Source organism: Schistocerca serialis, chromosome 3 (genome assembly GCF_023864345.2).
Source record: "Schistocerca serialis cubense isolate TAMUIC-IGC-003099 chromosome 3, iqSchSeri2.2, whole genome shotgun sequence".
Taxonomy (NCBI): Eukaryota; Metazoa; Arthropoda; class Insecta; order Orthoptera; family Acrididae; genus Schistocerca; species Schistocerca serialis.
The window spans coordinates 726,859,671-726,931,759 of NC_064640.1; the positions used below are offsets into that span (position 1 = coordinate 726,859,671).

General features: G+C 41.2%; 2 non-coding genes across 2 annotated transcripts; one reads left to right on the forward strand and one right to left on the reverse strand.

Moving 5' to 3' along the window:
• Positions 1 to 30,367: 30,367 nt before the first annotated feature.
• On the reverse strand, positions 30,368 to 30,442 carry Trnat-ugu (transfer RNA threonine (anticodon UGU)). The gene has a single exon. It is a non-coding gene; the product is annotated as a tRNA-Thr (tRNA).
• A 283-nt stretch (positions 30,443 to 30,725) lies between these two features.
• Trnat-ugu (transfer RNA threonine (anticodon UGU)) lies at positions 30,726 to 30,800 on the forward strand. The gene has a single exon. It is a non-coding gene; the product is annotated as a tRNA-Thr (tRNA).
• Positions 30,801 to 72,089: the final 41,289 nt, after the last annotated feature.

Consider the following 72,089-nt stretch of genomic DNA (forward strand, 5'->3'; position numbering starts at 1 on the left):
TAGAACGTATTAAAGGGCTAACTTTCTCCATCTATCCCGAAAAGGTTTTCTTTTTTCAGTCAAAATGACCCCTTTCCTCACTGTTTATGAGAGATTTGTCTGTCGAGTTGTAGGCCCATCTGTTAATTTTAAGTGACTTTAACAAATGTGCACTTAGCCTACTCCTGTAGAATTCTGCAGAGGGGGATGCCGAGGGGCGGATCGTTAACAACTGTCACATGTAGCATGCTTTCACAACATGGGATACTGCAGAAATTTTTGGAGTTTAAATCCAAGATAGTGCCACAAAACATGTGATTAGCAACTTAACGCCACCACTTCCCCTCTTCTTACTGGCCAAACACAGAGACAAAACTTTTTATTCGCCAGGATTCAAACCAGCTCTCGGTGAATCCAGCACTGCCACACAAGCAAGTGTTAACAGAACCAGCCAAGGGAGCAGTTACCATTACATATTAAAACTATGTCACGAAATGCAACTCTAACTTGAATCTAGAGTAGTTTAGGAAGCGTAGGGGGGAAGTTCTGTGCCTTGATTTGTATGATTATACATGCTTGAATGTCTCACATGGCTATTCTGTTACCCTCTTAACCTGATCTGAGTCAGAATTCTTGTGTGGCAAAATATTTGCATCGGTAGGATACCTTTGGATACATTTTAGGAAGTATGCTTTGGATGTTGATAAGGCATTTTATATCATACCTTTTCCACAAGGAGCTTTAGGCAGCAAGGACCGCAACAGAACGTCTGACTATGAAGAGTAAAAATAGCTTCCTCTATCTACTCCAATTTATCGTCTACAGAAAAGCATTTCTCTCCAGAGTTTTATTAATTGTATTTTTTTCTGATTCATTACGTGTAATAACTATTACTCTGTCTAATCCGTATTAATTTAAGTTATTCATGCTTGAGATACATTACTAATAAATGTTTGTGTCAATGTTAAATTTGTCTGCCTTTGTCTAAACTTGTGAAGTATAATGGTCAGTTACTGCTCTTCATCTTCCTAATTCGTTTCACACAACTCTGTCATCTACTGTAACATAAAGATAAGTTAAGACTCATTTTCGCAATAAGAAATGCAATGAGAGAGCAATCTTTGGGTTGCTTAGAACAACAACTTAGAATCCTTAATGCAATTGAATACAATTCCTTCATTACAAACAAATTTTTAAATAGTAAAATTATTACTGATGGTATTAGGAGCGTTATTTTATACTTAAACGTTTTTTACTCTTCCAGGTTCAGGAAGTTCCTGTCGAACACATCATCATTTTCCCTGGTTCTTGTGAAATATTGGAGAAGACACTGCCGGGAGAGTGTTGTTGCAGGAGACAATTTTGTGCTACTAGGAATTCTAAATGAGATTATCACTAGTGCGAGTTAGTCAATGCTTGCTTTGTAGCATCCCAGAGCAAAATTCTGGGTTCGCCTCTGAACTTGGCTCAAATATGAGTGGTTTAGTGTCGAGTTAAAGGAAGAAATCCCAAAAGGAACAGTGAAAGAGAAGCTCTATATATTCACAGAGCACAAAATATTCATGGTTTTTGTATTTACTTAATTTCTGTGTTTTGTGGAAATATTGGAGAAGATACCGTCGGGCGAGTGTTGTTCCAGAAGACGATTTTGTGCTACTAGGAATTCTAAATGAGATTAGCACTGGTGCAAGTTAGTCAGTGCTTGCTTTGTAGCATCCCAGAGCGAAATTCTGGGTTCGCCTCTAAACTTGGCTCAAGTATGAGCGGTTTAGTGTCGAGTTAGAGGAAGAAATCCAAAAGGAACAGTGAAAAAGAAGCTCTATACATTCACAGAGCACAAAATATTCATGGTTTTTGTAATGACTAAATTTCTGTGTTTTGTGGTGTCTGATGATAACATACAACTGCAGAAAGTCAACAGTCCTGACCGTTCAGTGAGTTTTGTTGAAAATCTATCACTTTAATAATGCAAACTAATCATGCAGTAGATATAAGGGAATATGAATTTACATGAGCAAAGTTACAATATTAAGGTTTGGTAATACTTTGTTAGTGGGGTTAGAAAGTATTATGTTTCCACTGTAAGGATAATACGACAGATCACAACAATGAAGATATGTCATAATGAAGTACTATAGTGGTATTCTTCTGTTGTATGAATGTAAGTTTTTCCTAAATAAAGAGTATTCCATGAGTTATCAACCAAACTCGTTATTCCCTGTTGTTCTATTTAAACGTCACAAACACATCATATATGTTCCTAAATCTTTACTATCAACTGCTATCAACTGAGAAATCTCTGCCAGTTGAACATAAAATAATAAAACTAAATTGTGATTTAGAGTTTCAGAAAGGTATCATAAACATATTCTGCCTTAAATCCAATAAATAACATTTTTTAGAAAGATTTTATGATCCAGTTATACTGTGAAGAAATTCAGCTTAGATGAATAAAGTTCTCTGAACTTTAACTCTCTCAACATTGGACATGAGTACCATCACATTAGAAAAGATAAATCTACTTTACGCAATTATTAGTGAGGTAGAGATACAAATTATATGGTGATTATACCCAAATGGCCTGTGAATGTATGTTTAATAAACATATAGCTCCTTTTAGTTGACACAACAGATATTGCTCTGGTGCCTACACTCCGAGGGATAACTATGAGCTAGATGTCAAAGCACAATAAAACACGTCAGCGATGAAAATATCGGTTTCATATCGTTTCTGTAGAAAGGAGACAATGCATGTGGAAATAGTTCTGCTCATTCTTACTTTCTGCTCATGTCTTATACAAATGACAAAAAAATTCTCCTCTTCACAAGTTATCTACCACAGGAATCAACACACTTCTTTCTGTATGAGAAGGAGTTTACAATCATGATTTTATGTATTATTAGACAGAAATGTAAGACCAGATATGCATTCTACCAAGTGCCTTACCCCGTTTCAAAAGGACTAGATTTGCAATAGAGACAGTGAACATATGAAACAATGTGTGATGCTCTGGTAGTCTGTCAGTAAGAGCAGCTAGAACTGTGTTTGTGGAAGCACCAGTTATCAGTAATAACATCTTAGCTGTCAGTCATTACTTACTACATTCATCATACATTTTCAGAAAAAACATAGTGTATTTAATTGATTTACATCCTAATTAAAATGAACAACATTTGCACAACAAGATATTTTAAACGAAACTGGATTTATCTTGAACTGTTACTAATATCAGAGGTGAGGTTTTGCAGGAAGGAGGAAGTTTCTAGTAGTAATGTCTCCACTGAGCTCAATGAAACAATGGGAACGTTCTAGTTGGCAGTATAAAATAGTACTAATGAAGCCATTACGGAAGTGCAACTTAAAACCTGCATCAAACACTACAACTACCAGTACTTTAGACATCCAAGCTATCAGAAGTTCAGAAGAATGTAAACACCGCCAGGAACACTTATTTTTTATCATAGTAATAAACAAACAGAGCAGAGATGCAAAACTGAAATACAGTATCTGAAGTATGCAATACTAAGCACTAAGTACAATGAATTACAATTGTGTAAGATGTTGTTGGAGTGGACACTGATATGAAATGATTGTGGCACTCAGCGGCACACCCAGAATAAAATTTAGTTAGGATGGAAGACTATACCACAGCTACTCTTTCCATAGTATGGTATAACGAAAGTTGTCTACTAACACACAGAGCATGAATTGTGAAATGAGGGCATTTTTATAAAAATCGGCAACTCAGAGCTGTAATAGAACAAGTATACTTGGGAAGGGAATAACTACACCATTCAATATAGCTGTACACGAGATTAAGTTGAATAAATCAGCAACCATTATTACACAAAGAATGAAGAATTGCTGAATTCCTTACACGAATATTAGATAACTGTTATATTTCATTATTAAGTTGATTTACAAACACCCAATTGAAGCAGCACTATATACAAGACAGTAACTAGTAGGCATTGATCCTAAATTGAAATAATGTTTGCAACAAAAGTGTCAAATTTAATTTGTGCCAAGTATTTGTATTGTCCACTCACTGGACTCTAAATCAAACAACATTAGAAAATAGTTGAACACATTCCATTCCAAGCAGAACTGACATTGCAATTACGTGAAAAATTCGTATAAAAATCACATTCAGGCTCCAAGAGCACTTGCCACAACTTACGAACGTGTTGTACAGTGAACACAATGCAATTATTAAACAAATAATGCACTACAAAAGGTGTAATCTGTGTGCTCCATTCACTAAATAGTTTTATACCAGCATGTCTAGTTGTAAAATAACTATGTCCCCTTAAAAACCCACTAACATCCCAGAAAACAGGTGTCAAGACAATACAACCTTGATAAGAGAGAAGATTGCTACATGAGCAGCACACCTACATTAAACCTGCAGCTGAAAGATATTGGGCATAATATAGGTATGTCAATAATTACAAACATGACAAGAATAATTACGAGATCCCAATAATATTTAAATGAAGGTAGTGAGAAATTTATAGCTGTTCACCTCGCAATTTTATGCGGACCCAGTATGGTAGTCACAATTGTCAAATATTGAAACACACAATGAGGTGCAAAATATCTTAAAGTCAGTTGAATTATGATACAGTTGAAAGACTTGAATACAGATGGTTTAGTGACTCTTACTAAACACGTTTTGATAATATTGTATTTGAAACAGCTTGTGAACTATGAATAAAAATACTTTCACAGAAGTAGCCCCAACATCACTCCAAACAAACTGTCATCACAACCTAGAAAATACTTTGTAACCGAAAATTACATACACTAAGAAAGGTTGTATACTGCTAAAAGTGGAGGGATGTTGTCTCAGAAGTAAATATTTAATGATAATCATCAACTGTAGCAGTAATCAGACGGGGAAGTTGTGATTCATAACACACAATCACAAAATGACGATAGACAAAATGTGTCAATCCACAATTAAATATTCAATAAATGGCTTCAGAAAGAAGGAACAAAATATTTTTACTGAGTATAAGTTGTATAATTCACTCAACATCATAATAACATTGAAGCACATGAGCTCCTGGCATCACAAAGGCAGGTGATCTGGAAAGTCGAATGTGATACCATCACATGAAATCACTTTCACACAACAGTCACAAGTAATTACAATAATTTAGCTATATTGAGAGAAATAATGATTTAAACATTTACATTGTTTGTAGTATTATATCACAAAAGATTGATACAGTAATTGGGGTAGCATCTACTGATTAACAAATACATGAAAGGTTAGTAACTTAGTGCATATGAATAAATGATTCAGTTCTGTCACACATAGCAGATTGAGCAGTACAAAACCAATGAAAATTTCTCTGTAGCATTTGAACATTTCACGAAAAGGATGCTACTGCATACAAAGAGTCTCTTCAAATATCGAATATTACAATAGGAGGAGCAGTCTCACCAAGGAAACTGCACGTTCACAGTGACCACAACTACAACGAGACTGCTAGCTCCTAGAACAAGTGTGAATTAGAAACCAGCATGCGTCCCAATCGCCAAAGCACTGATGTCCCAGTTTCCTGGAAATGTGTGATCAAAGCTACCCCAGTGATCACAGAGAGAGAATGCCACAAATATCATTATCTTCTGTATCAATGCTGGTTACAGAATCATCTTCACAAAGTATTTGCAAATGCTACTATACAAGATAAAGAAAGAATGAGAACGAAATTTGAAATTCTTCACATAAGGGGCACCTGTCGTTACACTACCCATTCGAAATAAAGCCGATTTTTAAAATGTTTTCCAGAAAACCAGCAGAAGTCATTGCAATTCCAGTAGAACATACCTTACATTTAATATTTGTGACAATGGGTAAACCTAATACAAAAAGAATGATTGAATAATGTTATACAATGATAGTAAAATAATATTCACAGTCTGATATTATTAAATTAAATCAAATAATTAGCTAGTTAATGAGCATTGAAGTTGGAGAAACACAGATTCAAGTAAAAAAACGAAAATTTGATACACTACAATGACATTCTTTGATAACAAACTAAATACTTGAAACGACAATGCAAAACTTGGACCCTATCAGACTAATGTTTTGTAGTGAAAAATGAAATTTAAATATAATATAGAACTAATACTTACACTGGTTACTAGGTAGTGCCATATCATAAAATCTTCATGTATGATCAGTCATTACAATATGCAAGTGAGGACAATTCCCTGGTAATGTCATTCCATTGAATATTCTGACTGTAGGCTCTAAACAATTAATCTACCAATTGGATGAAGAAATAAATATGGGAAAGAGAAATCTGACAACATTAATCCAACTAAGTGTATTAATGACCACATTAATAGGGAATTTCATATTTAAATTTAATGAACCTTTGCTCAGAGCACTGTCATGCGATTCAGCCTTCCTCCATACCTGAAAGACTGTAAATCATGGCTATGTTAATCACTTCATCATCTCACGCTTCACTGCCAAAACCTTTTGGTCAAAAGGCTAATTTTATGAACAGAAAACACTTAAGATAACATACTTCCAGATAACATAGTATACAACACAAGGAAATGGAATAAATGAATAACTAAACAACATAGGACTTTCTAAACTGTTTTCGACAGGTGCACTGTCTCACGTACTATAGTTCTCACACAAGATAAATGGGTTCTGTAATAAATAATATTAACATGAAGGGTTCCTGGAAATATAGAACAATAATGACAGAAGTGAGTCCACATCAGTGGTAAGTACAGAAGGTTAAACAAATGAGTCATCATATGCAGATACACTGTTAATGAATGACAGTTTTAATACATTGCAATATTCTTCATCAAAAACAAAATATCCACTTACACATACTGTGACACAAGTACATTTCATGGTCCACATTTAAATCTACTCTAAAATGGTAAATAAAAAAACAATGAAAACACAAAGTTATCCACAGTTTTTGCTACCACAAACAACACATCATCCATTACAATACTGCAATTCGCAAAACATTCTGCAATCACTCATCGCAAATGTTTCACACTATGGTTCACCTGTTGTACATTCAAAAGCCATCATTTTGGTCAATTACCAAAAACTTTCTACCGGAATGAAGTATAACTATAAATCTGCACCTGTATTCCAGGAATTTTCATAATCCTTTGTCTGAAATAATATAGACACAAAACTGGTGGTGGTGAGTTTCATATACTGCTTCCTAAATGCGCCATAAAAACATCATAATATGGCCTCAGTCTGAGAATAAAATATCATTAGTACCCTTGATTTATTAGTGTGCAAAAACTCTAAATTTCGTAATCGTGAAACTGAGAGTGTTCTCACCATTTTGGGGCTGACAGTTTCTTCCTCATATTCTCCATCAGCTACAGTGATTTCTGCATTGGCAAATAAAGTATAAATTCTCACCCACCAGCACAGTTGTCTTGCTTAATGTACTGATAGTATTCAATTCTAACTCACATTAGTTCCTGGAACAACTATAAGTTCTGTACAGCCCTTTCCGATTACAGCCTAGCTATATACACAAGTCCCAATAAGAAAGATTATCTCACAAAATATCTGCCAGAAGAAATGCCAACAAACTCAGTCCACTTATCAGCAAATCACTAAAATATTAGCAAGGCTACAAAAATCACAATATCATCTTCATATGGAGGCAATCTTTAAAGCACAAAAAATTCACTAGGAAAACCACCTTGTCAATACAAATTCAGTACCACCAGAGTCTGCAGCGAGTCACTCATGAAACATAAACGTTCTCCAACTGGAAAAGGAAAACCACATTTCATGATTCCATCAGCCATTGTTCCCCTGACATTACTTTGTAAAACGCTCAAAATGAAATTTTATATCGAATTATCGTTACAAATCTTACAACTGCACACCACGTTTACCATAGAATCAAACCTTCAAACATTCTGAATCTTCAGATGGGCACGCATTCATATATGACTATCCTTCTACACCATCCTCAAATGAAGCACACTGATCTTAAAAGTTATCCATTCATATAGGCATAGGGCAGAACAAGAGTAAGGAAACAACACAGAAGATAAATGATGAAATATGCACTGTTTCTGCCATAGCACCTTGTGCTTGCCGAGTACATGACATATGCAGAAAATGTGATGTCCTGAGAGTATAAAGTAGCATTCTCACAGTACAGCAAGTGCTCAAAAATAGTTTTCATCATTGAATAATCCTGAATTAGTAGTGGAGCAATCAACAACATTCTGGACCTCACATACTCTGGTCACAAAGACTAATAAACAGGTGATAAATTCAGAACACAGGGTCCAAAAACAGAACAAGAATCTGTGAAGAATTCCTAACACACCCAACAATCTAATCCACTTTACTCACTGCACATACAAATCATGCTTAACGTAACGTACATAAAGCCAAGCTATATACAATGTGGTATAGGAACCTTCTTCTGTACTCCTCAATATCATCACAGAATAAGCCTCACTACACAGAAAATAGCTTGTCATACGGTTATTTATCGTATTTCAAAAACATTTAGTGAAATCACTCACCTGATTCATCATTAACATTAGCCTCATGACATAAGATATATTAGCAATCTAAGGCACATACGGAATCACATATGTATCGAACTTTCCATATATAACCACTTTATGAATGGGTAACTAAGTTCTTATACTATATGACAAATATATAGAGTAGAACAATGCTATCATGTTCAGTGTAAACTACCGTGTCAAATTCCGAAACCAACAGAAATACACAGAAATATCGGAGAAGCAAAAGCATAACAAGTGGGAAAGCCTAACCAAGACCTGAAAACCACTGAGCGCCATCACTTCACTTGTGCCATCCACAAAGAAAACAATTGGCGTTAGAAACATTATAAGTAACACATTATCTAATAAAATTTTGTCAGAAGAGAAAATATACAATAAGATATTGTGATGTAACAAAATAAAAGTGATGTTGTTATTCAATGGCAAATTTGGAATTTGAGATTTCGCTTACGGTTTTATCAATCACTATTGGCATAAGAATCATGGACTGACCATTGTCACAAAATATTACAATATGAAATGAGAATAGTTTTTACTTGCAGTTTCGCGTGGCTGGAAGCAGTCACAGCTAGCGTGCTATTGATTAAGCAAAAGCATTATCCTCTTACTAATTATTTCATGATCGTAGGTATGATCATAACCCGTTGTGAAGTTATTGTTATGACAAAACAATTTCCTAAGATACCAAAAAGTTCTTAAGGGCGCAAAGAAGAACTATAACATCACACAAAAGAGAAATTCAATATTAGAGCTGATGCAAGAAGACGATAAAACAGTTTTCTTTTTATCAATGTAACACGCACATTGGACTGCTGATCTTGGTGTCTGTAATCTTAGCAAAATGCATAATTAAAATGAAAATAATACTGAGGAGATGAAAGGAATGAGCACTGCTAAATGATTCAGTATTCCCAGAACAAATATTTATTTAAGTAAAACATATATCGTACCTTAAGCTTAGTACTACAATGACAGTAGACTTTTATGTCCGTTTCATGTCCATTGAGCGCTGTTTTATGTAGCTGTTGTCCTCTTGAGTCGCTCGTGCGTCGTCACGATAAGTTATAACAGTTTTTCTTTCTACACTTCACTCAAACTTAGACATAACACGTTTTTATACATTTAGTAAAAATTAGATCAGACTGCCACAAATCTGAGTTCGTCTTACTTAAGAAAAACAGTACAAGTGTTTATTGCTCAAGGCCTCATTTGTTCTCCAGCGAACAAAATAGTGAAGGTTCACATATCCATCCGTATTCTTCTGTTTATGGCTGGTTCAAATGGCTCTGAGCACTATGGGACTCAACTGCTGAGGTCATTAGTCCCTAGAACTTAGAACTAGTTAAACCTAACTAACCTAAGGATATCACAAACATCCATGCCCGAGGCAGGATTCGAACCTGCGACCGTAGCGGTCTTGCGGTTCCAGATTGCAGCGCCTTTAACCGCACGGCCACTTCGGCCAGCTCTTCTGTTTATATTGCCGCCCAAAGACGACGAATTACATTATTTAGGAAATTCCACCGTCGCTATGCGACGCCTTATTATACATTAATCATTCTTTATAAACAAGTATTTGCCTTCTGGCTGAAAGTATTAACTATTTGCTGTTTTAATGAAGTCAAAAATTGCGAATATCACATTGCCTCCCATGAGGAGAGAGGGAATGCCGAAGGATTACCTCGATCCTCATGTCCTCATGACATATTCGTGATTTTTGGTGTGACATTTACATAATGTTACTGGCGTACTAAGTAAATAAATTGAAATTACATTTATAAAAAATATATCAGATATTTATCATTTTTCAAAATAAAGTTTTTCACTCTTTGTTCATCAGTCACTTCAATCCATAATACCAAGATTAACATTTATGTGCATATTTAAGTTTGGTCCATATTTGCTTATAACAATAAGTGAACGTTCATTTCACACTTCAGGGGATAGAATTCAGAAATCACGTTCTCTTGAGCTTAACAACTAATACATGAGTACAGTGAGTGCTTATTTTCACTAAACTAGAGTGGACAATGTTCGAGCTTCTGTTGACTCATTGTGATTCAATTACAGTTTAATAACGTAGCACTACACTTCGTGATGCTTTCACTTTCTCTGTTAGCTGTCTATGGCGTTCATCATGCGGTATATCTGTCCTTTCCACTGTGGTGCCAAGAATTCAAGTGGCTTCCCGGGTTTTTTATTTACAATATGAAACAGAAGAAGTGGAAAATTATTAGTATAACTTACAACCTATTGGATACATTTGTTAAGGATCGGAACTGGTCCGGAGTTCAGGGTCTTCCTATAGTGCACATTCATTTTCTTTGTCCATCAAGAGACAGGATTATAATTCATTTTAGCAGTGTTCAGGAGTGCCGGTACTAATGGCTTTAAGGTCTGAGTAATCTAACAATCTACTTCTCACTCATCTTAACTTCAACTCAAGAAAATTGCTTAATGTACGTAGGAAAATGTAGTCACACATGTGTGCAAATGTCTTTCCTCCATTATGTACGATTGAAGTCATGGCGGTTAGCAGTTTAAAGTTTGGATTGTTTCGTCACCCACGCGTCAGCTACTCACAGCGGCTACACAGTGTTGCGTGAGCTACAATACTCAGTATCCGTTCGCACTCAGGTTGTAACAGAACTGCCGGTTGTCGATCGCTCTCTTTTTTTTGTGAACTTCGTATCACGCGAGTGCATCGATACACACACCACGCGCGCGTTTTCCATCGGAGAGCCGGACACTGAAGCTGCCTCCATACTTCCCTGTCAACTGCCTCCCATGAGGCTCACAGGTAAGTGACGACGAATATTTTAGCTGTCGCTGCACTTATAACAACACGGAACTTTGCGTTGCACCTGTTGTCGTAGCCCTGACTTCTTTTTACAGTTGCAGTACAACAATACCACTAATACACACTGAACAGTTATTTCTATTACGCACGTCACACTTTAGTGTGCATCTTCACACAGCATTCGCGCTTAGTTCCTTCGTCGATAGCGTTCATTTACAAAACAATCAATTTTGCAGGTTTCCTCCATTGGTACAGAAAGACTTATATTCTACTATTTACAAAAGATCACTTACGAGCTAATATTTACAATTAATGGTCACTCCTTTCGTTAAGTCCAGTGAACAACTACCTTATGAATGGACCTATTGTATCTCCAGGTTTACTTGTGAACCTAAAAATATTCTTTCAAACTTTCTTTTAAGGGCTCATCTCCCCATTATGAAAACTACAGATTTCGCAACACTCGTTGCATTTATTCTTTAGTACACCCAAGATCATTTTCTACTGCCACGTAGCATATCTAATACTTAACGAATACGCATTTAACGCTGACCCTTTTCTTTTGTGCTTTCCTTTGTGCTTGGCAAAATTTTTTATATTTGAGGGAAGACTGGATAACAACAGGTCTACCTCTTCGCTTCATGTACTCACCAATCGTTCTCTGTAAAAAAAATAAAAAATATGGTAACGTGTGTCTACTATTTTTCGCATGAATGGAATTACCCACATTTCACTGGGTTTACGCAACCTGTCCATAACAAACATTAGGAAAGCTAGCGAAGTTCATCGCGCTACGTTTCTCATTTCTCATAAGCACTGCTTTGCCTCGAAGTACATGTGCCTTTTACAAGTCGACCCTTGGTCTACGTTAATGAACCAGGATCAAAAGGAACGGGCACAAGGAAAATGGAATCAAATCTGCATGTAAATAAAATTATCATAATAAACATAGGCACAAATATAAATTTCAACCTCTTTCATTACAGCATGCTTTGCTACTTCTACGTCTTACTCTGGTTATAGTCAGTATTAAGTTTAAATATCACTGCATTGCTTGTTCTTTAGATTAGCCTTCAATTAGGGTATTGAATGGTCGCTAGATTACACTACAAAACTTCTGAAGGTCTTTACTTGGACTTATTTATGATAAAGGGGGCTTGATGCGTGGTTTTTTAGTACCTTGATCCTACTGAAATCAATTCGTCAGCTAACATTCCTCATATACTCTTTATATTGGGCTCAGATCACAAGGAAACAGTTTACTTTTATGGCAATTAATGATCTCATGGAGTACTTACGCTACATTATTGATGCTTCATGGTTTGCTGGCCGCGGTGGTCTAGCGGTTCTAGGCGCTCAGTCCGGAACCGCGCAACTGCTACGGTCGCAGGTTCGAATCCTGCCTCGGGCATGGATATGTGTGATGTCCTTAGGTTAGTTAGGTTTAAGTAGTTCTAAGTTTTAGGGGGCTGATGACCTCAGATGTTAAGTCACATAGTGCTCAGAGCCATTTGAACCATTTGAACCATGCTTCATGGTTTGCCTCTATTTGTACTGTATTTCACCTAACTTAGTTTACCACAGCTTATTGTCTCCTTGCGTGAACACATGTGGGTTATCACTTGTTTTCTCATTTAACAGTACGCTTTAACTGAACTTTAAGGTAAGATATTTCCTCCACACCTGTTCACTGTCTGGACGTTTTGAACATGTATTTTTTTTTAATCAGGTAATTTGGGCTTTTACAACAGAATTTCAGGTACTTACATTACCAAAAATAAATCTATAAATCTTCTTGTACCTTGAGAGAAGTGCTTATTTACGCACCCTCCTCCATTTCTCACCTCTACATATTTATATAGCTCCGGACAATCACCTCGCAAGCACTTTTTTTATACTAACTTAAAGTTAAATTGAAATTCTTTCTGCAACCTTAATTTCCTGCTTCAGCTTGTTGAAGAAATATCATTTCATGTCCATCACTATCAACAATTTTTCCATACTTAACATTTAATACTTAAAGTTTACGTGTAGTAGCCATTACCATGTAGTCAGTGCGCTGTTCAACACAATACTTATCATTAACAGTTCACACAAGGAAATTTCCAGTACGCAAGAATTCATTTCCACGACAGTACTTAACCACTACCATTATAAAATTTCTTTAAGTCTTGGTGGTGAAATAAGCCTTTTACTCTCCCCGTAGCCGGGTCAGTTAATAAATAACTCCCTATGTGCGGTTTCCTTAAAATAAGGTAAGGACCTTGATACATATGTTCCCACTTGCGATTTTTCTTACATATTAAGGAATGCTTGAAATGAGTCTTAAGTAATACTTTTTCACCTACATGGTAATTTACAACTTTGTTTACTTTTTTATCATAGCCTTTCTTTAATTGAGCATTGGTGGTAATGGAACTTAAGGCTTCTCGAATTTTGACGTCTAGATCTACCTCAGGGCTAGGTATCTTCTGTTCCTTCCTTCCAGATATCAACTCGTGTGGAGTAAAACCTCTGGAACTGTGTGGCAAATTATTGACTATCTCCTCAAATGGTGTCACAATCAACCCAACGAGTCTGCTTGTCTGGAATGTACGTCCGAACAAATCTGTTAAACTCCTTGAAGATCCGCTCAGTCAGATTCGACTGTGGCCTAAAACGTGATATTAAGATCTGCTTGACATTGTGATGGGCCAAAAATTCACGCCATTTGCGGCAAGCAAAGTTGGATGCATTATCTGAAAGTATAGATTCGGGGACTCCCAATCTGGGGAAACAGTCATTTTCAAGACAGCGCATAATAGGCGGAGCACAAGATGTCTTCATAACATACATTCGAACGTATTTTGTGAAGTTGTCGAGAACAGCAACGAGGTATTTGACACCTTCTCTACCCATCGGTAGAGGGCCAGCTAGTTCAATGTTAACGAGCTGATTAGGTCTTTCTGCGATGATCGGATTCAATGGAATTAAAGTAGGAATATTAAGAGCTTTCGCCTTTTGGCAGATGACACTGAATTTTAGCAACTTGTGTATCCGTCGATGTAGGTTGGGCACATAACAGTAAGTAGCAATCTTCTTTTACACTTCTCTGGACCATAGTGGCCCCAAGAAATGTGGGTATACCACAAAAGATGTTCGACAAAACTGCTAGGTATACAAACAAGCCAGTTGTCTGATGACTCAGAGGTACGATGAAATAATATCTGATTATGAATCTTGAAGAATTCAGACAACTTATGGTTTGGATTTTCTTGAAGAAGTCTGATTACTTTTCCCCACTTAGGATCTGTGCTCTGTAGTGTCTGGATTTGCTTGCGCTGTTCCAAGAAATATTTCCTATGAATGGGATCCTGCATAAGAAGAACTTCGTAATTCGACATCTGTTCTACCAACTCACTTGTATCAGGCAGACCTTCGGGTGAACGAGAAAGTGCGTCTGCAATAACGTTATCCTTGCCCTTTATATACACAATATCAAAGTCGTATTTTTGCAAAAATAAACACCACCTGGTTAGACGCGGATGTTGTAATTTACAGGTCAGAAGATACGAAAGTGCTTGATGGTCCGTAAATACTTTTATCTTTCTGCCAAAAATGTAATAATTAAACCTCTTGAAGGCCCAAATAACTACAAGTGCCTCCAGCTCAGTAACTGAATAGGACTTTTCACATTCTGTTAAGACCCTACTCGCAAAACTAATCACTCTGATTTGCTCTGTTTCGTCTACTAATTCAATCTGAAACAAATAACATCCAATTTCAACAAACGGAGCGTCTGAGGTGATACAAAATTCTTTGCCCATTTGTGGATGACAGAGAATGTTACTGTTCAAAAGACCTTCTTTAATTGCCGGAAAAGCTTTGTGACACTCTGGTGTCCAATTCCAATGCGTACTTTTCTTCAGAAGATTGTGCAAAGCGGAGGTGTTCATTACTTGACCAGACAGAAATCGTCGAAAGAAAGACGAAAGACCGAGAAATCCTCTTAGTTGCCTCTTAGTTACCGGTGTAGGGAAATTCTTAATCGCAGACAACTTTTCTGGGACGGGTTTAATCCCTTCAGGTGTAATCACATGACCTAAAAACTTTACCTCACCTTTTCCAAATTTTGACTTTTTCAGATTTGCTGTAACACCATGTTCTTAAAATCTCTGAAACGCCTTTCGTAGAATAGCTTAATGATCTTTCCAGTTCTTAGTGGCTATCAACACGTCATCTACATAAACAGTTACCTCATCTAAAAGTTCAGGTCCTAACACACAGAAATAAATATTCCCGAGCTTACATTTAAACCAAAAGGCATGACCTTAAACTGATATAAAAGCAGTATATTTCCTGGATTCCTTGGCCTGTTTCACCTGCCAATAGCTACTTCTTAAATCAAGTGTACTCAAATATCTAATGCCATGAAATTTTTGCAAGTGTTCCTCAAGTGCTTCAGGTCGAGTCCTTATCGGTACAATTATTTTGTTTATTGATCTGGCGTCCAGTACTAGCCTGACACTACCGTCCTGTTTAAGCACGAACAACAAGGGACTTGAGTACGGCGAATTCGATAACTCGATAACATCCAAACACAGCGTTTTCCTAATCTCATGCTTTACAGCTTCTCGTCGGGCGTAGGGTACTAAATAGCTCGTTTTGCAGAACGTTGAGTGGGGAAGCACTTCCATTTTATACTTGAACCCTTTTATTACTCCTGGTTTCTTTGAAAAGATTTTCTTGTAACTTACTAGTAAATGGAAAGTGTTAACTATTTGCTGTATTAATGAAGTCAAAAATAGCGAATATCACAATATGTGTGCTTGCCTCGTTTTGTACATTAAAACTACTAATTACAGACAGAAAATAAAACACTGAATGCTCCACACTGTGAACTACAGTTTCAAAGTTCTAGTGTTGCAAAACACTCATCAACTGAAGCCTACTCTTGCCTCAGTGCGAAAATCATGAACATTACATGAAATTTCCCTGCAGTCTGTTTCTACCTTATTCAAGTGGAAGGACAGAACCAGAATTCATAGAGGATGTCTGGAAAACCATTCACTCTTAACTAAAAAACTCTCATGTGTGTTGGAACTCCAATACTGACTAGATTTTATTTGACAATCATTGGCTTTGCCAACTCACCGAAAGTTATCACTTTTCAGCTTGCCTAATCAAAAACTCATGCTTGGCTTCATTACAGATTAATCTTGTCGCCATAATGAGAGAGGGGAGAGGGTAGGGGTGTCCACAACCACACATTATCCTAGCTCAGTCTGGCAATGCCATCTCATAAAAAAACGGAAATCTTTATAGGTCTGGTAAACAACATTATTGAAGTTGATCAGCCACAATAAACAATAAGAATTCATGAACATTACAGCTAATGTTCCTGTAATTTGTTTCTACATAATTCAAGTCGAAAGTAACAACTAGTAATTGATATAACATATCTGGAAATCCACACACTCGCAACTCACCAACTCTCTTGCGCACTAGAACTCCACTGCACACTGTACCTTCACAACATATAATTTTTCTTTTTTATTTCTTTTTAAAATCTTATGGGACTTAACTGCTAAGGTCATCGGTCTCTAAGCTTACACACTACTTAACCTAAATTATCCTAAGGACAAACACACACACCCATGCCCGAGGGATTACTCGAACCTCCGCCGGGCAACATACAATTTTATTCATAGCTCTACAGTCACCTGGCAACAGAAGCAAACATGCATCAGACTTCGGTACAGATATGGCCCCTCTGGACACCAGATACCTGATATATATATATATATATATATATATATATATATATATATATATATATATATATATATATATCAGATATAGATTGAACTAACAGGCTACAACCACTATTTGCTATAAAATGAGTCATAGTAGCTCTGAATTTACGTCTTCCCTTTGTAATATAGCCCACTGCTCCCCTACTTCTAGCCATTTACCCTTTGCAAATTTTCTTTTTAGCTGTTGACTCAGTTTACGAGTTTTGAAAAACTGGCTCATACCCTCTATTTGTTTTGGCATCCGATTTCTATCCTTCACCATTTAACTACAAATATCTCACCTCAACAGTTCCAGCCCAGTCCCCAACATGGTCCGCCAGTTTTGCTCCAGCATGATGTCGTCATGCCACTAACGCTTCAGTATTAGTTACATCAATTTCTTAGTGTTTCTATTCGTTATTTACTGCAGCCTATTTAATTGTAGGCAGAATATCACACTCTACCTTGACTTATAACAATGTCATGTTGAGGAAGGCGTAAGTAGATGAATGACAAACGCTAACTTCACTTAACGAAGGTTTATTCGACACTTGCACATACAAGAGCACGGAGCGAACTGCCTCCGGCCAGAACACATCCGGTATATATATTCAGCTACAGAACATTCCAGTACAATAAATCTTGCCATTTGTGGATACTTCTAGAATGTACTACAACCGAATATAGAAATTAAAATGTTTCAGTTCAGGTGAGTTCGACCCCCGATGCAACTATCTAGCACCATAGCCATTGCACTACGGAGACTGCGCTACTCGGCTTCTTCTGCGACACTGCTCCCTCCTTAAGAGAGTAGCGTCTCGGTGTTACGTCCTCCTAGTTTGGGAACGAGTCATTGGTCCTCCGTACTCCGACTCCCGATGACTGATATTCGCCCAGGCGGTGATCTTCTTAGAACTTCCCTTGCCGCTACGTTCTTCTGTACCCTTCCGCTTGTTGCCTGTCGCTGGAGCTTCGAATTTACCTTGTGTTGCAGGATCCTTATAGGGCTTCATTCGAAGGACGTTGACCGTATCTCTCACCTTTCGTGGTCTTGTGTCGGGTCGAAATCTTCAACTTCATAAGTAACATCAGACAACTGTCTTACAACCTTATAAGGTCCAAAGTAGCGCCTGAGGAGCTTCTCAGAGAGACCAACCTTCCGGACAGGAGTGAAGATCCAGACGAGGTCACCAGGCTGGTACACAACAGGGCGGTGGCTCGCGTCATACCTTCGCCGATCAGTTTCTTGAGCCTACACCGTGCGGAGTCGATCTAATTGCAGAGCTTCCTCAGCTCTGGTTAGCACCTGGCCGATGTAGTCGTCGTCCACGTCACCAGGATATAACGGAAACATAGTGTCTATCGTCGTCGTCGTCTCACACCCATGCACCAGGAAAAACTGCGTAAATCCTGTGGTGTCTTGTTTGGCGGTGTTGTAGGCAAACGTCACGAAAGGTAGCACCTCATCCCAGTTGCTCTGCTCAACATTGACGAACATCGACAGCATGTCCGCCAAGGTCTTGTTAAGGCGTTCGGTAACCCCGTTAGTTTGCGGATGGTAGGCAGTCGTCATGTGATGAGTTATGTTGCACCGACAGCTTGTCTCTGTCACAAGATTTGATTGAAAAACTTTCCCTCGTCCCGTAATTAACGACCTTGGGGCACCGTGTTTTCATACAGTGTCTTCTACGATGAATTTGGCTGCTTCGAATGCTTCCGCTGTTTTCACGGCTTTTGTAATAGCATAGCGCGTCAGATAATCAGTGCAAACAATAATCCACCTATTGCCACTGGCAGACGTTGGAAATCGTCCGAGGAGGTCAATCCCAACACTCTGGAAAGGCATTTCGGCTGGTGGAATTGGTATGAGTCGGCCAGGTGGTTTCTGAGGATCTGCCTTTCGCCTCTGGCACTCTCGACAGTGCCACACATAGTGACGAACACTCCTAAATAAACCTGGCCAGAAAAATCTCTTGCGGATCCTATCGTATGTGTTAATAAATCCTAAATGTCCAGCCTCAGGTGTGTCATGGAATACCTGTAGAACACCTAAGCGCATGTGTTTAGGAATCGATGGTAGCCACCTCATTCCAAACGGATCAAAGTTTTCTTGTAAAGTAATCCGTTAACTACCTTGAATTGTCCTTTCACATTCTCTGACCGATTTAAGGCAAGCATAATTTGAGATATTTTGGCGTCCTTCTGCTCAGCAGAGAAATCCTGGAGTGCAGCGAGACAGTCACTATCTTCATCAAAGTCTTGATGGTGTTGCACAGGGTTTCTTGAGAGACAGTCAGCATCTTGGCGTTTTCTTCCACTTTTGTACACTATGATATGTCATACTCTTGAAGACATAGTGCCCACCTAGCGAGTCGTCCTGTTGGATGCTTAAGACATGTCAGCCAACAAAGTGAATGATGGTCTGTAACAACTGTAATGGCCTTCCATAGGTATACTGTCGAAATTTGCACGTGGCCCAGATCACAGCAAGACATTCTCTTTCTGTCGTTGAGTAGTCTCTCCCGGCTTCTGTAAGTGTCCTAGAAGCAAAGGCTATAATCTTCTCTTTTCAAATCCGAAATCTGCACCAGAACAGCACCGATCCCATAGCCACTTGCATCTACGTGTAGTTCTATAGGAGCTCTCCCATCATACAGACCAAGTACAGGGTCTGTCGTCAGAGCTTTCCGCAACACGTCGAAAGAGTCTTGTTTAGTACCACCCCAAATAAATTTAGCATCGGCTTTTAACAACTGTTCGAGTGGACTGGCTTTGATACCAAAGTCTTTGATAAAACGATGGTAATAAGAACATAATCCGGGGAAGCTTCTCACATCTCTAATACTTTTAGGAATAGCAAATTCCGTTATGGTTCTCAGCTGTTCTGGGTCTGGACGCACATCTTCGTTTGCCACAAGGTTCCCAGGTATTTTGATTTCATTTGCTCCAAAGAGACACTTTTTTGTATTGAGTTTCAGTCCGCCTTGTTGGAGACACTTAAGAACGGTGCTCAGTCTTTTTATGTGTTCATCAAATATCTTTGAGAACGCTATAAAGTCATCTAATAACAAAGACACATCGCCCACTTCAGCTGCCTTAGAAGATTATCCATCATTCGTTCAAAAGTTGCTGGTGCATTACACAAAACAAACGGCATTACCTTAAACTTATACATGCCCTCAGGAGTGATGAATGCAGTTTTCTCACGATCAGCCTCACCTACTTCGATTAGCCAGTATCCCAAATACATGCCCATGGTCGAGAAAAACTTAGCCCCCTTCAGACAATCCAGTGTATCGTCAATTCGTGGAAGAGGGTAAACGTCCTTTTTAGTTATCTTGTTAAGCTTCCTGTAATCAACACAAAAGCGCCAACTGTCATCCTTCTTCCTGACAAGAACCTCTGGTGACGACCATGGGCTGTGCGAACTCTGAATGATGTCATTCTTCTTCATTTTTTCTACCTCGCCGCGAATTATTCGACTTTCTGTTGCTGACACACGGTATGCTCTCTGGCTTATCGGTTGATGGTCTCCAGTTCTAACCGGGTGCTTCACCGTCGATTTGTCTAATTTGTCTCTTCACCTGTGGATTGAAGCATTCAGAGAACTCTTGTAGAATGGCAAGCAGCTTCTTCTGTTGTTCCTTAGTGAGATCTTGTGATAGTTGTGCTAGAAAATCTTGTCTTGTAGTGGAAGCGCTAATTTCGCCCACAGACTCGGTATGAGAGGTTTCTATGACGCTCAGCTGTTGTGCAATTAACGGCCCAGTGTTTGCTACGCAGATGCATCTTGGAAGAATCTGCTGTTCTCGGCGGCAGTTAACTATCGACAATTCACCGAAACCGTTCTGAAACGAGACTACAGAGGCTGGGATGAGCAAACTATTCTGCCGTGGTATACTTCTCTTACATTCCACTACAAGATGCATGGGTTGATGCATGGCATGACACATGACAGATACGTTTCTAGCGCTGACCGCAGCAATGATCACTTCATTCAACTCACATTGTCTCCTCACACTCGGATGCGCATCTTCCTGTCCACAGTATCTCATCTCCTCTAGCATGATCTTCGAGCGACCAGAATGTATAATTGCTTGAGAAGCTTTCAAAAAGCCCCATCCGAGAATGACGTCATGACTACACTCTTGTAAGACGATAAATACTAAGGACTGTGTATGGCCACTTATACCCACACGAATGACGCATCTTCCTGTAGGTTTTACATGTTTCCTATTAGCCACCTTCAGCAGAGATGTTTTGTTGTTGTCGAATACGGTTTTCTGCAACTGGTGACGGTACTTCTCCGAAATGACTGAATATGATGCTCCAGAGTCCACAAGAGCTTGGGCTGCTCGGCCATCCATGAAGATACCGACGTAGTTTCCTATGGTTTTTGTAGTGATCGACGGCGGAGGATATTTCTCTTCGGCGGCCTCACCTCCAAGGAAGGTCACACTCTTTAGTTTTCCACGTTGCGGTGGCTAGGTGATAGGCTAGAGCTTCTAAAGGGCGATGGAGACCTTAATCGGCGTGTTGAGAAGCGTCCTCTTCAGCGGCTAGCTTGCTGCGATGGTGACCTACGTCGTCCTGTACCCACATCATCCTGTTCATCTTCGTAGTCCCGGAGTTGGCGTCGCCTGAGATCGGTCTGCTGTCTCCTGGCGCGGCCGTCATCAAATATCCGCCGCATTTCCCGACAATAACGCACCACATGTGCCGGTCGTCCGCAGTGGAAAAATACTGGTTGGTTATCATGGGAAGGCGTCAGTCTTCCTTGGTGCCGAAACAGGTTCCTCATGCGGCATTGTATGAACGTAACTTCGCCTGGGTCTCAACCCTTTCACCGTTTTGAAGGAAAATGAAGGACGACAGAGTCGGGTCAATATCTGTCCCACTTCCTCCCTTATGACCTCTTGAAGGGTCTCGGTTTTTTGCTCACCGTGCAATCCAAGTGCCTTCTGAACTTCCTCTCTCACTGTCTGACGAAGAAAACTTGTGAAATCAGTTTCTTCCTCCATCACAGATATCAATACGACGTTTGGTAGCCGTTAAAATTTCTTGGGTGTAATTTTTTTTTTATGCACTGTCTCCACATACTGTACTGGCACCATTATATGAAGTCGTCTGTTGTCGAAACCTCCTTGAGGATTAGGGCTTGATATATGCCCTCAGCGACGCCCTTCATGAGATGTGCAACCTTATCTTCCTCCTTCATACTACAATCCACTATGTTACACAGCTCCAAGACGTCTTGAATGTAGGATGCTGTAGTTTCTCGTGGACGCGGTGCCCTGCACTTTAATTTGTCTTCAGCCTTGCACTTCTGTCGTTGTGTGTCGTCGAAATAATTGCGCAGTTCCGCCTAGAATACTTCCCAGCTTGTGAACTTCTTCTCGTTGTTCTCATACTATTGCTTGCCATTGCCCTCCAAGTATAAAAATACGTTAGCCAAACACACCGTGTCATCCCATTTGCTAAATTTGGCTATACGCTCATATACTTTAGCCACTTGTTTGGATCTTGGCGATCGTCACCAGAGAACCCGGAAGGATGTCTCATGTGGTGGCACACAGTTGCTGTCATCGTAACATCGTCTTCTTCTTCTGTCTCCGATAGATTTCGATCTGTTGAATATGGCTCGAACTCGGGTTTCTCGCCACGTAAACGGCGGCTCTGTCGTGGCCTGATGGGAGCCACTGAGTCGTCGAAAATGGTGCGGTATCACAAGTTCCAACACCCGGCGCCTCCACCAGAATAATGTCACGTAGAGGAAGGTGTAAGTAGATAAATGACGATCGTTAACTTCACTTTACGAAGGTTTATTCAGCACTTGCACATACAAGAGCGCGGAGCGAACTGCCTCCGGCCAGAACACATACGGTATATATACCGCTACAGAACATTCCAGTACAATGGTTCTTGCCATTTGTGGATACTTCTAGAATGTACTACAACCGAATATAGAAATTGAAGTGTTTCTATTCAGGTGAGTTTTGAACTCACGACCCTCGATGCAACTATCTAGTACCATAACCATTACACAACGGCGACTGCGCTACTCTGCTTTTTCTGCGACAATATTTCCCACATTACCGCCTGAAAATTCACGTACGCTGTGCTAGCGAAAAGGTTGTTTATGATATTTTGTGACACCATTCTAATGAAGACTACTACCTCTAGTGCGTCTCTTCGCGAAAATATTTTAGCAAGTGCCTGCTCATCGATTGGAATAAGCGATTGAGTTGATTTAATGACTCTCGCGTTTGGATCTCATATCCCAATAGAACGATCCACTTTACGTTTTCAGTGGTTTCCATGATTGCTAAAGAAAATTACCATGATGGTACCAATGACTGGACGCGGCTAAAATCCTACCCTAGCTTGTGAAATACAATATTGTGTTCCGTATCTAGTGACTTAACTGTTGTTTGGACGTTAAACCAAATCTTTTCTTTACTTCAGTAACGTACTAGTAGATTTTTAATCAACGTTCGTCCCACCAGTGAGAGGCTTTGTTTAGGATAGGCGTACACACCACCACGATTAACTATTTACGTTCAGTTTTGTTGTGTTTCTGTTTTCCTTCAATCACAATCGTTACTTACACAAACGAAAAGAATTGGTAAGTGTCATGAATCAGTAAATTTTTTAAGCTTTGTGACGTTATCTTGAGTTTTCTCCTAAGCAGTAGCTGTCTAAAAAGCATTCACATGAGCAAACCAGTTGATAGCACCATTGGTAAATGGGTTTAGCTCGTCTATGTTTAAAAGGAATAGCTCGACGTAGTCATCGAGTCGAGCCACGCACGTCTGCTTTCATGCCCAGCAGTTGACTCACAGCAATTAATAATCTATATCTGTGGTCCAGCAGTCAAATAGTCTATGCATAGCTAGAATTCAGAATTAATAAATACAAAAAGATATGAAATATAAATGCATAATTTAATAAAAAGAGTTCTTTACTAACGTCTTTAATTGACGTAGACGACAGAGAATTATGTTGAAAAATGTTTATTCACGAAAGTGTACCACAACTAAATGGTAAGTAGTTCTATGATATCCATTTAAAATATACACAGAGAATAACTTTGCGAAATGCAGTAAAGTTATATTGACAGCGTTATGAAAATGATAGCAGAATCCCCGAGGTAATAGTCATCCAAGACATGTGAAAACTAAAACTATTTCGTGATCACAATACAAGAAATGTTCACCCATTCAGAATAGTCAGAGATCAACATGATGCTTTAAAAATTAACAAACACAAGATGACGAGACGAAAGTCATATTCTATTCTCAATACCACAATGCAATTGGAAAAAGTTAGAATATTATAACGGCCGTTCACTGTCCAGACTGTATCACATACACGATCCTGTAAGACTCGTTACCATAGGTAGGTCTCTTTCCTTCAAGCAAAAACGTACAAGTGTCCCAAATGTTAAAGTGTCGTCGTCGTCGTTCATCACCTGCACGACCGCATCATACACGTTAGCCGACTTCTTAAAGAACAAATGTAAAAGTGTCTTCTTCAGGATCTATGTGAAAAGAGCCCAGCATCGCTCCCTTGAGCACACAACTCGAAAAACGTCGTCTCCACTCGACTCCCATGGTGTTCTGCAACTGCCTGCTTTCCCATTGGCTGAAGGAATCCCCAACAAAAACACATGATTTTTACGTTCTAACGGCATGATATGACTCAACTTGACCACTTCCCTGGCTAAAGTAATGTATTACAACATTATTTAAGTAAAGAAATGTTATGAACATTCGGTCACACACTGACCATTCACAATAAATGTAAATAAAGGTCCATAAATAAATAAGATTCTTGAGCAAGTGTGCACACATTAAATGACAACACACTGCCGTTAAATATTATTTAAACAATTATTTAGGCCTGTTTCACAGAAGTATCTTTTTGTCCTGTTATCGAGGGTGGTGACAGCTAACACAAGCGGTTGACCACTTGCCAAATTACCATGATTTTGTGCTAGTAATTGTAATAAATAGTTAAATAAATATCCAGAAAAAATAGTAAGATACTCATTAAATAAATACACAAGTATGATAAGATATGAGGTATTCATGCTGCATTCATTTTCTGCATTATTTTTGAGAATACGATGTTCCGACGAACATTTGCATAGTGAAATGGTATAAAAAACGTAATAAACTCAGAAATAAAATTTATGCAGGTACATAGCTTTCAGGGATGATGACTATAGTGCAATGCTATCATCTGAGATCAAGTTTGTTGAAGTCTCGTGATTTCTTTTAACAGTTTTTAATTCAGAGGTTTATTGTGAAAATATTTAGGCACTGTAAAATATTAAATTCTGTAGGTTTAAATGTATTGCAAATATTGTTGTGTCCTTGGATGTACCTCATTTTTCTGAAATCACAAATGTATTCAGATTTGCTTTATTATTTGATGGTGAATTTTAAAGTGCCGTAAGAAGCCATCTTTCTGGATGCTTAGAAGTCCACCATCACTGACGCATTCCGAATTTCTCTTAGAGTGCGACCACTGTTCAGATTCACGTACCAGGATGTACACGCTTCCTGTCAAACCTTTGTACCAGCGCCTCTGATCGCCTGCAAAGGTCGCTGAGGCTGGGCAGGCTGTGGCGCTTTGCCTGAGCCTGGCACGCCACCCCCTGAGCCCTGGACCCAGTAATGTTCAGCCGTACAAACATATTGACTTCATACCGATACTAGGCGACAGATTAACTCAGCTACATATATGTAGCGATACAGCACTGATCAGTGTCTATTCTCGTTATAGCGTAGTGTGCCTTATGTTTTTGAAGCGATAACTAGGTTCCAGACAATGTGGGTCAGACGAGTGTGGAAAACCGTCAAAAAACCTCAGTAGCCGATGAACTGCGGCGAGTTTTGCCACGGTACCATTTAGCTGGCTCGGGAGCGTTACTGAGATGCTCAGTAAATTCCAATGACAGACAGTATATGAGAGGCATTGTGCATCCCGAGAGGCTTACTCCTAAAATTCCTAAGGAGTACTATCTGCAGAGTTTTGCAAAATATTACTTCATCCCATAGACGTCTCGTGAATTGACAACAACGGGAAAATTCGATAAATTAAATTTAATACACAGGTATACCAACAATCATTCATCCTACATGTCACATACTACCGGAACTGGGAAAGGATAATCAGTTATTAGTACCCTCCCGCACACACCATCAGGTGGCTTGTGAAGTATAGATAAAGATACCATATAGCTACCACGAGTAGTATTACATCGGAATATGACCATAAAGTACCCAGCAAGCTTACTCGTATCTCACACAACCTAAATCATCCTCATAATGGAAAAAAGAAAATCTTTTCACTTTCAGTTCAAGTTACACTCTTATCAGCACACAGTTGTGGCAATAGAGTATGCAGTTACACTTTCAGGCAGAAAAAGTTGTCAGTAAACCACAAGTAATGTATCTTACCATATAACATACTACAAAAAGGGCTATTAGCTTCAGTGAAAACAGGGAAAGATAGTTTGGGAGACTTTTTTGGCTCTTATGCAACACACGGTTGATATCAAAATAATACTAAAGGCTTGAGAAAAATGGAGGGATCCGCCAGCTCCTTTGTAGCTAACACAATCACAGGTTTTGCGACACTGTCTGGAGACGAGGAGTAAGAAATTCATTTGTCATTTGGCTCTATTGAGGTGTCTATGTGCTGAAAAGATATCTACATCTGCATCTACATCCATACTCCGCAAGCCACCTGACGGTGTGTGGCGGAGGGTACCTTGAGTACCTCTATCGGTTCTCCCTTCTATTCCAGTCTCGTATTGTTCATGGAAAGAAGGATTGTGCCGTGCGGTTAAAGGCGCTGCTGTCTGGAACCACAAGACCGCTACGGTCGCTGGTTCGAATCCTGCCTCGGGCATGGATGTTTGTGATGTCCTTAGCTTAGTTAGGTTTAACTAGTTCTAAGTTCTAGGGGACTAATGACCTCAGCAGTTGAGTCCCATAGTGCTCAGAGCCAAAGAAGGATTGTCGGTATGCCTCTGTGTGGGCTCTAATCTCTCTGACTTTATCCTCACGGTCTCTTCCCGAGATATACGTAGGACGGCGAAATATACTGCTTGACACCTCAGTGAAGGTATGTTCTCGAAACTTCAACAAAAGCCCGTACCGAGCTACTGAGCGTCTCTCCTGCAGAGTCTTCCACTGGAGTTTATCTATCATCTCCGTATCGCTTTCGCGATTGCTAAATGATCCTGTAACGAAGCGCGCTGCTTTCCGTTGGATCTCCTTTATCTCTTCTACCAACCCTATCTGGTACAGATCCCACACTGCTGAGCAGTATTCAAGCAGTGGGCTAACAAACGTACTGTAACCTACTTCCTTTGTTTTCGGATTGCATTTCCTCAGTGAACTTCCGGTCTCATCTACAAGGTCATTTATGTATATTGTGAATAGCAACGGTCCTACGACACTCCCCTGCGGCACATTTGCAATCACTCTTACTTCGGAAGACTTCTCTCCATTGAGAATGACATGCTGCTTTCTGTTATCTAGGAACTCTTCAATCCAATCACACAGTTGGTCTGATATTTCATATGCTCTTACTTTGTTCATTAAACGACTGTGGGGAACTGTATCGAACGCCTTGCGGAAGTCAAGAAACACGGCATCTACCTGGGAACCCATGTCTATGGCCCTCTGAGTCTCGTGGACGAGTAGCGCGAGCTGGGTTTCACACGATCGTCTTTTTCGAAACCCATGCTGATTCCTACAAAGTAGATTTCTAGTCTCCAGAAAAGTCATTATACTCGAACATAATACGTGTTCCAAAATGGTTGAGGTGTGGCACATCCAGTTTTTGCTCCTTTGTTAATGATCTTTCCACTGAACTATCAGTTCATAACTTAGCTATTTTCAAGAAAGGAATTAGCACTACATGGGACTTGCACTTCTTGAGAACCATTCAATGGTTTATCTGAGTGAAACGTTTAGCAATAACATAACAAGCATCTTGGAAGTTTAGTGCAGAATCATTACTTACGATTTCCAGAAGCAATAGCGTATAGCAGTAAAATCTGGGTAGTATGACTTACGTTTACTCATTTTTGGATTGTTATTTGGTGCATCATTGGGGTTTTAATAATTGATTCTGTTGTTGTGTACGTACTATATGAAGAGTGTTGAGTGTGTCCGTTGCGTGACAGGGCTCATGGGTGAAACTTTTGGTTGGGATTAGTTTTGTTAGGGCACTGTAAAGTAGACATTGGTCTGCATAGTTCCGCATGCACTATCACTGCTAGATAATGGCATTGTACCGCACTAATGAAGCTCCGAGAAAGATCCTTCACATCTATCTTCTCAAGCCTAATGTAGCGCCGCAACTCCCAATGTTCAAGCCTTTTCGTAAAATATGACGATCAAGAGCCGGAGTTTACCCCACTATCCACTCCAGAATTTTCGTCATATGCTACAATCATACACTAAGTTCACTTCACTCACTGCTTCAGAATAGAGACGACAAAACTATTTCAGTATTTGCACAAAGCCACTTTATGCAGCGTGGACCGCAGCAAGATGTGCTGGGAGAGAGTCGGTGAGGTTCTGGAAGGTACCGACAGGGATGTGGAGTCATACTGACTCCAGTACCGTGGCCAGCTGTGCTACGTTTCTCAATTGAGGAAACATGGCGCGAACAATGCCATTGAGGTGGTGCCGCAGATTCTTCACTGGGTGTAAACCGGGACAGTTAAGTGGCCAGGGATATACGGTAAACTCATTCTGGAGCTTTTCAGACCACGCAAGTACACTGCGAACTGTGTGACACGTTGCGTTGTTCTGCTGGTAGATGCCATCGTGGCAGGGAAAAACAAACTGCATATAAGGGTGAAGATGATCCCTAACGATGGATGTTCATTTTTGTTGATCCACTGTATCTTCCAGAATGACGAGATCGTCCAAGGAAAGCTACGAAAACGTTCCTGCCGTACTGGTAGAAAATCCGAAGAAATTCTGGTCGTATGTAAAGTACACAAGCGGCAAGACGCAGTAAATACCCTCGCTGCGCAGTGCCGATGGCACTGTTACCGACGACTGTGCCGCTAAAGCGGAGTTATTGAACGCAGTTTTGCGAAATTCCTTCACCAGGGAAGACGAATGGAATGTTCCAGAATTTGAAACACGAACAGCTGCTAGCATGAGTTTCTTAGAAGTAGGTACCTTAGGGGTTGCGAAACAACTCAAATCGCTTGATACGGGCAAGTCTTCAAGTCCAAATTGTATATCGATTAGGTTCCTTTCAGATTACGCTGATAAAATAGCTCCCTACTTAGCAATCATATAAAACCGCTCGCTCACCGATAGATCTGCACCTACAGATTGGAAAATTGCGCAGGTCGCACCGTTGTTTAAGAAGGGTAGTAGGAGTAATCTATCGAACTACAGACCTATATCATTGACGTCGGTCTGCAGTAGGGTTTTGGTGCATATACTGTATTCAAACGTTATGAATCACCTCGAAGGAAACGATCTATTGATGCGTAATCAGCATGGTTTCAGAAAACATCGTTCTTGTGCAACGCAGCTAGCTCTTTATTCGTACGAAGTAATGGCCGCTATCGACAGGGGATCTCAAGTTGATTCAGTATTTCTAGATTTCCGGAAAGATTTTGACACCGTTCCTCACAAGCGACTTCTAATCAAGCTGCGGGCCTACGGGGTATCGTCTCAGTTGTGCGACTGGATTCGTGATTTCCTGTCAGGAAGGTCGCAGTTCGTAGTAATAGACGGCAAATCATCGAGTAAAACTGAAGTGATATTAGGTGTTCCCCAGGGAAGCGTCCTGGCACCTCTGCTGTTCCTGATCTATATAAATGACCTGGGTGACAATCTGAGCAGTTCTCTTAGGTTGTTCGCAGATGATGCTGTAATTTACCGACTAGTAAGGTCATCCAAAGACCAGTATCAGTGGCAACGCGATTTAGAAAAGATTGCTGTATAGTGTGGCAGGTGGAAGTTGACGCTAAATAACGAAAAGTGTGGGGTGATCCACATGAGTTCCAAAAGAAATCCGTTGGAATTCGATTACTCGATAAATATATATGACGGTAGTATCTGTTCCCGAAAGAACAGTTACTGTGGATGACTATGCAGCTTTGCTAGAAATGAAATCATAATTAAATGGACACCCTAGCTGCGAACAGGTGTTGATGTACTTCATTGGGGACATGTTGAAAATGTGTGCCACGACCGGGAGTCGAACCCGGGACCTCCTGCTTACATGGCAGACGCTCTATCCATCTGAGCCACCGTGGGCACAGAGGATAGTGCGTCTGCAGGGACTTATCTTTCGGGAACAGATACTACCGTCATATATATTGTTAAAATATGGCTTCCCGGCCATTGACCTTCTTGTGCGAACGCATACGCTATGCCCGAACTCGTACGGGACTTGGTAGATTAATCTGCCACGAGTAATGAGTATGATGGGCAAACATCTATTAGGCGCACTACGAATGTAGTGGTGTGGACATGTTGGGAATGTAGATCTCACGGGCAGCGTGCAAGGGATAAGTCCCTGCAGACGCACTATCCTCTGTGCCCACGGTGGCTCAGATGGATAGAGCGTCTGCCATGTAAGCAGGAGGTCCCGGGTTCGAGTCCCGGTCGGGGCACACATTTTCAACATATCCCCAATGAAGTACATCAACGCCTGTTTGCAGCTAGGGTGTCCATTTAATTATCATTTCACTCGATAAGCAGTACAATTCTCAAGGCTGTCAGTTCAACTAAGTACCTGGGCGTTAAAATTACGAACAACTTCAGTTGGAAAGACCACATAGATAATATTGTGGGGAAGGCGAGCCAAACATTGCGTTTCATTGGCAGGACACTTAGAAGTTGCAACAAGTCCACTAAAGAGACAGCTTACACTACACTCGTTCGTCCTCTGTTAGAATATTGCTGCGAGGTGTGGGATCCTTACCAGGTGGGATTGACGGAGGACATCGAAAGGGTGCAAAAAAGGGCAGCTCGTTTTGTATTATCACGTAATAGGGGCGAGAGTGTGGCAGATATGATAAGCGAGTTGGGATGGAAGTCATTAAAGCAAAGACGTTTTTCGTCGCGGCGAGATCTATTTACGAAATTTCAGTCACCAACTTTCTCTTCCGAATGCGAAAATATCTTGTTGAGCCCAACCTACATAGGTAGGAATGATCATCAAAATAAAATAAGAGAAATCAGAGCTCGAACAGAAAGGTTTAGGTGTTCGTTTTTCCCGCGCGCTGTTCGGCAGTGGAATGGTAGAGAGATAGTATGATTGTGGTTCGATGAACCCTCCGCCAAGCACTTAAATGTGAATTGCGGAGTAATCATGTAGATGTAGATGTACTAGCCCACGGCCACCCCTCCGATGACACATAAAACGTGATTCATCCGACAATGCCACTTGCCGCCACTCACTGGAGGTCCATTTGCGGTACTGGCTTGCAAATTCCATCCCTCGTCGCCGATGAACAGCAGTCAGAATGTGTAATAAAAGTATGTCATAGTACACATAATTATTCTACTTCTGTAATAGTAGTACTCAGATTTTACATGTAAATTTAACTTCAGCTTCATAAAGTGCATCTACCACTTTAAATAAAATTTGGCTTTAAAGTAGTCCTAGTTTTCCCACAAAAATTTTAATTCCAAAATTAGGATAGCAGAATGTGACTGCACTTCAGCATATTCTGTTAACAGCAGAGACATGTGTCGAGATTCTTAGTAAGACTAGTTTAAGCCCAGCAAAAGAAATTTCCTTTTACTCACTCCAGAAAAATATAAAAGATACTATAAAATCTTCACTCATATTAAACTGCTCTCAATCATTTACAGGAGAATCCACAGAATCTGATGTTTCTAATTAGTATCACAACGAAAGTTTAAAAACCAAATGCCACTTGTGGCAACTGCAGATAAATTTTTAACAGTTGCATACCAATTGGGGGGGGGGGGTCAGTAACGGACGCCAACGATGTTTTTAGGCTAAAACTCCTGTCGTGTTCAGTATTTTATTTAATAAATACATGAAATTTGTCATAATTATAATTGCTACAATCGACAATAAGAACAGCTTTTGGTTTACACTCATTGTTGAGTCATAGCGATTGTTATAAGCCGGCCCGGGTGGCCGAGCGGTTCTAGGCGCTACAGTCTGGAACCGCGCGACCGCTACGGTCGCAGGTTCGAATCCTGCCTCGGGCATGGATGTGTGTGATGTCCTTAGCTTAGTTAAGTTTAAGTAGTTCTAAGTTCTAGGGGACTGATGACCTCAGAAGTTAAGTCCCATAGTGCTCAGAGCCATTTGAACCATTTTTTGATTGTTATAACTGAAGGTGTAGCTGGTCAACAATCACCACTCGCAGTCAACTGGTAAACAGTGTGGCGAGTGGAAGGTAATATCTTTGTGGCATTTGACACAATGTACAAGAAGATGAAATTGACAGATGACGAAATTAGAAATTTGCTTGAGAGTTCAGACTATGAATTTAGTGGTGAACCATCCGAAAGCTCAAGCAGTGAAACTGAATATTTAGTCATGGAAATTCCAGATCAAGTAGTTTCTGACAGCAGCGAGTTGGATGAAAGTGAGCAGGGTAAGTATCGATTTTTATTACTTTTGCAGATATTTTGGAGTATATTAGGATGTGTGTCTGGGTAGAGTGCTTAGTTTGCTAGTGTTCGGTTCTGGTTTAATATTTTTATAGATATTCAACCAACAAGAAGACGACCCAGGCCGATAGCACAAATTGATCAACTTGAAAAAGACATGGTGGCCCCGTCAAGTATGATATGGATGGAAGCTCTTACGTAAATCAAAGGAGGAGGTCTGTTGCTAACGTAATGAGAACCCCGAAAGGAACTAAGCCAGGGATAAAACCTGATACACCAGGTTTAGCTTTTCCCATGTACTTCTATGATAACATCCTAGATAACATTTTGATGTCTACCAATCAAAAGCTTGGAAATCTTATGGAATCATCCGAAGATATTTTCATAAAAAATTCGAAACTGAAGAAATTGTGTCAGCAATTGGAATTCTATTGAACTGTGGAGTCCATAGACAGAACAAGGACAGTTTACGTGATATATTTAGTAAAGAAAACTTTCCGATGTTCCGAGCTTCATTTTCGGAGCATAGACTGAGGCTCTTACTGAAGTGCTTGCGTTTTGATGATGCTCTAACTTGAGCAGCTAGAAGACAGACCGACAAATTTGCTACTATCAGGGATATATGGAGCATGATAGTAAATTTCCTGAGTTTTATAATCCTAGTGAGTCAGTCACAGTGGATGAAGAACTTGTGACCTTCCATGGGCGATGCCCGTTCAGGCTATATATTCCAACAAAACCAGGAAAATATGGAATAGAGGTGAACCTGTTATGTGATTCAGATACGAAATACTGCTTCGCTGCGGATCCCTACGCTGGAAAGCACGCTAATGAGAAGAGTCATAACAATGACCCTGAAATAGAAGATTGAATGAAATGTCTAACTTGAAACAATCTGCAGGAAATGTTACCATGGACAGAAAGTTCACTACCGTTCCACTCGCATCTGATCTTTTGAAAAAGAAAATAACTACAGTTGGTACTAATCGAAGTGACAAACGCCATGTTCCTACAGAACTCCGTCCTGTTTCTCTAAAAGCTACACCGGGAACAATCCGATTTGCCTTTAGTGATGATGCCACGTTTGTCATTTACGTGCCTAAGAAAGGAAAGATTGTCACAGTATTGTCAACCCAACATCATGATATGAATGCGACGGAAGAGAAGAAAGACATCATCCTATTCTACAACTGTACAAAGTCAGGAGTGGATACATTCGATAAGTGTGTAAGAACGTACAGCTGCCGTCGAGCAAAGCGTCGATGGCCAATGGCGGTGTTTTTCAACTTGATTGACGTTGCAGCATACAATTCATATGTTGTATTTCAAGATACACATAAGGAATGAACAAAGAATTACCCGACAAAGAGTTCTGGAAGAAAGAAGTACCTGAAAGATCTTACTCGTGAACTTTGTAACCTCAACATGAAAAGACGCGCTCAATATGCTGTAGGTCTACAGTCAAAATACACTACAGCGTTATCAACTTTTGGGTATGAGTGCTATCAAAATCAAGGTGCTCTGAGCAGAAGAAACAACGTTACGGAGCCGCGACGGAAAGTAACATGTGCAGCTGTGCATAATCTGCCAAAGAAAGGACGCTGTTAATTATGTGCCCGAAGCATAGACCGTAAGTACATGAAATCTTGCACTTCTTGCAGGAAGTATATCTGCTCTGCACACATCAAGAAAGAAGAAGTAGTTCGTATTGTAAAGTGTTCTGAATGTGAATCTGAGTTATCCTTGTAATTGTGAAATTAATACAAATAAATGTAAAAAAACTATTTATTTTTTACTAAAAATGTCCCAGAAACCCTTTCCCACTAATAATAATCAACATTTTAATCTTCAACTCTGCCAAAATTATGGAAATACATAAGTAATGTGATTTATCCTAGATAGAGAATGTGACCCCTCCCATTGGCGTTGGCCAGTGTAACATACAGAACTGGTATTTAACTGTTAACATACACTAAGCATAAAGAAGGCAAAACACGCAATTATCATAATGTGTAAACACAGTATCACATTTAGCAAGCATGATGCATACATTAATAAGAATTTTATCACACTGTTCTGAGAGCAAGAAGTACGTAGCTTATAGCTCACATGAAGTAGCATCCCTCAAGTAAAACTCATTAATAGAGAATGTGCAGACAAAACCTCTCTATAGTATCCCAACACTGCTAGCAGTAGTAATTGACTGATCACTCCCACAGCTCGGCACTGACAAGACATGCAGTTATTACGAAAATTTGTTGAACACTGACAATATGAAACAATGAGTGAGTTGTACTGAAATTAACAACTAATCAGAATTTCACTGCAGAAGATCATGCCAGAGTAAGCCAAATTTGGAACTGGTTTACATAAACAGGAATTAACATTCAATGAAAGAAACTGCAAGTAACTGCACATCACTCATCAGAATCTACACTACTATACAAAGACAAGTCGTTGTTGATAGCTGTTATCAATATCTCAAAAAGTACTTGCCCAATTTATTTAAAATTATCACACCATACTGCAATAAACATTCTAACGTACAAAGGCTACAAATTTTGTAAAAATATGTGGGATATAAGTGCAAGTACGATGTAATGTGACAACGTCATTCGTAGTAATCGTAAACAGTTCTTGGCTGATTTACTTCCTATTTTGACATGATACTCTAATAAAATACATATACTATATAAATTATCGAAGTTTCCAAGTTGTCAACAAAAATCTCGGAACGACCTTGACCAATTTACTTCCAATTTTGACATAATGCTTTAATATGCTCAACCACTTTATGTACTTCTGTAAGATTTGTTGGCTGACAAGTCGCACAAGTCACTTCTAGTTCCATCACAGCCCAAACACGTCGTCGACTGGAGACAAGTCCGAAGATCGTGCTGACCCGGAAAGTCGCTACATACCTTGCAGAGCACGATGAGGTTCAAGGGAAATTTGCAGGTGAGCATCATCCCTTTGGAACAACACATCCCTTTCCTATGGCAAGAACTGCAAAAGAACGTATCTAACAACATTTTGCACGTACCGAGATGCTTGTTAGAGTCCCCTCCAGAAACGCCAGAGGTGAATGAGAGTTGAAGTTTATCGTATTCGAGACCATAAGGGCCGGGATGGGCACAATGCGTCTTGGACGAATGCACTCTACAAGACGGTGCTCACCAGGTCTATGTCATGTGCGGAAACGACCTTCACTTGTGTGCGGGCAGAATCTGCTCTCATCGCTGAAGACCAACAGCGCGCCATTCTATCTTCCAAGTGATCGTCTGACGGAACCAATGATGGCCGGAGTGGCCGTGCTGTTCTAGGCGCTACAGTCTGGAACCGAGCAACTGCTACGGTCGCAGGTTCGAATCCTGCCTCGGGCATGGATGTGTGTGATGTCCTTAGGTTAGATAGGTTTAATTAGTTCTAAGTTCTAGGCGACTGATGACCTCAGAAGTTAAGTCGTATAGTTCTCAGAGCCGTTTGAACCTTTTGAACGGCACCAATGGAGCCGTGCACGTAGATGCTGTGGCGTTAGTGAATGATGGGCTAGAGGTGTGCGTGCCCATAGTCCCACTACTGAGAACTGATTGGCAACAGTTCGTGTTGACACGTGTGGGTTCACGAGCCCTCTTATCTATGCTGTGTTAGCTGTACGATCTGTCACTGCTGCCCTCACAATATGACGATCCTGTCAGACATCTGTGCTGCGTGGACGTCCAGAACCTCGTCTACAGGTGAGAGAATGTTCACATGACCTCTGATACCAGCACCGTTGCACAACTGCTACAACACGTCCAACTTGTGTGGCAATTCTCCGAAACGACCATCCAGCCACTCGGAAGGCCACAATTTTATCCCTTTCACACTCGCCCAGTGGGCTATCGGAAACACGAGTTTTCCTCCGTGGCATGGTTGCCTGCTTGCTCCACACGTTCGTACCACACTAAACTTTCGGGCTGTGAGCATTCCCTATTAAACGGTAGACGCAGATGGAGCTCTGATGGCTATGACACTACGCTGTATGTTGGCGGACGACGTTGAAACCATTATCAGTACATCTACTTTACTCAGGTGGCAAATGCCGTCATCGGATCATAACCGACGTCGTCTTTCCTCCATGCATTGCTGCCTGTGGAGGCTACACTAAGTACTAAAGTTGGTGTTTCGGTATGGGTCGATTCCTAGTACCTCATATATACCAGGGTTGGAACTAAAATAGTGGCAAATATTTATTCATAACCGATACAAAAGAGTTACATGTTTGCACCTGTCACTGTCCTTCAAAGTAGCTACCAGCGTTGCACAGAACCCGTCGCCAACGATGTGGAAGGCGTAGTATACCGTTAGCAGAGCTTGTTCTGCTGATGGTGTGAAAGGAGCGGTCTACTGCCTGTCGAATCTCTGGAACAGTTCTGAAGCGAATGACGCGAAGTGGTTCCTTCATCCTCGGAATCAAATCAAAGCCACAAGGACTTAACTCCGGGGAATATGGTGGATGGTACAGTACTTCCCAGTCCCATCGACCGAACAGAGCAGCCACAGCTAGCGCTGTATGCGCCCGCGCATTGTCGTGCAAAATGATGGGTGGGTTACGCAGGAAATATTGCCGCTTCTTTCGCAAAACTGGCCGCAGGTTATGATCCAAAAACGAACAGTAATACTGTGCATTGACGGTGGCATTCGCTTCAGAACTGTTCTCGAGATTCGACAGGCAGTAGACCAGTCCATTCGCATCATCAAAAAAACAGGCTCTGTTAAAGGTATACTACGCCTTCCACATCACTGGCAACGGGTTCTGCATAACGCTGGTGACTACATTGAAGGACAGTTCAAATGGTTCAAATGGCTCTGAGCACATGGGACTTAACTTCTGAGGTCATCAGTCCCCTAGAACTTAGAACTACTTAAACCTAACTAACCTAACGACATAACACACACCCATGCCCGAGACAGGATTCGAACCTGCGACCGTAGCGGTCGCGCGGGTCCAGACTGTAGCGCCTAGAACCGCTCGGCCACCCCAGCCGGCTGAAGGACAGTAACAGGTGCAAACATGTAACTCTTTTGTATCGGTTGTGAATAAATAGTTGCCACTATTAAAGTTCCAATACTTGTATATGACTGAAGGCGTCGATGTAGTTAGCGAAATCCTCGAATATTTCTTGACCGTTGTACTTCTTGAATCAAGACTAGAGTAACATTTGGACAGACACTGGTAACAAAAATTTCGAAAAGTTCTTGACCGATTTACTTCCAATTTGTACACGATTGTTGATAAATATCTCGAAAATTTCGTGACAGATGTACTTCAAATTTTTACACATGCTCTAATAAACATTCGGAAGGGCATAGGCAATATTTTTTGGAACAACAACGTACAGGACTTCTGTTAAAACAACTGTGAGGAAGAAAATACTGAGCTACTCTGTGCTATGAAAGGGTGTACGTGGTGTTTATTTTTCAGTTTCTTTTAAGTGCGATAACAGGGCATTTAAACCATTGGACAATTAGTTTCTCCCCTATATATTCTTTCTCCTTACATATATAACTTTAAACAAAAATTGTATGCGCAACTATTTTGTTTCTTTCCTCGCAGCCGGTTATAAAAGAAAATAGGAAAGTTCTATTCATGGCTGTGGGCTTATGATTAGAATACTATTACGGAAGGTGATCATTAGAAACTTTGTAGTCCTACTCATTTGCTGATTAAAACAATAGGAAATTCTATTGTTGAAGCTACTACCCTCACATAACCAGCAGCTCGACAGGCCTCTCATACCCCATATACCAATGATTAGAACCGATTTACCGAATTATTTCAAACGATTTCAGTTCTCAATCAAGATTTCGTAAGCTACAACAATACACAAGGTTCAACGTTCAGGGGATTGCTAAAGGGACATAGAGAGGGGAAGGAGGAGATGAGCAAAGATAGGACGGAAGAAAAGGTCGAGAAAGGTAGTGGGAGAAGGAGACGGATAGAGAGTGGGGGGGGGGGGCAATGGACAGAGAGAAGGAAGGAGGAGCAGGAGCCGCGGGGGATTAGCCGAGAGGTCTCAGGCGCTGCAGTCATGGACTGTGCGACTGATCCCGGCGGAGGTTCGAGTCCTCCCTCCGGCATGGATGTGTGTGTTTGTCCTTAGGATAATTTAAGTTAAGTAGTGTTTAAGCTTAGGGACTGATGACCTTAGCAGTTAAGTCCCACAAGATTTCACACACATTTGAACATTTTTTTTGAGGAGGAGGAGATACAGAGAGCGGTGAGGAGGTAATCAGGACGTACAGTATAGCCAAATCCCATACATATTTAGCATCTGCGAATCATTGCGGTGTTCGTTAGTATTCAATATGAACAAAATCCTGGCAAAGGGATAACAAATTTGCAAGTGGTGTGCACTGATAAGCAGATGATTTAACTTCTACCAAGTATATCTACCTAGTCCTGGTAATGTCTTGCAAAAATCCAAAAACGGCCCAAACAACACATCTACTAAGAGAACCAGCCTAGATAAAAGAAAATAATTGTGTATGACGAGCACACCCTACATTTAATTCGCAACGGAAGCATTTCACGCATAATATAGTAACCCGGATAATGATGAATATGAAAAGCTTAATCACAAGATCAAAATAATTTTATAATGTGGTAATGAGGGACTTAACAGTTGTTCACTTTACAATACGATGTGGACCCTGTATGGTAGTCATAATAGTCAAACAAGAATGACAGAATTATTTCAAGCAATACGACTTGAAGTCATTTGAATGATTTACAGCTTGAAATGTTTGAATGTGCATGGTTTAGCAACGGTGATTAAACACCTCTTGATAAGACTCTATGTGAAATAGCTTTAGAGACATTCTGTGGAACCAGTCAGAGCGGTACCCCAAACAGCGTCCGTCGTCATAACAGTACATCTTCATTGCTTCAAAAGTCGTGCCCCGGTGGCTGACTTAACAGAGCGACCGTACACATGAGACTACACATGAGAGCTGCAGTTTGGAATGTAGGCCTTCAAGCCCACGCACACCTCGCAGTGTTTCTATCTCCCACCTGTCGTCTTATAAAGATGATAATGTCCCTTTTACTGCAGAGCATGTGCTCAGCCATGGCTTTGTTTATGAATTGGAGCAGTGACGGTTATGATTAAAGTAAAATGAGGATCCCCTTCTCAGTGAAGAGCACTTCAGTACAATTAAAGAGATGCCTTATTTTATTCCGAACACTAAGTCTTCCCACAGCATCGTTACCACACGAAAGAGTTACAGCAAATGATTGTATGACATATGACTAGTGTAAATTGCTGCCACATAAATCCAACAACGCTTAACATCACTTTTTCATAAACATTCTGAGCAGTGAAACAAGTTACGCATGCTACAGCTCTCGCTTTTTACAAAATTTACGCTCGTGACTACAGGTGGGTTCGGCCATTAGATACGTGACCAGCCACTTTGGCCTGTGTCGTCCAACTCTAATAATGCAATAAATCTTAACAGTGGCGTTGCATGGGCGACCGTAATCGACCACGGCCCACAACCGACTATAAAAATGCAATATTTCTTAAGAGTGAGTTTACACGCATGATCATAATCAGCAACTGCTGTCTCCCAACACTAATAATACTGAAATACTTCACACAAACGGCTATGACCATCTCTTATACGACCATTCACGTTGGCCATCGCCATCTGACTCTAACGAGCACTGACACTGGAGATCCTGCCTTTTAGCCAATCAGTGGTCAGGAATATACTTACTCCTTTATAAGGGTCGGCTTTAATCAGCCAATTGGAACCAACCACACTATCTCCGGCTGGAATGTGTGACCGTAACTCGCCATCATGGCGTCTCCACTTCCTAATAGTCTCACCAGCATTAGAGCTTGCTGCATATTACACAGTGTTACTGTTTAGGGAATATTAATGTACTGTAAATGTGACTCATTCACCCCATTTTACAAAACGATAAATTCTCTCAGAGATATCGTATTTTGAAAATTAATTGCCTACAAAATGCTTTACCAATGTCTTTAATTAAACTCATGATATGCCTCCATATTTAGTTATGACATTAATTAAGGTTGATCGACTTCAGTACTATAATGACATAAATAATATTGTTACTTTTTCTGAAAATATTCCGAGTATATTTTATAAATAGTTATCGTAAGTCTATCAGCGTAGTACCATCCATTTTGTGTCTACTGTATCTCCACTTTTCGTTTCTTGATATTTTATCATCCTGTCTACTCTAACAATCTCATATATTTAAACACAAAATTTAAAGCGTAACTGAGCTCTCATCTTTCGACACCTTGCCGTATTTTCTACAAAAAGGAAGTCTCTTTACATACAACACACTAACAGTTTTGACCGGAGTCATCTGGGTTGTGGTACTCCTCGAGGGCGAGATAATACTGGCACTACTGCTAATATTTTTAATAGGCGTAAGGCCGTGATCGAAAGTATATTTCACCGCCTTACGTTTCGTCTTCAAATGCTGCAGACGTCATCAAAGGTTTTCGCGAGTCAGAAAACAGTTACAGTCTCAAAGGAGCTCAACAAACCGAACTGTTCTATTGCATCCACGCAACCGTCGATTCTTTATCTTATCATAACGCTACCTTACATAGCGGAATCGCGCAGACGTATGTTTTCCTTTAATTTGTAACAACTATCAAAGACTGCACCAGCAGATAACTCAGAAATCATCGTATTGATAAAGTGTTAAAGCAAGCAAGACAGGTGTACTAGTATTTGAGCACTGCAAAGGATTTTCGCCGGCCACTTGTCACAGCAGGAATATATGAAATCCCTAGCACTTGCGGGCAAGTGCACATAGGAACTACAAAAATAAGCAGTAACGCCCAAGTTAAGGAACACAAGAGTAACGGTCGCTTTGAAAAGACGAATAAATCACAGTAGCTGATCATGTACTGCTGCCAAGGAACCACCAGATTCGTGTCTCTCCCACAGTGGTTTTAGCACGATCTAATCATTACTTTGCTAGGATGTACACGGAGGCCATAGAAATTGAAGCGAAAAAAAATTAATGGAACAGAAGTTGTGGGCCTTAGTGCTAAGTAAAACAATCAGTGCCAACTCTTCCTACTACAAGCTGCAAAACATAGGCCTTCATACGTCGGTGCAACACCGCTCTCTTAGGCAGAGGTCTGATGACGTCATGAACCGAGCTTAGCAGTTCAGTCAGCTTGCTGAGATTGTCTGAGACTGTAACTGCTATCTCACTAGGTAAACTTTCTTATGAAGTCTCCAGCATTGGAATACGGAACGTTAGGCAGAAACATAAGCCATGGACCACGGTCTTACGTCCTTGAAAAAAAAAATAACAGCAATAAAGCAATTATCGTTCTTGAAAGCCTATATTATGTTGCTAAACGCCTTTATGAAGAGGAAGTGTCAAGAGAAGATACACTTTTGGAAGGCACACAGAAGAAGTGTTCTCATTTACGTAGTTCTCTCACCTTTCTGCTGCGATGCAGAGACACCTCTATAGCATCGAATTTTCGAAGAGTGTAGAAAAACTTCATTTCGGCGGCTGTGCATCGATCTACGATTGCAGAGTCAGCGCTGCTCCGAAAGCTCCTCCATCACAAGTGAAAGGACATGGCTGCTGTGACCTGTAAGTTAATGGAGTTTACCTTATGCTCAGTAATAAGCTGTGATGTTATATTTAGGATAAATCGATTGTTTAACGTACCACACCATGGAAGTAGATTCTGCAGCATTACACTGAAGCAACAAATAAACTGATATGGGCATGTAATATGTAAACAGAAATATGTAAACAGGCAGAATACGACGCTGCGGTCGGCAATGCCTATATTACACAACAAGTGCCTGGAGAAATTGTTAGATTCGTTGCTACAATGGCAGGTTACTAAGATTTAACTGAGACTGAACGCTGTGCTGTAGTCGACGCACGAGCGATGGGACACAGCATCTCCGAGGTAGCGATGAAGTGGGGATTTTCCCGCATGACCATTTCACGAGTGTACCATGAATATCAGGAATCCGGTGAAAGATCAAATCTCCGACATCGCTACAGCCGGAAAAAGATCCTGCAAGAACGGAACCAACGACACCTCAAGAGAATTCCTCAACACGACAGAAGTGCCTTCCGCAAATTACTGCAGATTTCAGTGCTGGCCATCAACAAGTGTCAAGTTGCGAACCGTTCTACGAAACATAATCGAAATGGGCTTTCGGAGCAGAAGGCCCACACGTGTACCCTTTATGACTGCAGGACAGAAAGCTTTACGCCTTGCCTGGGCCCATCAACACCGACATTAGACTGTTGATGGCTGAAAACATGTTGCCTGATCGGATGAGTCTCGTTTCAAACTGTATTGAGCGGATGGGCGTCTACGGGTATGGTGACAACCTCATGAATCCAAGGATCCAGCATTTCAGCAAGAGACTGTTCAAGCTGGTGGAGGCTTTTTAATGGTGTGGGGCCTGCGCATTTGGAGTGATATGGGACCCCTGATACGTCTAGACACGACTCTGACAGGTGCCACGGACATAAGCACCCTGTCAAATAGGTACCCCACTTATACATGACCATAAGTGGTAACTTCTATCTACCCTCGATATGCTGGAAAAATTATACGTTTGAAGCCGGCGGCAGGCATAAATAGTCATCCGAAATTGTACTGAATGCTTTCTCAGACAATTATTTTGAACTATTAGTTCATGAGCCCACTCGAAGCGTAAACGATTGCGAAAGCATACTTGACATCTTAGTAGCAAATAATCGTGGATAAATAGGGAGTATAATGACGGATACAGTTATTAGCGACCACAAGGCAATTGCTGCTAGGCTGAATACTGTAACACCCCCAACCATCAAAAAGAAACGTTAAGTACATCTATTAAGAAAGCTGATAAAAACGTTCTTATCGCCTTTTTAAGAGACAGTCTCCACTCATTATGTTCTCATTACGTAAGCGTAGAAATGTGTGGAATAATTTCGAAGAGATAGTATCGACAGCAATTGATATATACCACATTAATTCGTAAGTGATGGTACTGATCTCCCATGGTACACAAAACGGGTCAGATCGCTGTTGAAGAAGCAACGAAAAAAGCATGTCAAATTTGAAAGAACGCAAAATCCCCAAGACTGGGTAAGTTTTGTAGAAGTTCGAAATATAGCGCGTACTTCAATGCCAGATACTTTTAATAACTTCCATAATGAAACTCTGTCTCGAAATCTGGTAGAAAACCCAAGGAGATTCTGGTCATACATAAAGCACACCAGTGGCAAGACGCAGTCGATTCCTTCACTTCACGATAACAACGGTGAAGTCACTGATGACAGTGCCATTAAAGTAGAGTTATTAAACACGGTGTTCCGAAACTCCTTCACCAAAGAAGACGAAGTAAATATTCCTGAATTCCAATCAAGAACAACTGCCAAGATGAGAAACATAGAAGTAGATATCCTCGGTGTAACAAAGCAGCTTAAATCACTTAATAAAGGCAAGGCCTCCGGTCCAGATTGTATACCAGTCAGGTTCCTCTCAGAGTATGCTCATCCAATAGCTCCATATTTAGCAGTTATATACAACCACTCGCTCACAGAAAGATCCGTACCTAAACACTGGAAAATTGCTCAAGTCACACCAATACCCAATAAGGGATGTATGAGTAATCCGTGGCAAAACAGGCCCATATCACTAACGCCGATTTTCAATAGGGATTTGGACATATACTGTATTCGAACATAATGAAGTACCTTGAATAAAATGATTTATTGACACGTAGCCAGCACGGATTCAGAAGATATCGTTCCGGCGAAACACAACTAGCTCTTTATATTCATGAAGTAATGCGTGCTGTCGACCGGGGATGTCAAATTGATTCCATATTTTTAGATTTCCAGAAGGCTTTCGACACCGTTCCTCAAAAGCATCTTCTAAACAAATTGCGTGCTAATGGAAAATCGCCTCAGCTGTGAGACTGGATTCGTGATTTCCTGGTAGAGAGGTCACAGTTCGTAGTAATAGACGGAAAGTCGTCGGGTGGAACAGAAGTAATATCTGACGTTCCCCAAGGAAGTGTTGTAGGTCCTACAATATTCCTGATCTATATTAATGACATGGGAGACCATCTGAGTTGCAGACTTAGATTGTTCAGATTATGCTGGCATTTACCGTCTTGTTAAGTCATCAGGTGACCAAAACGAATTGCAAAACGATTTAGATAAGATATATGTATGGTGCTAGCAGTGGCAGTTTACCCCGAATAAAGAAAAGTGTGAAGTTATTCACGTGAATACTAAAAGAAATCCACTAAAATTCGATTACGCGATAAGTCACACAAATTTTAAGGCTGTAAATTCAACTATATACTTAGAGATTATAATTACAAACAACCTAAATTCGTACGATCCGATACATAATATTGTGGGTAGAGCAAACCAAAGACTGCGATTCATTGGCAGAACACTTAGAAGGTGCAACAGATCTACTAAAAAACCGCTTACATCACGCTTGTCCGCCCTATTCTGGAGTATTGCTATGTGGTGTGGGATCCGGATCAAGTGACATTGATGGATCACATCGAGAAAGTACAAAGAAGGACAGCTCGTTTTGTATTATCGCGAAATAGTGGAGATAGTGCCACAGACATGATACGTGAACTGTAGTGGCAAACACTAAAACAAAGGTGTTTTTCGTTGCGACCGGATCTTCTCATGAAATTTCAATGAGCAGTTTTCTACTCCGATTGCAAAAACATTCTGTTGGCACCCACCTACATAGGGAGAAATGATCATCAGGATTAAATAAGAGAAATCAGGGCTCTCACAGAAAAATTTAAGTGCTTGTTTTTCTCGCGCGCCGTTCGAGAGTGGAACGGTAGAGAGACAGCTTGAAGGTGGTTCATTGAACCCTCTGCCAGGCACTATATTGTATATAGCAAAGTAATCACGTGGATGTAGATGTAGATGTAGATGTCTGATCACCTGAATCCGTCATGTACATTGTGCTTTCCAAAGAACTTGGACAATTCCATCAGGACAATGCGACACCCTACAGATCCGGAACTGCTACAGAGTGGCTCCAGGAACAATTTTCTGAGTTTAAACACTTCCGCCGGCCACCAGGCTTCTCAGACATGATCATTATTCAAAATATCTGGGATACCTCGCACATGCTGTTCAGAAGAGATCTCCACCCCCTCGTAGTCTTTCGGATTTATGGGCAGCTCTGCAGGATTCATGGTGTCAGTTCCCTCCAGCTCTACATCAGGCATTAATTGAGTCCATGCCACGTAATGTTGCGGCATTTCTGCGTGCTCGCGGGGACCCTACACGATATTAGGCAGGTGTACCAGTTTCTTTGGCTCTTCAGTGTAGACATTCGATAGATAGCAAAAGAAGAGAGTAACTTTCTTATCTTCAGATAGGGGTCATACTGTTACTAATAGGTCTGACAGGGTTCTATTTAAGAGTGAAATAGATATGCTAGCCACAGAAAAAAGCTATGAGGTTCTACCTTCTAGAATACGAATAGAAGATATTGTTGTTGACATCGAAGTTGAACTCTGTTTTTTCTTTTTTCTTTTTTTTTTTTTTTTGTTATCTGTACCACGTGCAGAATAGCCAGGATCTTGCTTAGGAGCAAATGAGCTGGCAGTAACTTTACGAAAGGCTAGTAGAAAGATCTCCGATATTTAAATTCTTGTAATGATATTCTAATTCTGCCAGAAGGTATAGGTAATATTACAGTGATGATAATGAAAAAAGAAGACTACCGGAAGAGAACTGGGGACTTATTAGATCCAAGAAGATACAGAGAACTCAAGGGACAAGCCAGAAATACTGTTCTTAGGACAGAGAATAAGCTAATATTAACCTCTTCGATTCCCCTCACTGACAGCATAGGTGTCACCAAAGAAGATGTGGTCAATGGAAAATGGTGTATGGAAAATTCACAGACATGACATTCAATTGAGATAGATTGTCAGTAGCAGTGACTGTCCGACCTGAGGGGCTGCCCAATACTTAGTCTCCTACAGCAATTTATAGGAAAACCTGACACACACACTACAGATTCTGGTCGGTTTACTGAAAAATTGAAGTCCTTCAGATTTAGTCCAAGTGATGTTACCATCAGTTTTGACACTGTTATCTCTGTTTACTATTGCTGTTAGTGAGTTGATGACATAGTTGGAAAGTATTTTCGGAAAAGATACGGTAGATCTCTTTAAATATTGTCTCACATCAACTTGCTTTCATTGGGACAACAAATTATGTGAGCAAACTAATGGTGTTGCCATGTAGAATCCACTAAGCCCAGTTGTAGCGAATTTTCATGTGTAATCCTCTGAAGAAGCAGCCCTTCAATCAGCGAAGGAGAAATACCTCATGTTAGTTTCAGTACGTTGATGATACCCACGTTCGATGGCCTCGTGGAGAAATAGAATTGCCAGAACTTTTAAATTTCTTCAATAATAATTCTAATATATACTTCACTATGGAAAAATATAATGAAGGTAAAATTTCATTTTCGGATGTTCAGGTGCTTAGAAAACTTGAAAGAATCTTAGGTCATAAAGTCTGCAGCAAATTCACTCACATAGAAAGATATATTCACAGAAATTCCAGTCACCATCCGATGCGAAAGAGAGGAGTTATCATAACACTGGTAGACCCCAGTGTTTGGAGGATGAACTCGATCATTCTAGATCTGCCTTCAGAAGAAGAGACTACTGTGGCAAACAGATGAATGGGGGCCTACATCCTGAAAGATTTAGAGCTTCTAATGAAAAAAGAGCCAACTAATGGGTACGTTTTCCTTCCATTCGTATTTAATATCACAGATCGCACCAGCAGAGACCTTAGAAAACACAGTGTTTTTAAAGTGTTTAACCCAACTAGAAAGGTGTGTCAATCTTTGGACGCAGCAAGGACCTATGGCCGCCACTTACCACAACACTATTATAGAAAATCAGTTTCTCTTGCGGTCAAGTGTAAATAGCAACTAAAAAAAAACAAGCATTAACGCCCACCTTAAGGAACACAAGAGTAACTGTCCCCTAGACAAGACAAATAAATCAGCTGTAGAAGACCATGCACTGCCACCTGGGGATCACCAAATTCGTTTCTCTGACACAACAGTCTTAGTAACCACTGATCATTACTTTACTAAGATTTACACAGACACAAAAGAAATTCAAAAGCCCTAAAATATCTTTGATAAAAAGGAGAAAGAGTGAAATTATACAATGTGGGCCTTAGTGCTAGAAAACGCAAATGGTGCAAACTTTTCTCCACTACAACCTCATAACGTATGTCGGCTATCACTGCTTTCGTAGGCAGCGATCTGATTACATCAAAAGCTTGCTTGGATGCATAACAGCAATGCGCCTGCTGAGGTTGTTTGAAACTGTAACGGCGTTCTGACTTGTTAAAGCCTCTGATGGCGTCTCCAGCACTGGAAAACACTATGTGATCGAAAGTATCCGGACACGCCCAAAAACATGCGTTTTTCATATTAGGTGCATTGTGCTGCCACTTACTGCCAGGTACTCCATATCAGCCACCTCAGTAGTCATTAGACATCTAGAAAGCAGAATGGGGTGCTGCGCGGGACTCACGGACTTCAAATGTGGTCAGTTGACTGGGTGTCACTTGTGTCATACGTCTGTACACGAAATTTAACACTCATAAACATGTTTCCGATATGATAGTGAAGTGGAAACGTGAAGGGACACGTACAACACAAAAGCGTGCAAGCCGACCTCGTCTGTTGATTGACAGAGACCGCCGACAGTTGAAGACGGTCGTAATGTGTAATAGGCAGACATCCATCCAGACCATCACACAGGAATTCCATACTGCATCAGAATAAACTGCAAGTACTATGGCAGTTAGGTGGAAGGTGAAAAAACTTGCGTTTCACGGTCGAGCAGCCGCTCATTACCCACACATCACGCCGGTAAATGCCAAACGACGCCTCGCTTGGTGTAAGGAGCGTAAACATTGGACGATTGAACAGTGGAGAAACGTTGTGTGGAGTGACGAATCACAGTACACAATGTGGCGATCCGATGGCAGGGTGTGGGTATAACGAAAGCCCGGTGAACGTCATCTGCCAGCGTGTGTAGCGCCACAATTAAATTCGGGGACGGTGGTATTACGATGTGGTCGTGTTTTTCATGGAGGGGGCTTGCACCCCTTGTTGCCTTGCGTGTCACTATCACAGCATAGGCCTACATTGATGTTTTAAGCACCTCCTTCCTTCCCACTGTTGAAGAGCAATTTGGGGATGGCGATTGCATCTTTCAGCACAATCGAGCATCTGTTCATAATGGATGGCCTATGGCGGAGTGCTTACACGACAATAACGTCCCTGCAATGGCCTGGCCTGCACAGAGTCCTGACTTGAATCCTATAGAACATTTCTGGGATGCTTTGGAACGCCGACTTTGAGCCAGGCCTCACCGACCGACATCGATACATCTCCTCAGTGCAGCACTCTGTGAAGAATGGGTTGCCACTTCCAAAGAAACCTTCCAGAGTGGAAGCTGTCATCAAACATGATGGGGGCCCAACACCATACTCAGTGTCCGCCCCCGGTAGCTGAGTGGTCAGGGCGACGGACTATCAATGCTAAGTGCCCGTGTTCGATTCCCGGGTAGGTCTGAGATTTTCTCCGCTCAGGGATTGAGTGTTGTGTTGTCCTAATCATCATCATTTCATCCCCATCAACGCGCGAGTCGCCGAAATGGCGTCAAATCGAAAGACTTGCATCAGGCGAACCGTCTACCCGACGTGAGGCCCTCGTCACACACCATTATTATTATTATTACCATACTGAGTTCCACCATTACCGATAGAGTGCGCCTCGAACTTGTAAGTCATTTTCAGGCAGGTGTCTGGATACTTTTGATTACATAGGGCATCTTATAAATATCCCAATATCTGTCTGCTCCATACTCAGGTGCTATGAAAACCATCACAAACATTCTATACATAGTCGAAAGTGAGCCTGACATGACATGCAAGCAGACAGCTGCACTTTTTACCTACGTTTTCTCTTTCTCGGTTTGTGTATGCTTTGCCGCCATTCGTCCTGCTAAGGGTTCGCACGCCTTGCTGCGAGGAACCTCTCCTTTTGTTGCTGCAGACGTGAGGCTAGCACACAGAAAGCTAAATCTATTAGCACATCCTTAATTTCTCTTCATATTCTCCAGGACCAAAAACACTGTTTCAGTTTGTTGAAATAATCTGCAACCATATGCAGAAAAAAGATTTTATTTCCTTTACTAGTTTCAGACACCTCGTGCCTTCTTTATAAAGTTCATTAGCGATACATTCCTTATTATTATTAATGTGTTACTAAACCTTGAGTGTGTTCACTTTCTTTGTCTGTACAACAGATGGTCCTATGTACAAAATCAGCACCTGGCTGCTGATCATTCAATCATCGCAATATTTCACAAGTAGCATCCAATAAACACTTCTTCTTTAGTTCAATAACAGCACAAGAAGCCAGTTTAACTGTCCGATTAGGAGATAAGGGCATCTAAATATGGCAGAAAATATGTTCTTGTTGGCCTTGGCTGCTAACTTTGAATGTCAATAACTTGAGAGATTGCAGATTGATTCGGTGTTATGCCACTTCGTATCTGTTGGGAATATGATCTTTACGGCGATTTGACTTCATACATTATGATGAAATGGTGGGCAGTAGTTAATGGTCTTATTTGCGTGCTCTAGGGAAGGAAATACGGTAAGCTTTGCCTGCGTTCAAAGGAACAGAGTGCCGACTTAAACTACTGCAGTAAAAGCACGGCGTTGGTAGGCCGACAAAGCACGTTTTTCTGGGGAACGGTGAGGCGACATGCCACGGTCGTATTGTGCAAAACATATTAAGTTGGCGCCGGATGGGAGGCTGGCATGTAGGTATATAGGCCAGCGCTGAGAAGTCGCCGACAGCGCATTTTAGGCCGGGAATACACCAGAAAAAAGTTCAAATGTGTGTGAAATCTTAATATGGTTCAAATGGCTCTGAGCACTATGGGACTCAACTGCTGAGGTCATTAGTCCCCTAGAACTTAGAACTAGTTAAACCTAACTAACCTAAAGACATCACAAACATCCATGCCCGAGGCAGGATTCGAACCTGCGACCGTAGCGGTCTTGCGGTTCCAGACTGCAGCTCCTTTAACCACACGGCCACTTCGGCCGGCGTGAAATCTTATGTGACTTAATTGCTAAGGTCATCAGTCCCTAAGCTTACACACTACTTAATCTAAATTATCCTAAGGACAAACACACACACACATGCCCGAGGGAGGACTCGAATCTCCTCCTGGACCAGCCGAATACAGCAGAGGATGGGACCTTGTCAGAGAGCAAGCCGCCAAAATAAATGCAAACGTTCTGCGTATTTCCTTGGGACAGGGAAACTGGCGTCCAGACGTCCAGACTGTTTCAAAACATGTTTAAGTATGATGCTTTTGGTAAGTTTATGTCCGTTCTTTGGAAACTTTGAAATGGACGCGACAGGGTAGATAACAAGCTGTTTATGGAGGGCTGTGCTTCCACTCTTAATTGAGTTAGCAAAAGACACGGCAAATGTGTGGGAAAGAGGCCGCGAAGCAGAATCATTTTTCCGTTTTCTTCCAATTAACTTTAAATTGTATGATTTGTCAAATCGGTTGGCAGTGCAAAGGCCATTCTCCAAGCTTAGGATACTGGGCTCCTGCTCGTGATTGGCTTGTGCGAAAGAGGGGTAAGTCAAAAAAGAGAAATGTTCTTTTGGAACCGAGCTGAGGAGGAAGCGGTGAGAAAGGAAGAAGAATCACTCTTGTGCCAGTCTTTTGTAGCGGCGCTTTGCTAGTAAAGAACTGCAGGTGTCTACCTAAACCGAGTAAGGTGGCGCAGTGGTTAGACACTGGACTCGCATTCGGGAGGACAACGGTTCAATCCCGCGTCCGGCCATTCTCATTTAGTTTTTCCGTGATTTCCCTAAATCGCTCCAGGCAAATGCCGGGATGGTTCCTTTCAAAGGGCACGGCCGACTTTCTTACCCGTCCTTCACTAATCCGATGAGACCGATAACCTCGCTGTCTGGTCTCCTTCCCCAAACAACCCAACCCCCTCCCTCTCTCTACCTAAACGGTGAGACTTGTGTCCTTTGCTAGTGTGCGACTTGGAGCCTGTGCCAGTCACCTTCTGAACCGTCAGAGGTACTGCTTATATCATCACGGTCATGAGTGACGCGCGGGCCACGATGGCCAAGCGGTTCTAGGCGCTTCAGTCTGGAACCGCGCGACTGCTACGGTCGCAGGTTCGAATCCTGCCTCAGGCATGGATGTGTGTGATGTGCTTAGGTTAGTTAGGTTTAAGTAGTTCTAAGTTCTAGGGGACTGATGACCTCAGACGTTAAGTCCCATAGTGCTCAGAGCCATTTGAACGAGTGATGCAGGCATGTACTTCTTTGTCTTGAGTCGGCTGTCTAAACATTTGACATATTCCGACACGCACAGTCGTGGCACGGAGTGAAATTGGTTTGGCAGACCAGCAAACGGGTCCACCTACACACTGGAATCCATCGAGGTTCCAGAGGCTCATAGGGAAGTACCTGCATCCTGAATTAACAGAACGCGAGACCGGGTACTTGCATTTTTCGGGAACGCGCATTTAATAACAGATTTCCGCCGTCCATGACTTCAGTTGCCGAACGCATCGTGCTGTGCCGCCTTGACCAGCAGGAGGGAAAGGCCATGTCCAATGTGGGCGACAGAAGCGACCGACAGCGCGCGACAGCTTCAGGCGGCAAAGTACAACCGCAGGTATTGTTATGGAAGTGTCCTACATGAGCGACATCTGTGTCACTGCCTGCAAATGGCGACGTTTGAATTCAAATGTGTTTGAATCTTGTCGCTTGTAGCGCGTGCGACAGCGGCAGCCATATTCCAAACTGTACAGGGTTTTGTGAGGCAGCAGACAACATGTCGACGGATTTCACCGAAATTTCAATAGCAGAAGTTAGTAAGAGGCGCTGTTTGTGGGATATAAGACAGAAAAACTACCACAATAGATTCATATGTAACCAAGAATGGGCGGCTAAAGAAATGTCCTGTGACGACGGCCTCCCTTCGGGTAGACCGTTCGCCTGGCGCCAGTCTTTTGATTTGACGCCACTTCGGCGACTTGCGCGTCGATGGGGATGAAGCGATGATGGTTAGAACAACACAACACCCAGTCCCTGAGCGGAGGAAATCTCCGACCAAGCCGGGAATCGAACTTGGGCCCTTAGGATTGACAGTCAGTCGCGCTGACCACTCAGCTACCGGGGGCGGACAATGGGCGGCTGTGGCCAATGTATTGGGCTCAACAAGTAAGTATTGTTTTTTTTCTTTTGCATGTGCGAATATTCATATTTATGTCATTACGATATCCAAAAAAAGTTGGTTTTATTGTTTATGATCGTATATCAGTTACAAGTTCATCTCATTGGAGTTATTTCTTTTCTTATCTGATTTCGTTTTACAGTTGCCAAAAAGCGATTAAATATGTATGAGACTTTTTAAATATTTGATTAGAACTACCGATTAAGACGTATTTTACATTACGATACTTAGTAATGTACATTGGCGTCTGTGATGAAATTACGTACTTGCACCACTTAAATTTTCTATATTTTATATACACAATACACGCAAAAATAGAGTTTAGGGATTTATTTATCATTACAATAAAGCTTTTCTGAATATACGCTTCAGTTTTGCCTTTTATAACGATATGTCTGCCGTATATGAGATGTGCAAACGTAGACGCCGCGCTCAATATCAGATTTTTTTCATCTTTACAAATCCATGACTCAAAGGAGTTTCCTTTTTTTCATGGCATCTACTCTACGTTTGCTTTTCTTCTTCTGTATTTTGTAAATACAATGTAAAGACTGGAATGGGAAGTTGTCATGTTCTTAAATATCCCTGAACATTCTGGTATAGTTTTCCGTTCGTTAACTGTTGTAGGCAGTCTCATTAATGTACATGTAATGAAATATCATTTTATTTTTTCGACAATGTGAAGATGACTGTAATTATGCCACTTAGTATTAGAATATTACGTTATGCATGAATGTTTTGAAATCCAAGTAATATGCAGTAACTTGCCTAATGATATGTTGTGGTAGCTGCAGTGTATGTGGATTACATTATTCACTGCTGCGTGTGTTGTTTTGATTATATATTTTGAAGCTGTTATGTGTGTATAAGACCTGAATACTGTTGTGATAGGTGACTCAGATTTTGTATTTTATTAATATAATTAAGAAGCCAAAGAATTAGCTGATTACTTTACAATGGTACTTAAAAATTAAGTGGTGTATAATTTGTAGAATAACAAGTTTCACTTTCGTCTTATTCTCTATCAATTTTGCTCAAGTGGAAAACAGAAGACATATTCCTTTCGTTTTGGCTAATATTTCCAAGTATACTGCAGTTGTTTTACATATTCCTACTTTCATATTAGTGTAATTAATGGGTCACATAATACAATGAAAAATATAAATCCACAGTCACAAAGATAACTTTTATTACATATTTGCTTATCTGGTTTCAGAAGACGATGCCAAAAACAAATGGAAATCCCTGAGAGACTATTTGCGAAGAGAACTGATGAAGAAACCAATAACATCATCAGGTGACGCAGCTAATGCATGGAGTAGCAAGTGGTGTTATTTCCAGACGTTGATGTTTCTGAAGGACATAATGACACCAAGAGAGACTGTAACAAATGTGGCACTTGAATGTCAACAATCACTGTCATCAAATGGTGACAGTGACACTGAAGTGACAGAAAGTGATCTTGGTGAAAGTATAGTCTTCAATGGCCACGTTGATTGTGTTCTGACTGAGGAGTTCCTGCCCAGCACAAAAGACCATAACTCTATGGATACCACATCACCACCTCCATCGTCACTGAAACGGTCAGCGAAGATAAGACAATCTGCTAGTTTTGAGAGAGAACTGCTTGAAATGGAAGCGAAAAAGATCAAAATTTTCGAGTCACAAGGCGAATGTGAAGACAGATAATTTTTGTTGTTATTTTAAGCAAATTGAAGCACTAGAATAAATTAGAAATAATGGAGCAATAACTGATGTACTGAGAAGTAAAATTTCAAATAAAAAATAATAGAAATAAGTACCTTTTTTGTCTGTAACCATATCTTGTAACCTGCCATTCTGGTTTCAGTGATTCAAGGCTGTGGATAGTAACTACCAGTACAGTTTTTATTAGTGACATGTACCTGCTTTTAAACTGAGTGATTAATTTATATCACTTACCATGATAGTCTTTTTGTTTGCATTTTCATAGATTTGTACAAGCTCCTATCAGAAAGCATCCTCAGAATTTTCTTATTTGCTGTTGAAACAACAAGACACAGATCAAGATTTATATAACTTAGGTTCAAGTAGTACAGTACATTGTGGATAGATTAAATCTGTTAAGTAAACTGATCTGCAGGGAGACCATGTTGCGATGTGGCAAAAAGGTTGTGGAAATTGGACATGAGTATATTGGGATAACTTTTTGTACATTTCAAGAATAGTGAATGTTTTTGTACTGAGGCCAGATATTTCTACTAGAGGATTGCAGTTTTATGTAACAGGAGCAGGGAATATGCCACATTTTGGATATTCTTTGAAATGTAGAAGGTTTGTTGGTCTGCAGTGAGACCAACAGGTGGTGGTTCTCTGTCATTCATCATGTTCCATAGATTACATCTGGGAGGAGAACCTTCACGAATGTGGAGCAAATCAAGATATACACTGTTGTTGGTACATGCACTGTCTGCACAAGAATCTTTATTCCATTTCTTATTTCTGGATTCTGTGTTTATAGCCACTGGATTACACAGAGCTTTCCTCTCCCCACAAGATACTTTAGTGCCGGGAGTTATCCAGTTTTTATCTTTCTGTTCAGTATTGCCCTTGTTTTATTGTTAAAAAAACGAGATTGGAGTTGTTCCTGGAATATATTTAAGGAAGAGTTAAAGTTACTATTAACGTGCTTTATAAATTTCTCCCTTACATTATTTCCATAACTTCTCACTATGGTGATAGTCATTGTTAATGGTACAGTGATATAACAGTTTTGGTATAATCAGTGCCTAACTCGCCAGTAAATTTTATTGATAACATTTGAATATCATGGTCAGATAAATGATTGACTATAGGTTTTACAGCTAAATAGCTGAATGTTGTTGGATTTGAAACCAAATCGTCAGTAGCTGTTTCACAGTCTCATTCAACCATGATACAGAGTGACACTGTGGAAAATAACACAATGATGGACATGAACATTCTCATGAATTAAAAGCACTAGCAGTTTTCTTCGTTGATAAATATGTTTGTGAAGAAATATATTTATGCACTAGTTAATAATGGAAACATACAAGTATGTATTTAAATGTTTATTCCAAATTTCCATTTTGTACACTATTAAAATACTTACAAAATTCATTTCTGATATTTGTTGCATCTTGAAGTGAAGAATTTAACCTCACTGAGCTGCGAATATTTGTTCCCACTCTTGACTCAGTGACTGTGTTACATGGCGAGTCAACACCTTCTTTGTCAATAATAATATTATGCAGAATAGTTGTTGCTTTCACAATGGCTACTGCATTGTCCACATCCGTTTCTATTGGTTTCAACAAGGTTCTCCATTTTGAGGAGAGAATTCCAAATGAGCATCCAACAACTCTCCTTGCTCTTGAAAACCTTTCACTAAAGACTGCCTTTTCAGCAGTTAAATTTCTACCTGGGTATGGCCTCATTAAGTTTGACCTCAGCAGAAACGCTTCATCTCCAACAAACACAAATGGCCCTTTCATGTTCTAATTTGGCAGGAATGATTCCCCAGGCAAAATTATTTCATTTGATTCAATTTTCCTACGGAATACTTAATTATTGAATACTCCAGCATCACTGTCTCTTCCATATGCACCAACATCAATTACAGAAAATCTATATTTGCCATCCGTTACTGACAGCAGGACTATTGAAAAGTAATTTTTATAATTGAAATATTGACTTCTCGAATTTGGGGAGATGCGAATTCTGATGTGTTCCCCATCTATACTGCCAATGCAATTTGGAAACTGTCATTTTTCCAGAAAGTCCTTTTCAGTATTGGCAAAATACTCTTCTGTTGTTTGTGGCATATGTAATGGTTGGAAATATCGCCACAGAGCTCTTGAGACTTCCTTCACAGTATTTGTCACTGTTGTTTTGCCAGCCCTGAAGGAATAGGAGAGCTGGCGAAATGACACTCCCGTTGCATAATACCTGAAGGAAGAATAATTTTTTGTTTGTATACTGTTTTTGCTTCGTAAAAGTAGTATGTCTTAAATTGGAACAGGTAATCTATAATAATAGCTTCCTCTACGGACACTTATTTCCTGTCAGCAAAAAGGTAATAAACTAGTATCATAAAGAGAGAAAGATGGGTGACTGGTGAGGTACACCATACAAAAAATAAATTGAAAATGTATTAAGACCTCTCCAAGCGAAGAAACGCTGATGCATATTATACTTTGTACAAAATAAAAGACAGATGACTGCAGTTTCAGCAGAGAAACAAAAACGTTATTCATTAACATGGCAGTAGACAAAGGACATAATGACTCAAAAAGACTTACATTCCTTTATAAATCAAAAGTGAAAAAGTAACAAAAAGGGCAAAGGATAGCAAAAGTGATGTAGATCTTGTAGAAATAGCAAGCAGTTTTAACAGATATTTTGTAACTGCAGCAAATGATTTGATAAAGCAAAGTAAGAGAAAGTACTACTAACTACTGAATCTGTAAACTAGTATCTAGTACAAAACTATCATTTCATAAATCAATGTGAGTATGTAGTGCTCAAAACTAAAAATGTGGAACGTGTATATTAAAGTCAATGGACACAATTAAAGAAATAAAAAGGAAAATTCTTTATGAAGTGTTACAGATAAGCATTTGACGTTGGGAAGGACATATGTACTATGTAAAAAGATAAACACACAATGGAAATTCCTGGATGGAATAATACATAAAAAAAGAAGGGAACCACTCATCTATTTATGGCTGATGGCTGGAGTATAGACACACACAAGGGAAAACAGTCTATTCCCCACACCTCAGTCATGTGTAGGTGAATGATTGCCTTTCTTTATCTCATGTAAGGCAAAGACGCAGAGTTTCATGTACAGAACAGTATACACTGTGCATGATAAAGTTCTCAAGACAATGTACAGTCGACCCGTATTCCGACATCTGTACTAGTCAGTTCACATATGAGGAAGTGTACAAGATACATGCTTACAAATATTTAAAACTCAGGAAAGAGCAGTGGGGTGTATATAAATAAAAATCAGAATATTTGTGCAATGAGAGTAAGTGATAAACTACTCCTACATAAAAATGTGGGCCCATGACTACATAAGAGGAAAGGAAAATTATTACATAAGACAGCAAAATCTCAAACTGACAGCGACTTTTCCAGATTAAGTAGGCAAAAGGTGTTTTTAATTAAGATACCAAATCAGTCAAGGAAGAAAAAGATTGAATTTTTTAACTGATTTAACTTCTGTGGTGTGATAGAAAATGTGGAGTAACCTCAAATATGCCTGTAAAAAATAATCCTCTTTTCTTCATTATATATAAATTGTAAAGTAACATGGTAAATGCAGTCAGAACAGAGATGTTCATCTGTCTTAATCTGTGTGCCTATAAACTTATAAACTATACTCTCAACAGAAAATTGTAAGGTAGTGTCCACAGGCAAAGAATAGTTAACATTTATGACAGTTACACTAGCAAAGAATAGTTTGGTGCCTTGCACTATGAATTTATCAAATATGTAACCATTTTGCCATCAATTCGTAGAACATTCTTTATTGTCGACGTTAATTTACACAACATAATCTCCGCTAGCACTGATTGGAAAGAAGTAAATTAGTAAAAAAACGTAAAACAAAAATCCAATGCTACACAGCTCATGTTACATTTTGAAAGCACATACTAGAATATGGTAGTAACTTATCTTAGTGCAATTATCAGCCTTTCTTCCATGCTTATTGGCCGCTGAAAGTTGGTGGTTGCATGAGAAATACACATTTTTAAACCACTGACGAGATAATCGAAGGTATGTGTGTTCATTCTCGTATATTCAAAAAATTTGTTTGGTGATCGTCGCAACTCACGACATAAATGATGCAATTCGCCATAGAGACACCTCGTTTTGTAGATTTCATGTACAGCGCTTCTTTGACGTCTTAATTTCCTAATTACAATTAATTTTGCTACTGTACTTTCGAGCAACAATATCATTGTACGATTTGTGGGGGACATGTTCGGAAATAGCTGATCGGAGCTTGCGGTAGTTTGTCGCTGGCACGCAGGAAGTAGTGAAGTAGTGAGCTGAAGCAGGAATGTCGCGAAACCGGCTGTCGCGCGCTGTCGGTCGCTTCTGTCGCTCACGTAGGACACGGCCTAAAGTGTTCGCTGCTGCGACGTAACGCTACAATATATATTTCTCGGCACCCTGTTCTTTCAAACCGTAATTTTCTTTTTTTTGTATGGTAGAATATAGATGCTTGGTGGTGGCGTAGTTTGGTGCCATAACCTGGATTTACGTATATGAAGTCAGATAGAGCGATTAGTGTTCTGGTTAATGTCGTGTGTCGATCCCCAGGAGATCACTTTGTCCACCATAGATCCCATGTTGGTAAGGCGTTTGTTAAATAAAAATGTTTGTGTGATGTTTCTTTAATAATTTTGTTATCTTGTCATGTTTAAGATGAATAAATGGAATATCAATTAGACTACAACTTCTCCCTGAGTTCTAATTAACATTTCCTTCCCATTTTATTATTGCAGTCTAGATCCGAAACATAAGGAGTAGCTTTTCACTTGGTGTCCACTGCGTGGATCTTTCACTTCTTTAACGATAATCTTCTTTCAGTCGGCGAACCGCTGCCAGGATCTCGGCCCTTGTAACTTATGTGATGCTGTCAGTTTGTGTACTTGCCGATCAGGTGCGCATTATTAAGAAAAATATGGTTCATTAGTATGCTGTAGATATGTAATACTCTGATTCTGTTGTTTATATGTTTACTTGTTTTATTTTTAGTGCATTTGTGTCAGCGACTTCTGTGTCATTTGTCGACCGAATTCCCATCGTTGCTAACGGCGTTGCCGTGTTATTTTTGTGGTGTTTACTATTGTATTTGCTTTGTATTTGGTTGTTTTTGATTCTGAATCTCATGTACTACTGTCATTATACTGCGCATATCTTGTTAGTTAAATAATAGGTTGTCCACGTGTTGCATGGATAAGTAATGTTGTTGTTGATAGAGAATTTGAATGATAACGAGAGGCAGGGCCAGACAAGTAGACTGGCAGCGGGAAAATAAGGCATACGTCATGTAGGAAGAGCGCAACGAAACGGTTGAGGCACAGTTTGAACTTAGGGAGGCGTTGCTACTGAACGGAATTAGCAACAACGAGGTCGCATAACAAGGAAATCAGGGGACAGACAATGCTAGATCGCGTGTGTTAGAAGATGTGAGCGGACCACAACATATCGAGGCAGATGCGCTTGATATAAATCCGACAGGGAAGACAGGGCAGAATCAGAACGCAATGATGCGGAAACAACATCGCAGGATTCATGTATGAGTTCGAAAGATCACGATACGGTGGGAAAGGAAGAGGACTTCAATATAGTGGCATTTTTAATGGGAATGGAGAAGAAACTTGATAGACTAAAGCGAATGGAGGCTGGACTAAAAGGGATAGAGGTGAAAATTAACGAGACGAGGACGGGCATAAAAAATATCGGTGCTCAAGTAAATCAGATGCGGGAGGAACACAAGTCATGGGCAAATGAACTCCAAGAAGACCTACGGAAAGTAAACACCAAGGCAATGAACGGTTTAAAGATTGCACATGATCCTAAGAAGACAGTAGAGAGTGCCAAGACGGTTGCAAGTTTCTCAAGACGAGTAGCAGCTGAAGCATCGAAAGCGAGTAAACGCATAGGATTGCAAGGACGAGAGGCGGTCATCAATTTGAAATGGCTCTGAGCACTATGGGACTTAACATCTGTGGTCATCAGTCCCCGAGAACTTAGAACTACTTAAACCTAACTAACCTAAGGACATCACACACATCCATGCCCGAGGCAGGATTCGAACCTGCGACCGTAGCAGTCGCGCAGTTCCGGACTGAGCGCCTAGAACCGCTAGACCACCGCGGCCGGCTCATCAATTTGAACAAGAAGGTCTAAAGGGTAGAAAAGCGACAAAATGACGCGGAGCAGCGCATCGACACAAAAATACGTGAAGCCACGGATTTTCATGCGACAAGGGGCCATGGCCATCTGAGCTGCGCAAATTAGGGACAGATTCGGAGGTAACAACTGCAACTCCTGTGAGCGAGACTGAAGAGGTCCGTACTCTCCTTTCGTTCAAAGCGCAACAGGACGCGATCAACACGCGCATAGAGAAGAAATTGGAGGAGGTGCTAAGGAAAAAATTCAAATGCGGCCAAGCGCGAACGCAACAGCACCTGAAACAAATTCAGTCGGGACGGATAACTGTATATCGCTAGCGGCAACCAGAGGATATGGTGAGATGAACGTCGCATTTTCTCGAAGCCGAGGAGGGAGCATAAATGAGGGGACGTCGAACGAGGACCTCCCAAGGTCATATATTTTCCTAAGGACGGAATTTGTCGATGAAATGCCACTTGATTTTCAGCATTTCCTCCAAGTCCGAAAATTCGAAATTTTCCAAGGTGAGGGTAATTTTACTCACCCACGGACTAGGATGTCACAATTTGACCTTCATTTACCTCCAACTTGGCCATTAAATTACAAGCTCGACTTTATTTGCGTACACTTACAAGCGTCAGTTGCGGAGAAAATGCGCGGGACATCAGCAACGTGTAGAAGTTACCAGGAGTTCAAGGACAGCTTCCTAAATATCTACTGGTCCAAGGATACGCAAGAGCGCATAAAATACGAGATGATTGCTGGGAAATATTTCGAGAGTTCAGGCTACAAAAGCCCCGTCAAGTTCCTTGATGCAATGATTGACAAGAACCAATATCTTGAGGTACCATGTTCTACCGGTGAAATCATTCGTCATTGTTACACCAAACTTCCGTCAGAATATCAACAAGTATTAGCTGGCAGGTGTATGTGGAGCTCAGTACTTTCTGTAACACACTTTACGAATTAGAGTACGCATTCCGAGCAGAGAGCATCAGAGAACAAAGCAATGGATGGCGAAGCCATGGCTCCAGTTTCAATGACAACAGAAGATGGGAGCAATTGAACAACGGAGGAAACGGAAACGGAGCTCAGATCGAGGAAATTGAGATTTGCGGGCCGAACCCAGTTCGAAGTGTGCAAGTAAATGATAACCAACGTCAATGACTAGTTAAGAATGCAGAAGAGGCACAAAACGCATCTGCAACTAAATTCGGACACAGCCTCATCAATGTTATTAGATACGACGATGTTGAAAAAACGTTGCTGGAAGAAAGAGTGGAGTTCACTCAAAATGACGTGCATCCAATTGTTATGGTAACGATAGGAGGGAAGGGAGTTAGATCAATCCTGAATAGTGGTAGTGATAGTGGTAGGCCATTGCGGAAGAGACTTAGAGACAATGTAAGGGACTGCAAGACTGGGCGGAACTATCGGTAAAGAAACTAGGAATAAAAGAAGCAACAGTAGGGAAGGCAACTGAATTAAACATGCAGACAAGGCTAGAGCTACTTTGTCAAGATCACCTGCTGGTGGGCAACTTCTTGATCGTTCCAAAACTGACAACTGCGTTGATTGTCGGAACTGATTTTCTACGCGAATACAATGCAGCACTGGACCTAGGACGTGGTACAGCGACATTAAATAAGGATAAAAGCATCATGCTTCGTTTCATTGATCGGGCAATACGAGCGCAAATCCCGGTGAGGTGCCTTAAGATCTGCACAGGTTCAGATGACTGGCATTTAGTGAAGGAGAAAGCAGTGCCGAGAGATGACAGGGATTACTACTATGACCGAGAGGACACCGAGGACGACGTCCGTCATGCGATACAAGAGAGGATTTGTGGCATTGACAATATTACCGAAGAGGAGAGGGCGGAACTACAGATTGTGCTACTAAACAACATGGAAGTGTTCCGACCTAAGACAGGAACGATCAGTAATTTCCAGCATGTGTTCCGTCTCAAACAACATCAGAAGTTCTTCGTCCCACCTTATCCCATTCCAATCGCATACACAGTGAGAGTCCGAACAGAAGTATGGAGGATGCTGCAAGAAGGGATCATTGAAACCAGTGTGTCCACATGCAGTAATGCATTGTGAGTAGTTGAAAAGAAACATGGATCGCTACGTGTGGTGCTTGATTCGAGGCAGATCAACTCAATAATCTTGCGGGAAACAGAACGCCCGGAGAAGCTGGAAGATCTCTTGCAAGGATTTCATGGTGTCAAAGAGTTTTCGTCCATTGACCTCCGTTCAAGTTTCTGGCAAATTGAGTTACACCCTTCGTGTCGTCAATACACGGCTTTCCTAGTTGAAGGACACTGTTATCAGTTCCGGCGATTGCCCTTTGGCCTCAGTGTATCGTCCGCAGTATTTATCAGGGGGCTGAACGGAATTTTTTCGGAGAGTCTGAAGAACGACATCACGTCTTACGTTGATGATATTCTCGCCACAAAGCCCTCTTGGGACGAACACAACAAGGTCCTTGGTGAACTACTAGGAACACTAAGGCAACATGGTGTCACAGTTAATTAAAAAAAAACCATGTTTCGGAACGAGAAAGGTGGATTTTCTTGGGCACGTAATTTCAGCAGAAGGAATTGTACCTAATACAGAAAAACTTGAAGCTATTGCACAATTCCCGAGACCACGGACCAGGAAGGACCTCAGAGGGTTCCTGAGCGTCGTAAATTTATGTAAGAAATTCATTAGAACGGAAGGGAATGGTGCACCAAGGCTTTGTGCCTTAACAGGAAAGAAGACACCGTGGCTATGGGACGAGGCAGCGGATCATGAATTCAATTCGCTAAAAATGGCTCTTGTCGAGGCACCCATCCTATCTCACCCTGACCGAACAGCAGATTTTTGCATGTGGACTGATGCAGGGAAAACAGGTCTTGGCGTAGTAATACTCCAGCAAATTATGGAAGAGGGGCATTAGTAAACAGGGCAATAGCATTTGGGAGGCGATTCCTTACAAAATACGAAAGGAATTATTTAGTAACTGAGTTGGAGGCACTGGCTATCGTGTGGGCTTTCAAAAAATTCAAATATTTCCTGCTTCGACACAAGACCCATGTCTTTACAGAACACAGAGCGTTGGAATTTTTGCTGTCGGCAAATTGGGACACGACAGGCTGACACGGTGGATTTTATTCCAACAGCAATTTGACTTCTGCATCACACATGTCCCGGGAAAAACAAATGTGATTGCGGACGCACTTTCACGTTCACCGATTGGGAGACCAGATGAAAAGGGAGAAGATGCTGAGGATAGTCACTTTAGTCTATTCTATCTGTGGGTATTCGCTTTCGAGAACTTCATGACCGCATCATTACGTGATATAAGAAGAGAGCAGGATAAAGCTCCGGAACCGAAGCAGCTGAAAGAACGTTGGAAGGACCACCAGGAAGTCGAATTACGAATGTTCTACCTTGTAAGGAAGGGGATTTTATTCCACATACGTAACGCAACCAGCACGATATGGAGCCTTTGTATATCAGTCAATAAGTTAATCTGGTACACACACTTAAGTTATTGTCACTTCGGCCGTCGGAAACGCTTCCTTAAATTGAAGGACCTGTGTCATCTTAAACATATGGAAAGACGCATAAGGAAGGCTCTATCAGGTTGCAAGACCTGTCAGAAGGCAAAACCTGACAGCCAGACATTGAAGGCACCCCTCCATCCAGTCATTCGAAAAAAACAACGACACATGGTGGCCGCGCACTTAATGGGACCGCTCCCGGTCACTCGGCGTGGTTTCCGATACATTTTAGAAGTCGTTCAGTTGACATCGAAGTTTGCTACATTTACTCCATAACGACGAGCCACGGCAGTCACTGTTCGCAAAGCGTTAACGAAAGACTTACTAGCACAAGTAGGCAGGGTGGACAAAATTATTACAGATAACGGGGTGCAGTTCAGGTCAAAACGATGGAAGGACACTCTGGAGACATATAGGATGGCAACCATCTACATAATTATCGGGACATCAACTCAGATCGAACCCCGCCGAACGATGGATGAAGGACCTGGGAAATCTGTGTCGTATCTACTGTCATCGACAGCACAGCACATGGGACGTGACGCTGCGGGATTTCCAAAATGTTGAGAGTGAACTTCCACATGATTCAACTCTCTTGACACCGATAACTGTGTTGAAGAACAGAAATCCAGCAGAGAAAGTACGGGAACCAGTGGAATTTCCCCGGCGGAAACAGTTTCCGCACTGAGAGATAATCGGGATGGCGCTGCAAAGGATTCGGGAAGCTGGTAGGAGAAGGTTCAAATGGCTCTGAGCACTATTGGACTTAACATCTGAGGTCATCAGTCCCCTAGAACTTAGAACTACTTAAACCTAACTAAGGATATCACACACAGCCATGCCTGAGGCAGGATTCGAACCTGCGACTGTAGGAAGGAGCGAGAAGATAAGAAGGCTCGGGTCCGTGAATTTCGCGTTGTACAGAAGGTTCTCGTCAAATCGTTTAGGCTCTCAAAGAAACAGAAGAGATAGTTGAAAGGTCTCTGTTGGATTCCTTTCATGTTAATTTCTTAAATCTGTTGTCATTTGCGGCATAAATTCCTCTTCTAAATTAACTGTGGTATCTCTGACTATCTGGGAGGAGACTGAGCAGTGAAACGTGTTACTTTTACACAAACAAGAACGATCTGTCACACTACTACACTTTAAAACAGTTTATATGTAATTCATGTCACACAGTCTCATACGGAACTTACATCCGCTTTCCTTTATATACTGTATATGATTAGATACTGTCATCCCCCTTCCCTTCTGTGTGAGAGGGTGAATGAGCAAATGTATTTCTAGTTGCATGCTTGATGGTAGCAGACAAGCCTGTCTGCTAGAGAACAGCAGGACCAACGTCGGAACAGGTAGCTATGCTTTCTAAAAGCAGAGATGTTTCTATTCTTAGTATGGTCCTGTCCGTCCCTTGTCATGTTGGTATAGGAAGCTGCCCCTCTGGTCACTTCCGTTTGTATCTGTTAAGCACGTTCGGTAGGGGCCCAGGTCAGTCTGTCCGCTGCGAGCATCTGAAGTGGTAAGATCTCCGGCTAAGCACGTGTCTGCTAAGTCCGTAGGACAATGGATTTCTTAAGTTCAGCCTAACTGAAAATTTAATCACCTTTATTTCAGGTTTAGCTATAAAATATCTAATGTTATCTTAAATTGTAACGCAGTGTAATTCCAGTGAAGTTCAGAATGTCTTCCGGTAGTTGCTTTGTCACTACTTTGTGAGTAAAGTGGAACCACATGTTGATCAGTAACTCTAACTAAGATCATCAATCTTAAATGCGAATGTGCGTGAGATTATAACGTCTCGTCTTGACAATATATTTCAATATAGCAGCTTTTCTTTATGTTCAACCCACGTGGGGTGTACTTTGTGAGGCCAGTACCACGTGCTTATACAATTGTTTGACCCATCAGGTTAATAGTAAGACGACAGTAACCAGTTCGAGGTTTTTCTTTTGTAAATCGCGTTTCGATGTAATTTATTTTAATTATCAAAATTATTGTGGAGTTACATTCTTTATGTAAACCAAGTTGACCACGTGAAACATGTGGTGTAAGCATCAAAGTAACCCTGAGCTATTCTTTTCGGGAAGATTTCACAGAGAGTTACTATGAATTTAGTATACGAGTGTGTGGTAATTTCATGACGGACAGGATTGCGCTACGAACGTAACTTCTCTGGGTGAAAATTGAATCGGTTGGTTGTGGTTAATTTCCTCTTGGATATGTTTCAATGTTCTTCGTGTGTTATTTTATGAATGCAGTGTTGTATGCAGTCTTCCAATCTTGGCTCCCTATTTGGTGTGTTCCGTAAGATTACAAACTCACATTTTCACAATCCTAAATAAGGCACCAGTTTAGTTAGGATCAATTTTGATATGCTGAAATTTTAACGGAACAATGATCAATGTTAAAATAAATGTCCAAATATAAACTGATTTATTTCGTTTTATTTAAATTGTCTTTATATATATATATATATATATATATATATATATATATATATATATATATATATATATATATATATATATCACTGGTTATCATAAGATGAGTACTAAAAGATTATAATTAATGTTAGTCTGGTTGGGAATTTGGTAAGCTAGACTGGATACCTGGTGAAACAGTTGCGCAGTAATGCAAGGTTAACTTCCTCAGATAGCTCACAGCTTTTAACCCACTCTTATGGTCTTGAATATTAGCACCGCTTTCAGAACAAATTAATGCAACAACATTACACAGTGCCAAAAGTTCTTCAATGTGTATAATGGACCGCTTCGGATACGCCATATCGCGCAAGACAATGCGTATCAGCTGGAGTTCCTCAGATCTGGAAGATCGGCAGGAGTGCATCTCATATAGCACATTAAATACTTTATTGAATAAAGCTAGCGGTCACGACAGCAGCAGATACAGCAGGAGGAAGGAGTAGAGAAGAACATAGAAAGGGGGACATACGATGGCAATTTTCTTATTCTGAACAAGCCACAGTTAATGCTCAGGGCCAGCTGAACATAAACATTGTAGCATAAGTTTGTATAGTTATAATAATTTTAAAGATAACGATCATTTCTTTAGATCTTTTGTGATTCACCAGGGTAATTAGCATAGAAATTTCTCCCATTACTGCTAGGTGTAAGAGTTGCATTGTTAAAATTTTACTGTACAAGTATTTCTTCGTAACATGTAGCAAGTTTTTAAATGTACAGTTGGTCATCCCAGAGCTGAATCAAATACAGTTGTTGAGAGTAGGGGTTTGCCGATTTAACGATGGAAACTTGGATGTTTATTTGTGTCCTATTTCGCGTGAGTAATATGTTATCTTAGCAGTTCTGCAGTTTGCACGGAACGACTGAATCAGGTGTCAAACAACAATAGAATCTAATATGTTTGAGTACAAAAAAAAAAGAGCTCGAGTATTAGGGGACGGAATTCTTCTTGTAACATGTTAGAGATCAGTTACAATCATATTTCTTCTGTTCATTGCGTATGAATCGCAGTACACGCCCTTGAACGACCCGGCATATAATGAGAGGGGCGTCGTTGAGATAGGTTTGCGAGATTTTTGGAGGTATTTTGTAGGATGGTAGGATGGTCGTGTAATGTCCGCGCTAAATGCGTGTTGACGTGCTTGTGTGTTTTGCTGTGGTTTGTGACTAGTGCCCAGTGCAATGTGTCTTCACTGAGGGCTGTTTATTGTTATCGCCCGTGGCGCAATGTATTTGTGGTGCGTTTTTGTCTGTGGATGCCGCCTTTGGTGCGATGTTTCTCGCGAATTGGATATTTTATTCGAGTGTGGTTACACAGATGAGCTATCGTGTCTAAGGCGGTTGTAGTTCACTATGATTTTTCGCTTGTGGCTTTCGCATGTGGTTTCTTCACTATTGTGTGATGATATTCGTATGGCCTTTCGCGAGTAAGTTCGCAAGCGCCTGAGTGGTTGATCTTGGGCGATAGTTTGTACTACGTGGTGTGAGCACGGAATGTACAAGTCACATTGGTATGTTTATACAGAGTGAGCGAGGCACAGATTAATTTGTGAGAAAGAGAAGAACGGAAGATGTGTAGCTTGATCGTCAATTGTTGTTAATATCTTGTGCTTTAAGTTTGTTTCAGGAGCTGGAGTAGAAAATGTTGTACACCAACCTGAGAAAAATTTGTGTCAGTTTCAGCAAAAAAAATAAAAAAAGAAAAAGAGAGACAGAGAGAGATAGAGAGAATTTCGTAGCAGATTGGTGACATCGGTTCTTATCCAGATTGATGCCATACACCAGCTTAGTGCCACTTTAACGTCCACAAGAATGGGAGTATACTAATTTGTATACACTCCTGGAAATGGAAAAAAGAACACATTGACACCGGTGTGTCAGACCCACCATACTTGCTCTGGACACTGTGAGAGGGCTGTACAAGCAATGATCACACGCACGGCACAGCGGACACACCAGGAACCGCGGTGTTGGCCGTCGAATGGCGCTAGCTGCGCAGCATTTGTGCACCGCCACCGTCAGTGTCAGCCAGTTTGCCGTGGCATACGGAGATCCATCGCAGTCTTTAACACTGGTAGCATGCCGCGACAGCGTGGACGTGAACCGTATGTGCAGTTGACGGACTTTGAGCGAGGGCGTATAGTGGGCATGCGGGAGGCCGGGTGGACGTACCGCCGAATTGCTCAACACGTGGGGCGTGAGGTCTCCACAGTACATCGACGTTGTCGCCAGTGGTCGGCGGAAGGTGCACGTGCCCGTCGACCTGGGACCGGACCGCAGCGACGCACGGATGCACGCCAAGACCGTAGGATCCTACGCAGTGCCGTAGGGGACCGCACCGCCACTTCCCAGCAAATTAGGGACACTGTTGCTCCTGGGGTATCGGCGAGGACCATTCGCAACCGTCTCCATGAAGCTGGGCTACGGTCCCGCACACCGTTAGGCCGTCTTCCGCTCACGCCCCAACATCGTGCAGCCCGCCTCCTATGGTGTCGCGACAGGCGTGAATGGAGGGACGAATGGAGACGTGTCGTCTTCAGCGATGAGAGTCGCTTCTGCCTTGGTGCCAATGATGGTCGTATGCGTGTTTGGCGCCGTGCAGGTGAGCGCCACAATCAGGACTGCATACGACCGAGGCACACAGGGCCAACATCCGGCATCATGGTGTGGGGAGCGATCTCCTACACTGGCCGTACACCACTGGTAATCGTCGAGGGGACACTGAATAGTGCACGGTACATCCAAACCGTCATCGAACCCATCGTTCTACCATTCCTAGACCGGCAAGGGAACTTGCTGTTCCAACAGGACAATGCACGTCCGCATGTATCCCGTGCCACGCAACGTCCACTAGAAGGTGTAAGTCAACTACCCTGGCCAGCAAGATCTCCGGATCTGTCCCCCATTGAGCATGTTTGGGACTGGATGAAGCGTCGTCTCACGCGGTCTGCACGTCCAGCACGAACGCTGGTCCAACTGAGGCGCCAGGTGGAAATGGCATGGCAAGCCGTTCCCCAGGACTACATCCAGCATCTCTACGATCGTCTCCATGGGAGAATAGCAGCCTGCATTGCTGCGAAAGGTGGATATACACTGTACTAGTGCCGACATTGTGCATGCTCTGTTGCCTGTGTCTATGTGCCTGTGGTTCTGTCAGTGTGATCATGTGATGTATCTGACCCCAGGACTGTGTCAATAAAGTTTCCCCTTCCTGGGACTATGAATTCACGGTGTTCTTATTTCAATTTCCAGGAGTGTATTTAGCAGTAATTGGATTGCACGAATAAGTAATAGACTTAGATGGATTGAGTATGACTGAAGTGAATGTGTACTCTATGCCAGCTTAGTATTTTTTGTGCATGAAATGTTACGGGAAATCAACAGTACACTATCATACCGTACAACACCTCACCACTACTTAAGATTATAAAGAAATGTAATCATTTAAAATTATCACTGTAATAATATCAAATTATTTATGTAATAGAATAGGATTATATATTAGGTATTGTCAAACCGTTCATTCTTTTATTCTTGGAGTAATCTTTCATTATAATTCATTGTATTTATGTTGTAAACACATTTATACAAACACGGCACTGAATCTCCTTGTAAGGATTGTGCAGACTATTTGCAGCTGAGTTGATGGGGATGTGCCAGGCGTTTAGGAGAGGTTACTGACCTGCGGAGCGGCGGCATCGACTGAAGCAGCTTTGGAGAGGGGCCGTCACTCATGCTGGACGGTCAAGGCCACAGGGCACTCCTGCGAGGAGCGCAGACACTGAAGGCGGTGGCCGACTTAGCGACCGGCGGGCCGCTGGTAGACATTATGTCATCGGCTGTGTGAATATGGGTCCAAATCGCGCGAGCCCCTTCGGGCCTACATCTGTCAACAGGGGCCTGGCGTGGCCGCCAACGGAGCACTTTCACTGCCGGTACCACTAGGCATTGTCAAACCGTTTATTCTTTTATTCTTGGAGCAATCTTTCATTATAATTCATTGTATTTATGTTGTAAACACATTTATACAAACACGGCACTGAATCTCCTTGTAAGGATTGTGCAGACTATTTGCAGCTGAGTTGATGGGGATGTGCCAGGCGTTTAGGAGAGGTTACTGACCTGCGGAGCGGCGGCATCGACTGAAGCAGCTTTGGAGAAGGGCCGTCACTCATGCTGGACGGTCAAGGCCACAGGGCACTCCTGCGAGGAGGGCAGACACTGAAGGCGGTGGCCGACTTAGCGACCGGCGGGCCGCTGGTAGACATTATGTCATCGGCTGTGTGAATATGGGTCCAAAGCGCGCGAGCCCCTTCGGGCCTACATCTGTCAACAGGGGACTGGCGTGGGCGCCAACGGAGCACTTTCACTGTCGGTACCACTACGAGGTCCCGAGGGACCCACCCAATGAATGGAAGCCCGAGATAGGAGCCAGCAGCACGCACTTGAGGTCCGCTGAATGAAGGTATTACGTGTCTGGAGACATGAACGACGGCGACAGCGGGAGGTGATTCACCTCAAACCTGGTGTCCAAATGCTGCAAGAGTCTTCCCATGAATGTCTTCAACAGCGGCCATGGATTGCCAACCACCACGTCATCCAAGACGGTCAGTAAACGAGACGCCGATGATTGCTGCCAGAGACAAGGTCCTGCCACACAGCGGGGCTGCCTGTACTGTACATGCCAAAAAAAAGCTATAACCCACCTTGGCTAACTCATCCCACATAGCTGCCACATCCAACCTGTTGTCTGACATGTGTAGTGCGGTTTTTGGTGTGCCAATTGTAAATTTATAAAAAATGTTTTGGGCTCCCTGAAGACCTTTTGAGAAGGGAGCTATAGGAAGCTTTGTTCTGATTGTTGTTTTATGTATGTTTCTCTTTTTATTTTTACATGTCTGATATGTGCCTTACGGTTTCCGTCTTACACATTCATATGTTTACTCTATGTT